Genomic DNA, 66,931 nt, shown 5'->3' on the forward strand with positions numbered 1-66,931 from the left:
AATGTCCCTGTGCTCTCCCCCCCCCCTTCCTCCCCAAGGCTAGCGCTCATGGCTCCACTTCCAGGTTTTGAGTAGTTTGTTGGGAATAAGTCTCACAGACTTTCATGCCTGGGCTATCTTTGAATTCTGATCCTCAGATCTCAGCCTCCTGGGTAGCTAAGATGACAGGCATGAGCCACCAGTACCTGGTATTTGGTAGTATTTTCTTATGGAACTTAGTTCTGAAAAGTAGAACACTAAATATTTACCCATTCTCTTGTTGATGGACATGTGGAATTCTTTTTTTTTTTTTTTTCTTTTTTCTTTTTTGGCGGTTGTGGGTCTTGAACTCTGGGCCTGGGCGCTGTCCCTCAGCTCTTCAGCTCAAGGCAAGCATTCTACCATTTGAACCACAGCACCACTTCCTGGACATGTGAATTCTTATACTTGGGGCTAAGGGACTTTGTCTTTTGGTGCATATGTGTATTATTTCTTTTGAGATATGACTGAAATTTCTTTCTTTTTTTCTTTTTTTTTTCTGTGGTGGGGCTTGAACTCTGGGCCTGGGCACTGTCCCTGATCTCTTCAGCTCAAGACAAGTGCTTTACCACTTGAGCTACAGCACTACTTCCAGTTTTTTGGAGATAAGAGTCTCTCAGCCCGGTGCCAGTGGCTCACGCCTATAATCCTAGCTACTCAGGAGGCAGAGATCTGAGGATCACAATTCAAAACCAGCCCAGGCAGGAAAGTCCATGAGACTCTTATTTCCAAAAGACCACCAGAAAACCAGAAGTGGTGCTGTGGCTCAAGTGGTAGAGCATTAGCCTTGAACTGAAGAGCTAAGGGACAGCGCCCAGGCCCAGGGTTCAAGCCCCATGGCCAAAAAAAAAAAAGTCTCTCAGATTTTCCTGTCCAGGCTTGGCTTTGAACTATGATCCTCAGATCTCAGCCTCCTGAGTAGCTAAGATGACAGGCAGGTACCACCAACCAGCACCTGACTCTTTCTGCCTTCTGAATGGTTCCTACCCCTCTCTCCACATCTGCCTGGGAACAGGAAAAGGTCTTCATTCCCACAGCTTTGGAAACAATACTGGGCACCGGAGCCCATGCCAGGCTTAAAAATGAATTAATAATTGACATTTACAAACTGGAAGAGTATACATGTATTGTTACACTGTGGAAGTGCACTGGGACTCAATCCCAAGGCTTCACACGCTAGACAAAGAACATCACACTCCTGGCTTCTAAATTTGGACTTCTCTGGAAACATTAAAGCTTGAAATAATAAGCATTCTGGAACAGCTGTCCTGGGTGGAGCTGAGGTTAAGATGCTGAGGATGGATGATGACTTCTTCTCTGCTAACACAGCTGTCTTCACGTGCTGTCTTCTACTTGTGTATACAGCCTCACCCAGGGCTCCAAAGGATCAGCAGGGGAACACTTTCAACCAAAATGGGAGCTGCCCAGTATGAGGCACAGTTGTGACTCAGGTGGTAGAGCACCAGCCTTGAGCAAGAAAGCTCAGGGAGCTGGGCACCGGTGGCTCATGCCTGTAATCCTAGCTACACTGAAGGCTAAGATCTGAGGATCACGGTTCAAACCTAGCCTGGGCAGGAAAGTCTGTGAGACCGTTATCTCCAATTAACCACCAGAAAAACAGAAGTGGGGCTGTGGCTCAAGTGGTAGAATGCTCAGCTTGAGCTAAAGAGCTCAAGGACAGCACCCAGGTCTAGAGGTCCAGAGTTCAAGCCCCGTACAACTGACAAGAGAGAGAGAGAAAGAGAGAGAGAGAGAGAGAGAGAGAGAAAGAAACAAAGAAAACAAGCAAGTTCAGGGAGCAGTGCCATGGCTCTGAATTCAAGCCCCAGTACCAGTACCGTATCTCTCTGTCTCTCTCTGTCTCTGTCTCTGTTTCTCTCCCTTTCTCTCTCTCTCTCTCTCTCTCTCTCTCTCTCTCTCACACACACACACACATACACACACACACACAGAAAAAAAAAATTGAGCTGGGTCCTGATGGCTCACACCTGCAATTCTAGCTTCTCAGGAGTCTGAGATCTGAGGATCTTGGTTCAAAGCTAGCCTGAGTAGGAAAGGCCATGAGACTCTTATCTCCAATTAAACATCAGAAAACCAGAAGTGGTACTGCAGCTCCAAGCGTACAGTGCTAGCCTTGAGCAAAAAAGCTCAAGGACAGTGTCTAGGCCCTGAGATCAAGCCACATGACCACCACCACCACCATCAAAAAAAAAAAAGGAAATCTCTGCTGTCAAATTGAGTGTTGTCTCTTAGAAGATACAGAGGAAAAGGACCTTGGAGGCTGCCAGTATCTGGTTGCTAATCTGAATGCTAGTTACATTGGGAGTTTCATTATGTAAATTTCTTTTAATTTTTTTAATTGTTGGTCATGGGGCTTGAACTCTGGTCCTGGGTGCTGTCCCTGAGCTCTTCAACTCAAGGCAAGTGCTACCACTTGAGCCACAGAGCTACTTCCAGTTTTCTGGTAGTTTATTGGAGATAAGAGTCTCACGGACTTTCCTGCCCGGGCTGCCTCTGAACCATGATCCTCAGATCTCAGCCTCCTTAGAAGCTAGGATTAGAGGTTTGAGCCACTGGCACCCTGCTCATTAGGTGCATTTCTTTAGCCCTGTGGAAATGCTTCATACCCCTCTATGTATTTATGCATCAATGCAAGATCATTTAACTAAAATTGTAGCTGGTTGACTGGGAATGTGGCTTAGTGGTGGAGTGCTTGCCTAACATGCGTGAAGCCTTGGGTTTGATTCCTCAGTAACACACAAACAGAAAAAAACACAAGTAGCGCTGTGGCTTAAGTGGTAGAATGCTAGCCTTGAGCACAGATAGGCTCAGGGAGAGAGCCCAGGCTCTGAGTTCAAGCCCCAGGACAGGCAAAAAACAATCAAAAAACAAAAAAAAAATGTAGTTGGTATGAGTGAAGGTGGTAGTGGTAGTGTAAGGAGAACAGATCTTAGGTCTCGACCCAGCTCTGTCATTTCTCTCTTGTGACTGTGGTAAGCAGCTTCATGGGTGATGCCTTTTTTTTCCTTCTCCATAAAAAAAGAATAGAACACAGTGTTAGGATTTTGGGCTAGGCTTGTACCCCAGTCCTGGAGGGCTAGCCTGAGCTGACTTCTCTCCTTCCCCCTCCCCTCCCTTCCTCCACTGGTGTAGATGATGTGCTGGTGTCCTGCAGGGCCCATTTTCTCCAGCACATAGTCTACCTGTTTCACATCTCCTGGAACTGGCCCCTTGGCGTCTCACTCCAGGGGTACACACTTAGGAGTAACACATGAGCAGAACTTCTAAAATAACTCTGTGGAACCAAGGTGACCACATGAAATCTCCTTTCTGTGGAACCTGGGTGACACTGAAACCCCTCTTCTGAGGAACCTGTGGGACAGCTGAAACCTCCCTTCCGAGGAACCTGGAAACACCCCAACCTCCCACCTTCCCCGGAACCTGAAAACAACCTGAACCCCCACACCTATGGAACCTGGAAACAATCCAAATCCCGACACCTGCGGATCCTGGAGATAACTGGAACCTCTCAGGCCTCCTGTGGAACCTGGAAATACCCTGACACCCCCACACTTCCTGGGGAGCCTGGAAACAACCTAAACCCCACACCTGTGGAAGCTGGAGGTAACCTGAACCCCCTCTATGGAACCCAGAGGATCCTTGAACCCCCGCTTTGTGCAAGCTGAGGAGGCCTTACGCCCCCTTCTGTGGAACCCGGCAACTCAAGGCGTCCTCACTTGGCACGAGCACCGCCTACTGGAAAAGAACGGGCCTCCTCGTGGAGACTGCTCAAGATGGTGTCTTGGCGCACGATGGCGCATGCGCGAGCCCTCCCGCTGCCCACGGCGATCACTGCGCACGCGCGAGCTTCTCCCGTATCGCCGAACCCACCACCACCACCACCCGGTCTCTCCCGCCCTTTATCCTAGCCTCCTGAAGTAGACTACGTTTCCCATGATCCTCTTGGGACGACGGACTTCCGGTGACGTCAACGGAAGCAGTGGTTTGGATAGGGCCCAGCCACCCAGAGGCCGGCTCAGTCACTATGGAGGAGATTGGCATCTTGGTGGAGAAGGCTCAGGTACGGTGGGCATTTGGCTGGGATCTCGATCAAGTTGCCGAGTGAAGTCAGACCCGGAGGCGGGGGTACGGGGGAGGGGGGGCTCCTGAGTGATTTGGAGGGTCCTAGCTTGGGTCTGGATGGCCTCAGGCCGCAGTGCTGCCCCGAGGCCTGTCCGTGTAGCCGAGGGTCGACCAGGCTTTGCCAGAGGAGCTGGGGGGCGGGAGGGAGACAGGGTTACGTCCGAGGGACTTCCGAGGTCAGGCCGCGATGGCTTAGGGACATCGTCACCCCGTCAGGGTTTGGGATAGGACCAGGTGGGTGGCCCAGGGATGTGGGGTAACCAGAGTTGGGAGACGACTGGGGCTTGTGGCGTAGCGGAGGTGGAGAGAGGGAGTTGTGATTCTATCCATGGCTTGGCTGGTGCGTCCCCTAATGTCAGTGGCGGTCTGTTGGGAGTCTGGGTAATGAATGCTAGGGTGCCTGGAAGAGGCACAGAACACGGGGAAATAAATTGTGCTCTGTCCAGAGGGGGGGCTAGGGAGATGAGTCGATGTAACATTTAGATGCTAGTTGGTGACATGGAGATCCTGTTAGGAATGACATACCACCAGCACCCCTGTTTGCAAGACACCTTTACATATAAAAGGGCTTGCTGGGGGCTGGGAAGGTGGCTCAGTGGTAGAGTGCTTGCCTTGCATGCCTGAGGCCCTGGGTTCGATTCCTCAGCACCACATAAGCAGACGGGGAAAAAAAAGCCAGAAGTGGTGCTATGGCTCAAATGGTAGAGTGCTAGCCTTGAGCTGAAGAGCTGAGGGACAGCACCCAGGCCCAGAGTTCAGGCCCCACTCCCGGACCCCCTTTTCCCCCCCAAAAAAAAGGGCTTGTTGAGGAGACTGGGTGAAAGCTTATCTTGAGTCTAGAGCAGTTTCCAGGTCTTTATTTAGAAGGATCAAAAGATCTTGGGCACCTGTTTGAGGTGAAGTGGGAAGGGGGCTCATGGGAGTAAATATCTTTATCCAACCTTGGTTTGCTTCGTGAGTTTAGGATGAGATCCCAGCACTGTCTGTGTCCCGGCCCCAGACTGGCTTGTCCTTCCTGGGACCCGAACCTGAGGACTTGGAGGACCTGTATAGCCGCTACAAGGTATTGTCAACCCCAGCCTGTACAGGACCCAGCTTCTCATGCTCTTCCTATTCTCCAGCTAGAGGCCCAAAGTCATCTTTCTCCTCCCCCTCTTCTCTGTGCTCACAGAAGCTACAGCAGGAGCTGGAGTTCCTGGAGGTGCAGGAGGAGTACATCAAGGATGAGCAAAAGAACCTGAAGAAGGAATTCCTCCATGCCCAGGAGGAGGTGAAGCGGATCCAGAGCATCCCACTGGTCATTGGGCAGTTTCTGGAAGCTGTGGATCAGAACACAGCCATCGTAGGCTCTACCACAGGTGAGTGACAGTGTGGGCCAAAGCACCATAGTCATTCATTACCTATTCAGTGCCTGGTTGCCTGGACCTGGGGACTGCCCGGTGCTAAAGAACAGCTAATAAGGCAGGAAGAGTGTTGGTGGCTCATACCTGACATCCTGGCTACCCCAAAGGCTTGAGATCTGAGGATCATGGTTCAAAGGCAACTCAGGAAAATCCATGAGACTCTGATCTCCAATGAACCACCATAAAGCTAGCAGTGGAGCCGTGGCTTAAGTGGTAGAGCACTAGCCTTGAGCAAAATAGCTCAGGGACAGCACCTGCGTCCCAGGACTGGCACCAAAAAGACTTTTTTTTTCCTTTATCTGTGTGTGTGTGTGTGTTTTGTTTTTACAGTCATGGGGCCTGAACTCTGGGCCTGGGTGCTATCCCTCAGCTCCTCAAGTGCTCTACCACTTGAGCCACAGTGCCACTTCTGGCTTTTTCCACTTATGTGGTGCTGCGGAATTGAACCCATGGCCTCATGCATGTGAGGCAAGCAGTCTACCACTGAGCCACCTTCCCAGCCCTTTATCTATGTTCTTTTTTTTGAGGGGGGTCCAGTCGTGGGCCTGAACTCTGGGCCTGAGCGCTGTCCCTCAGCTCTTCAGCTCAAGGCTGGCTCTACCACTTGAGCCACAGCGCCACTTCCGGCTTTTTCCTTTTTGCTTATGTGGTGCTGAGGAATCGAACCCAGGGCCTCGATCATGCAAGGCAAGCGCTCTACCACTGAGCCACCTTCCCAGCCCTTATCTATGTTCTTATGTGACGCTTTGGAATTGGACTGCTGACCTATTGGGGAGAGTGGTAAGGGAGATTGGCTCCCAGGTGGAGGCCCATGTCCTTAGGCTGTTTCGTTTTGTTTTTGGCAGTCATGGGGCTTGAACTCAGGGCCTAGGTATTGTCCCCTGAGCTCTTCACTCAAGGCTAGCGCTCTACTCTTTGAGCCACAGCTCCACTTCCGGTTAATTGGAGATAAGGATCTCATACTTTCCTGACCAGGCTGGTTTGGACTGCAGTCCTCAGATCTCAGCCTCCTGTGTAGCTAGGATGACAGGCGTGAGCCATCGATGCCTGGCAAGGCCCATGTCTTTGAGAAGGACAGTGAGGAAGCTCCCCACGATGGCTACAGCCTTGAGGGAGCAGATAGTGGGGGCAGTGGAAGAATTACTGGGAGATGTCTAAGAGACAGCTGCAAGTGAGGAGCTGACTGGTCAGGAGGGAGGTTGCTGGGGATCACTAACACAGTTGTAGGAGAGATGGAGGCCTCTCTGAGGTCACAGACCTGGATAACAGTGCCTAAACAGGGCGGGAGGCTAGGTGGGGATCTGTAGGGACTGTGGTGGTCTAGGGCGAGGCACAGGACCTGGGGACCAGTGGGTATCCTGGAGATGGCTCCAGGAAAGATCACCAAGGTAGCCCAGGGACACAGTGAGTGAGCGTGGACATCAGGAGGAGGTGAGCTGGGCATGTAAAGCCAGCATTTGAGACACACTCAGGGCTGTAAACACACAAGGAAGTCGTTATGGGTGGACTGTGGGGATTGGCCAGGGGGTTCCCCCAGGTCTGCATGACGGGACAACTTCCAGGTTGAGGGGAGAAAGGAGGGGGCAGTTTCTCATCCTCTCCTCCCTTCCTGTGCCCTCCCAAGGTTCCAACTACTACGTCCGCATCCTCAGCACCATTGACCGGGAGCTGCTCAAGCCCAACGCCTCGGTGGCCCTGCACAAGCACAGCAACGCGCTGGTGGACGTGCTGCCTCCCGAGGCCGACAGCAGCATCATGATGCTCACCTCGGGTAAGGGAAAGGGGAGGGCCTGAGGCCCCAAGGAGGGGAGTGGGAGGAGGGGGCAGGCTGGGATCCCAAGCTCCTCCCTCCCCCCCCCAGACCAGAAGCCAGACGTGATGTACGCCGACATCGGGGGTATGGACATCCAGAAGCAGGAGGTGCGTGAGGCTGTGGAGCTCCCGCTCACGCACTTTGAGCTGTACAAGCAGGTGAGGAGGCCCAGGGGGCGAGGCCCAAGGGGCGGGGCCCCTTGCATCTGGGGTGAGTGACAGGGCTCCATGACTCCTCCTCCCCTCTGATTTTAGATTGGCATCGATCCTCCCCGGGGTGTCCTCATGTATGGTCCTCCGGGTTGTGGGAAAACCATGCTAGCAAAAGCGGTGGCACATCACACCACAGGTGAGCCTTCATCCCTGCCCGGTCCTCCAGCTGTCTGACCTCACCCTGTCACCTCATTTCTTGCTCATTCATCCTCCCAGGGTCACAGTAGCACAAAACATAGGTTCGGTATCAGGTGCTCCAAGGCTCCCGTGGCTTCAGTCTTGAATCCTAGCTCCTCAGGAGGCCGAGATCCAGGATCGCAATTCAAAGCCAGCCTGGGGAGAAAAGTCCATGAGGCTCTTATCTCCAAGTCATCACCAAAAAGCCAGAAGTAGAGCTGTGGTTCAACTGGTAGAGCACCAGCCTTGAGCAAAAGAGTTCAGGGACAGCGCCTAGGCCCTGAGTTCAAGCCCCAGAACCAGCACCAAAATAAATAAAATCAAGTCAAATTTTAAAACAAATCCAAGCCAGGCACTGATGGCTCATGTCTGTAATCCTAGCTACTCAGGAGGCTGAGATCTGAGGATCGTGGTTCAAAGCCAGCATGGGCAGGAAAGTCCGTGACACTCTTATGTCCAATAAACCACTAGAAAACCGGAAGTGGCGCTGTGGCTCAAGCGGTAGACTTGGATTCCGTGACCATCTCCAAGATGGTAAAAAAAGTGAGATTCTCAGATCCCACCCTTCTAAGGAACTTGGATTCCAGGTGTGAGCCACAGGCATCGGCTAATATCTTGATTTTTAAATATCAGACCAAAATAATAACAATAATAATTTGTAGGCAGGGCTTTATGATTTAGCCTATCCTATCTCTGGGGGGCCCAAGCAAATGGCTGAGAAGGACCTGATTATCAGGAAATCGATGTCTTCATGCTGCCCCAGAGGACACTCATCTCCATCTAACTTTTGTCCTCCCCCCAGCTGCATTTATCCGGGTCGTGGGCTCAGAGTTCGTGCAGAAGTACCTGGGCGAGGGGCCCCGCATGGTGCGGGATGTGTTCCGCCTGGCCAAGGAGAATGCACCCGCCATCATCTTCATAGATGAGATCGATGCCATCGCCACCAAGAGATTCGATGCTCAGACAGGGGGTGAGTGACTGCGGGGCCTGGTTGTGGGGCAGGCTTGCCATGCCGGATGGGGGTGTCCTCGACTGACCACTGTGCTGACATCCCAGCTGACAGGGAGGTACAGAGAATCCTGCTCGAGCTGCTAAACCAAATGGATGGATTTGACCAGAACGTCAACGTGAAGGTTTGGGGTTCACATGGATTCAGGGAGCTGTGGTGTGGGGGGTCAGGGAGGTGGAACCTGGTGGTTGGGCAGGGGCGGGGCCAGGGGCGGGATCAGGTTCATGACCAGAAAGGCAGTGCAGGGAAGCAGGCAAGTCAAGCGTCTTCCTATGCCAGGTGATCATGGCTACAAACAGAGCAGACACCCTGGATCCAGCCCTGCTGCGCCCTGGTCGTCTGGACCGGAAAATTGAATTTCCACTCCCTGACCGCCGCCAAAAGAGGTTGATTTTCTCCACCATCACCAGCAAGATGAACCTTTCTGAGGAGGTCGACCTGGAAGATTGTATCCTGTTCTGGAAATGAGGGGAAATGAGCATCACTTCATCCCATTGTTTAGGGTTTTTGGTGTGTGCGTGTGCTAGATCTAGGCTTGAACTCAGGGCCTGGGCACTGTCCCTGAGCCTCTTTGCCCCCAAGGCCAGCACTCTACCACTTGAGCCACAGCTCCACTTCCGGCTTTTTCTGAGTAGTTTATTGGAGATAAGATTTTTACGGACTTTCCTGCCCCACTGGTTTCAAACTGCAATCCTTAAACCTCAACCTCCTGTGTAGTTAGGATGGCAGGCATGAACCACGGACACCTGGCTCTGGCCTTCTTTTTGCTCAAGGCTAATGCTCTGCCACTTTGAGCCACAGCTCCACTTCCAGTTTTCTGGTGGTTCATTGGAGTTAAGAGTTTCAGACTTTCCTGTCTCAGTTGACTTTGAACCGTGCCCCTTAGATCTGTCTCCTGAGTAGCTAGGATGACAGGTGTGAACTACCAGCACCTGGCCCCATTTGTTAACCACCAGACTGTGCCAGGAGTCGGGGGATGGGGGGGGTACTGAGACTGAGGGAGAATGGGAGGGGTGTGCGAGCAAGATGGCAACGGAGAGTTTCAGCTCTGAGCATTCTCCCTGCCCTTAGGGATTGGCTTCCTTAACTTACCTATTGCAGATGTGGCCCGGCCAGACAAGATTTCAGGAGCTGATATCAACTCCATCTGCCAGGAGGTGAGCCATGCTTCCTCTCTGACCACAAAGGAGATGTTTAAAGATCCTTCCCCTTCCCAGAGACTACTCTCTGCAGCCCCATCATCACCTCATTGTCTCTGTGGAGTCTCAGCCACCCCCGCCCCTTTATCACTGGGGAGGGGGGGGCGGTGCCAGGTAAAGGAGTGCTTGGAGTAGGGTTTGGGTGTGTGCACATGTGTGCACACATGCATGTGCTCCCCAGTACAGGGCTTGAACTCACGGCCTGAGTGCTGTCCTTGAGCTTTTTGGCTCAAGGTTGGCATTCTTACCACTTTGAGCCACAGGGCCACTTCTGGTTGTCTGGTGGTTCATTGCAGATAAGAGTCTCACAGAGCCAGGAATCGGTGGCTCACACCTGTAATCCTACTATTCAGGAGGCTGAGATCTGAGGATCACGATGGGGGAAGAAAAGTCTGTGAGACTTTTATCTCCAATAAACTACTGGAAGTGGTGCTGTGGCTCAAGTGGTAGAGTATTCACCTTGAGCTGAAGAGCTCAGGGATAGTGGCCAGGCCCAGAACTCAAGCCCCACCACCCACACACACACACACACACACACACACACACACACACACACACACACACACACACACACACACACACACACACACACACACACACACGGTAGAGTATTCACCTTGAGCTGAAGAGCTCAGGGATAGTGGTGAAGAGCTCAGGGATAGTGGCCAGGCCCAGAACTCAAGCCACACACACACACACACACACACACACACGGTAGAGTATTCTTGAGCTGAAGAGCTCAGGGATAGTGGCCAGGCCCAGAACTCAAGCCCCACCACACACACACACACACACACACACACACACACACACACACACACACACACACACACACACACACACACACACACACACACACACACACACACACACACGGTAGAGTATTCACCTTGAGCTGAAGAGCTCAGGGATAGTGGTGAAGAGCTCAGGGATAGTGGCCAGGCCCAGAACTCAAGCCACACACACACACACACACACACACACACGGTAGAGTATTCTTGAGCTGAAGAGCTCAGGGATAGTGGCCAGGCCCAGAACTCAAGCCCCACCACACACACACACACACACACACACACACACACGGTAGAGTATTCACCTTGAGCTGAAGAGCTCAGGGATAGTGGCCAGGCCCAGAACTCAAGCCCCACCACACACACACACACACACACACACACACACACACACACAAGTGGTAGAGTATTCACCTTGAGCTGAAGAGCTCAGGGATAGTGGCCAGGCCTAGAACTCAAGCCCCACCACACACACACACACACACACACACACTCAAGCCCCACCACACACACACACACACACACACACACACACACACACACACACACACACAGACTTTGCTTCCCTGTGCTGGCTTTGAACCAAAATCCTCAGATCTCCTAAGTAGCTGGGATTACAGGTGTGAGCCACCGGTACCTGAGCTCAGAAGAGGTTTTAATTCCTGTCTTTCAACAGAGTGGAATGCTCGCTGTCCGTGAGAATCGCTACATTGTCCTGGCCAAAGACTTTGAAAAAGCATATAAGACAGTGATCAAGAAGGACGAGCAGGAACACGAGTTTTACAAGTGATTCCCCACACCCCAGGCAGGGCCTCTCACCCACTCTGGCCCCAAACCTCCTCTGCTTTTCTCTTCATCCACCACTTGTTTATTCAATAAATGGACAAGGTTGAATCTGTTTAATTTCTTTGAAGTTAAACTCAAATTGGAGAACCTGGATCTTGATCGGATGGCAAGGAACGACTTGGGGAATTTAGAAGGTGGGAGGTTGCCATTATGATCACATTAAATATAAATGGCCACAACACTAATGAAAGGACATCTTGTCGGACCCAACTCTGTGCTCAACCCACAGGAAATGCCCTCGGGTTAAAGGCATAGGGGAAAAATATACTATCTTAACACTAGTTAAGAGGGTAGACTTGCAGGGCGCTGGTGGCTCACGCCTGTAATGCTAGCTCCTGAGAAGGCTGAAATCTGAGGATTGCAGTTCAAAGTCAGCCTAGGTTGGAAAGTCCATGAGATTCTTATCTCCAATAAAAACCACCAGAAAACTGGAAGTGGTGCTGTGGCTCAAGTGGTAGAGCACTAGCCTTCAGCTGAAGAGCTGAGGGACAGCGCTCAGGCTCAGAGTTCAATACCCACGACTGAAAAAAGTAGGTAGACCTTATTTTTAGAAACAATTTGATATTGGAGCAAGCAGTGACAAGAGTTTAAAAAAAAAAAAAAAGTCAAGCCATGGGGCTGGGAAGGTGGCTCAATGGTAGAGTACTTGCCTCGCATGCATGAGGCCCTGGGTTAAATTCCTCAGCACCACATAAACAGAAAAGGTTGGAAATGGTGCTGTGGCTTAAGTGGTAGATAAATAGCCTTGAGCTGAAGAGCTAAGGAAAGTCAAGCTGGGAGCTGGTGGCTCACGCCTGTAATCCTAGCTACTCAGCAGGCTGAGATCTGAGGATCAGTCACGATTTGACACCAGCCTGAGCAAGAAAGCCCATGATAATTCTTATCTCCAGTGAACCACCAAAAATTCACAAGTGGAGCCTGGCTATCATTTCAGTATTATGAAGTGAGGCTTTGGGTTGGTTCCATGATCAGATAAAAAAAAAGTATCACTCCTTGGATGCTGGTGGCTCACACTGTATTCCTAGCTACTCAGGAGGCTGAGATCTGAGGATCACGGTTCAAAGCCAGCCAAGGCAGGAAAGCCTGTGAGACTTTTATCTCCAATTAACCACCAGAAAACTAGAAGTGGCACTGTGGTGCAAGGGGTAGTGCACTAACATTGAGCTGAAGAACTCAGGGACAGAGCTCAGGCCCAGAGTTCAAGCCCCACGACTGACACACACACAAAAGTATCATTCAACTGGGAGAGAGCTAAGCTAGTAAAGGGGAGACATTATCCAAAAAGAAGTGTACTCATGGCTGGGAATGTGGCTTAGTGGTAGAGTCCCAACTGCAGCCCCATAACCAATGAGAGAGAGAGAGAGAGATCTTATTCTCTCAGGGTTTAGAGGTGAGGAATAAGAATACCTGTCTGGATAGATTCCCTGTGATGAAATGGGTAGCTTTATGAAACAATAGACAAGAAGACAAACACAGCTGCACAGCCCACCTCTTGATGTGCCAACTTAAGATGCTGCCAGCAAAACCAACACTGGATATGCCCTCTGCCTGACCTTGGACATCCAGAACCTGTGAGCCAAATTAAACTACTTATCTTTAACAAATTATCCAGCCTCCAGTATTTCCTCATAGTAACAGAAAACAGACACATTCTCTAGTTAAAAAAAAAACAGAGGCCTGGGAATGTGGCTTAGTGGTAGAGTGCTTGCCTAGCATGTATAAAGCCCTAGGTTCCATTCCTCAGTTCCACATAAACAGAAAAAGCAAGAAGTGGTGCTATGGCTCAAGTGGTAGAGTGCTAGTCTTGAGCAAAAGAAGATCAGGGACAGTGCTCGGCCCTGAGTGCAAGCACAATAGCAAATAAATGAATATAGGGAACAGCCCCAACTGCAGATACAAGGTGTCAAAAGAAGAGAACAAGGGGATGGGAAGGTGGCTCAGTGGTAGAGCGCTTGCCTTGCATGCATGAGGCCCTGGGTTCGATTCCTCAGCACCGCATAAGCAAAAAGAAAAAAGCCAGAAGTGGCGCTGTGGCTCAAGTGGTGGAGCACTAGCCTTGAGCTGAAGAGCTGAGGGACAGCGCCCAGGCCCAGAGTTCAGGCCCCATGACCGGACCCAAAAAAATAAAATTAAAAAGAAAAAAAAAGAGAACAAATGAGGCTGAGAATGTGGCTTAGTGGTAGAGCACTTGCCTTGCATGCATGAAGCCCTGAGTTCAATTCCTCAAGACCACATGAACAGAAAAAGCCAGAGATAGAGCTGTGTCTCAGTAGTAGAATGCTAGCCTTGAGTAAAAGCAGCTCAGGGACAGTGAGTGCCCAGGCCCTGAGTTCAAGCCCAAAGACTAGCAAACAAACAAACAAACAAAAACCCATGAGGCTGGGGGAGGGGGATAAATACCACTCAGCTGCCATTTATTTATTTATTTTTACCTGTTTGGGGGCTTGACCTCAGAGGCCTGGGCTTCATTTGCTCAAGGCTAGCACTTTACCACTTGAGCCACAGCTCCACTTTTGGCCTTTTCTGTTTATGTGGTACTGAGTAGTCATACCCAGGGCTTCGTGCATGCTAGACAAGTGCTCTACCACTAAGCCACATTCTCAGCCTCTTTTGTTCTCTTCTTTTGACACCTTGTATCTGCAGTTGGAACTGTTCCCTATTATTTATTTATTTGCTATGGTGCTTGCACTCAGGGCCTGGGCACTGTCCATGATCTTCTTTTGCTCAAGGCTAGTGTTCTACTACTTGAGCCACAAGGACACTTCTGGGTTTTTTTGTTTATATGGTACTGAGGACTCAAACCCAGGGCTTCATGCATGCTAGATGAGCACTCTACCACTAAGCCACATTCCCAGCCCTCCCTGAATATTTTAGCAGCAGTAACCAGACAGCATGGGTACTTTACACAGACAGGAAAGCATGTTTGAGCAAGATTTGCAGAAAGGCTCTGGGCACCTGTGGCTCACATTTGTAATCCTAGCTTCATGCATGCTAGATGAGCACTCTACCACTAAGCCACATTCCCAGCCCTCCCTGAATATTTTAGCAGCAGTAACCAGACAGCATGGGTACTTTACACAGACAGGAAAGCATGTTTGAGCAAGATTTGCAGAAAGGCTCTGGGCACCTGTGGCTCACATTTGTAATCCTAGCTACTCAGGAGAATGAGATATAAGGATCACAGTTTGAAGCTAGGCAAGCAGGAAAATCTGGGAGACTTATCTGTAATTAATCACAGAAAAACCTGGAAGTGATGCTGTGGCTCAAGTGGTACAGTGCTAGCCTTGAGTAAAAGAAGCACAGCGACAGTGGCCAAACCCAGAGTTCAAGCTCCAGGACCAGCCAAAAAGAAGAAAAAAGATTTCCAGGAAGAAACATGGCAAATACTGAAATTCTCACAGGCAATGTCCATTCGCAGAGATTTCTTCACAAGTGATTAAAACAATCCATCCAGAGTTGAACTCAAAAACTCTACATGTACATGGTGGCCACTAGGTGGAGGCAGTATCTCAAGGATAAGATATTAATGATAGACTCCTAATAAGAACTGCAGAACACTTTTTGTTTGTTTGTTTTGTTGTTGGTGGTGGGGCCTGAACTCTAGGCCTGAGCCCTGTCCCTGAGCTCTTCAGCTCAAGCCTAGTGCTCTACCACTTGAGCCACAGCACTACTTCCAGTTTTCTGGTGGTTAATTGGAGATAAAGAGTCTCATGGACTTTCCTGTGTGGGCTGCTTTAAACTGTAATCCTCAGATCTCAGCCTCCTGAATAGCTAGGATTACTGGTGTAAGCCAAATTCTCTCTCTCTCTGTCTCTGTCTCTGTCTCTCTCTCTCCTTCCTTTCTTGCTTTGTTTCTTTGCCAGTCCTGGGACTTGAACTCCAGGCCTGAGCGCTGCCCCTTAGCACTTTTTAAATTTCATTGTAAATGTCATATACAGAGGGGTTACAGTTACATAAGTAAGGGAATTGGTATGTTTTTTTTTTTTTTTGTCGGTTATGGGGCTTGAACTCTGGGCCTGGGTGCTGTCCCCAGCTCTTCAGCTCAAGGCTAGCGCTCTACCTCTTGAGCCACAGTGCCACTTTTGGTTTTCTGGTGGTTTGTTACAGATAAGAGTCTCACAGACTTTTTTTTTTTTTTTGGCCTGGTCGTGGGGCCTGAACTCTGGGCCTGGGCGCTGTCCCTCAGCTCTTCAGCTCAAGGCTAGCGCTCTACCACTTGAGCCACAGTGCCACTTCTGGCTTTTTTCTTATGTGGTGCTGAGGAATCGAACCCAGGGCCTCATGCATGCAAGGCAAGCACTCTACCACTGAGCCACCTTCCCAGCCCCTCTCACAGACTTTCCTACCCAGGCTGGCTTAGAACCACAATCCTCAGATCTCAACCTCCTGAGTAGCTGGGATTACAAGTGTGAGCCACCAGTACCCAGATCATTTTTAAAAAAAAAATTTGCCAGTCCTGGGTCTTAAACTCAGGGCCTGGGTACTGGCCATGAGCTTCTTTTGCTCAAGGCTAGCACTCTACCACTTTGCCACAGCGCCACTTCTGGGTTTTTCTGTTTATGTGGTACTGAGACCTCAAATCCAGGGCTTTATGCATGCTAGGCAAGCACTCTACCACTAAGCCACCTTCCCAGCCCCTTCCCGTCATTTTTTAAGGCAGTGGCAGTGTTCTGGAATCTTAGAGGATTTATTGATACATTTGTTTGTTCACTTGCTTGCTTGGCATTGCTGGTGAGTACAGAGTCGCCTATATTTGGCAGGTACTTTACCCCTGAGCCATGCCCCTGACAACTGAATCTTGGGACGGAAACATTCACCATGCATCTGGAGCAGGCTCAGTCCCTGCAAGGCCAGGCTGGGGCTGCAGCCATCTTCCCAGCCATCTCCACGCTCGGAGGACACGCAGGGCAGAAGTCATATAGGAGACTCCAATCTTCCCTGTAACAACTTCCTCAGCGCGTGTTTCTTGCAGCTGTGATGTCCTCTCCAGCTGCTCCTGGCTGCAGAGCCTGCGGGCAGGAGGGCCAACGGCGCTGTCCATGGTGCTGACCACCACGAACTGGAGAACGGCTGGTGAGCCTGGCGCTCCAAGTCTTCTCCCCCATCCCTCTCCCCCATCTCGGTCCTAGGGCTTGAACTCAAGCACTGTAACACTTGAAGGGAGGGAAGGAGGGAAAGAGGAAGGAGGAAGAGCAAGCAGTGGCACGCAGTGCCCAGAGGCCGCCCTGCACGCGCTCTGTGTCTCCCGCAGGTGGCGCTGTCACACGCCTGCACCACGTCTACTTCCAGGCAGTCTTTTCAGACCCTGGGAATGGAAGCACACGGGGAGGGAACGTGGTCATTCCAGTTGTTGAAGCGGGAGGGGGGGCGAGAGGAGTCGCTCCACGGGACAGCATTTGCACAGTGTGCAACAGGCTCCGAGTTGGGGCAAAAAATAAACAGGAGAACCTGACAGGTGCGAAGACTCTTTCCTTCACCTGTGTGGATGATGCAACTCAAAATCACAATGACAGCTCTGGGGGCGTGGCTCAAGTGGTAGAGCACCTGCCTAGCAAGGCAGGAGAGGCCTGAGTTCAAATCCCAGTCCCACCTGGAAACAAAAGGTAAAATGGCCAATGCTTTGATGCTAATACATTCAAAATATTGCCATCCCAATATATAACCATTGTTTTTTTAATTTCTTATACCATATTGGCACATCTCCAGACATGTTTTAAGTGCTCCAGAGCCAACCTTTGGCTGGTGGCCACCGGGGTGCTGACCTTCCAAAGGCTTGATTTCCCAACCACACCTGAATTCCTGTGCCCTGCAACCAATCTCCTGCCACCTCATCTACAACCAACCCCACCCACGTCACTTGTAACCAAGCCCCCACCCACTTAAAACTCCGCCCATCTCACCTGCACCCAAGCCCCACCCACCTCAAAACGCCACCAAACCCGGGCCCACTTCAGCTGCAACCAGACCCTGCCCACCAAATCTGCAACTAAACCCCACCCATCACAACTCTAAGCAAATCCCATCCACCACATCTGCAAACCAAGCCCCACCCATGCCACTGGGCCCACAGCCTAGATGGTCATCTTCAGAGATTCCGAATGTGATCTGACCTGCACCTCAGATAGTCATCTCAAAGTCAGGGAGGCGAGTGGCCAGGCCGAAGACCCCTAAGTGTGCTTCCTCCCTCTTCTCCTGAGACTCCTCCTCTTCTTCCTCTTCATAGACCTCCTCCTCCTCTTCTAGGATGGCAACCAGCTCCTCCCGAAGAGCTCCCATCTCCAGCCCCAGGCTGCACAGCTGGCCCAGCAACTGGATATCCATTCTGCGTAGGCTGCCCTGCCAAGAAGAAGAGCACCATAGATAGGCAGGCCACCAGGGGTCCCAGGCAGGAATTTGTCCCTCATTCATCAGTGACACTTTCTTCTTCAAATTGCTCATGATCTCTATTTCTCTGATCTGTCTGCCCCTGCTCTTGCTCTAATTTCCACCCCATCTCTGGGTCCATTCCTATCTCTCATTCTATGTCTCCACTTTTCCCTCTATCTCAGCCTCATTCTCTACTTTGGTCTTCAATCTCTGACCTTTTCTTCTTCCTCCTCATTTTGTTTTTTGTTTTTTTTTTTTTTGTGCCAGTCCTGGGGCTTGAACTCAGGGCCTGGGCTCTGTCCCTAAGCTTCTTTTGCTCAAGGCTAACATTCTACTACTTGTGCCACAGCACCCCTTCTGGCTTTCTCTGCTTATGTGGTACTGAGGAATTGAACCCAGGGCTTCATGCATACTATGCAGGCACTCTACCACTAAGCCTCATTCCCAGCCCATCTGTGCACTTGTGTTTGTAGTTCATGATAGGCTTTCATCATGTAGCCCTGGCTGGCCTCAAGATCCTCCTCCCTCAGCCTCCCAAAAGCTGGGATGACAGGTGCGCGGAAGCCCCTGATTAATCTCTGGCCCTTTCTATTTCTACTTATTCATTCATTTCCCTGCCCCCCTCTCTCCTGTCCTTCCAAGCCTGGTCACTCACCAGCTCCTCCCAGATCCACTGCAGGCTCTCCTGGGCTTCTTCACGGTCTGGCCCTGGTGACAGCAGTGTCTGGCTCAAGCTCTCCTCTGGTGGGGGTTCCCTCAGGGCAGGGGGAGGTGGGCCGAGCCCTGAGGGCTCTAGGCCAGCTTGCTTCAGCTGTATCCATAGCTCCATCGGGTCTGAGAGGGGACTGCCAGAGCAGGAAGTAGCAAGGTCCAGGGTGACCCAGTCCCTGGAGAGTTGTGGATTGGGAGGGAGGAAAGGGCAGCTGGGGGAAGAACTGGCAGAAACATCCCAAAGTCCATTCTTGAGGGAGAATCTGCTGACCACGCGTTCCTCAGCACTGGCTGTTCGGTGTCTTGTTAGATTACCTGTTTCTGCTGGCTCCTCCCACCTCTGCAGCCTCCACACTTCAGCCTCCCTCACTGAACTTTCTCCCCTGAAGCTCTTGACTTGCTCACAGCTCTGACCTTGCTTGTTTTATTTATTTATTTTTTGGTCATGGGGCTTGAACTCTGGGCCTGGGCACTGTCCCTGAACTCTTCAATCAAGGTGAGTGCTCTACCATTTGAGCCACAGAACCACTTCTGGTTTTCTGGTGTTACAGATTCCTAAACTGGCTAGCTTTGAACTGTGCTCCTCAGATCTCAGCCACCTGGGATTACAGGCATGAACCACCAGTGCCAACCCTTGCTTTTTTTTTTTTTGGGGGGGGGGGCTCAGGCCATGCCATGGATGCTTCTTTACCAGAATGTTCCATGTCCAGGCTTCTGGCTGTAGGAGAACTAACAATTCCACTGCCTCTGAACTTGACTGAGGTTATTGGCCCTGTCAAGATGGTCCTACTGTGGAAAAAACTGGAAAGTACTGCAGTCATTGACGGGTATAGACCCTTCTTTCAAGCCCAAGGTGTTAAAAAAAATCCTTCAATAAACCAGGCACAGTGGTGCATTCCTATATCCCTGTGTTTGGGAGGGGGAATCAGGGGGATCAGGAGTTTGAGGTCAGCCTGGATTGAACAGCAAGAAGTTATCTCAGGGCCAGAGGCTGGTGGCTCACGTCTGTAATCCTAGCTACTCAGGAGGCTGAGATCTGAGGATCACAGTTCACAGCTAGCCTGAGCAGAAAAGTCCGTGAGACTCATCTCCAATGAACCACCAGAAAACTGGAAGTGGCGCTGTGGCTCAAGTGGTAGAGCAAGCACTCGCCTTGAGTGAAGAGCTGAAGGACAGTGCCCAGGCCCTATGACTGACAAAGAAGAGGAAGAGGAAGAAGAAGAAGAAGAAGAAGAGGAGGAGGTGGCGGCTGCAACAGCAGCAGTAGTTGTTATCTCTGCACAAAACAAATAAAATAAAACCCACCATGGACATGTAATAGATTCCAAACCCCTGACTTAATGCTGACAGCCTTCTAGAGCTCAAGACCCTAACTAAGCATGCTAAGGTCTCAAAATGATCTCAGGGATTTCAAAGACAATATGGCCAGAATAGAACTCTCCATGAAGGCCTGGTCTCAACTGGAACTTACCCCACTGGACCCACTTCTGCTGACACTGTAACAAATCATAATCTTACCAGCTTTAAACAAAACACTGGATTATTCTCTTGCCAGGGGCTGGTGGCTCACATCTGTAATCCTAGCTACTCAGGAGGCTGAAATCTGAGGATCAAGGTTTAAAGCCAGCCTGAGCAGGAAAAGTCCATGATCTCTTTTTTTTGGGGGGGGGGGGGGGGGAGGGGGAGGGCTGGTCCTGGGGCTTGAACTTAGGGCTTGGGCACTGTCCCTGAGATCTTTTGCAAAGGGCTAACACTATCACTTAGGCCACCATGGCACTTCCAGCTTTTTCTGAGTAGCTTATTGGAAATAAGAGTTTTACAGGCTTTCCTGACCAGCCTGGCTTCAAACTACAATCCTCAAATCTCACCCTCCTCAGTAGTTAGGGTAACAGGCATGAGCCACTGGTGACTCCAGTGAACTACCAGGAAACCGGAAGTGGCGCAGTAGCTCAAAGTCATAGAGCGCTAGCCTTGAACAAAAGAGATCAGGACCAGTGCACAGCCTCTGAGCTCAAACCCATGACTGACAAAAAAAAAAAAAAAAAAAAGATTATTCTCTTAAAGTTCTGGAGGTCAGCCGGGCACTGGTGGCTCACGCCTGTAATCCTAGGTGCTCAGGAGCCTGAGATCTGAGGATCCTGACAATTCAAAGCCAGCCAGGGCAGGAAAGTCTGTGAGACTCTTATCTCCAATAAACCACTAGAAAAATACTAGAAGTGGCACTGTGGCTCAAGCAGTTAGAGCACTGGCCTTGAGCTGAAGAGCTAAGGGATAGCACCCAAGCCCAGTTCAAGCCCCATGACTGACAAAATAAATAAATAAAAATCTGAAGGTCAGGAATCTAACCCAGAAAGAGTGTTCATGCCTGTAATCCTAGCTACTTCTAACTTCCAGAACTTAAAGAGAATAATCTTTCTTTTTAATGTTGGTTGGCTTGAATGCAGAGTGCTGTCCCTGAGTTTTTTCCCTCAAGAGGAAAGTCTTTTTTTTTTTTTTTTTTGCCAGTTCTGGGGCTTGGACTCAGGGCCTGGGTACTGTTTCTGAGCTTCTTTTGCTCAAGGCTAGCACTCCACCACTTGAGCCACAGCACCACTTCTGCCCTTCTATGTTTATGAGGTACTGAGGAATTGAACCTAGGGCTTCATGCATGCTAGGCAAGCACTCTACCACTAAACCACATCCCCAGCCCAAAGAGAGGCTTTTCTCCAAGTAACCACCAAAAATCTGGAAGCAGAACTGTAGGTCAAGTGGTAGAGCACCAATTTTAAGGAAAAAGAGCACAAAGGCACTGCAGCCAGGCCCTGGACCTAGGACCCACACCAAAGAGAGAGAGAAAGACAGAGAGATAGAGAAAGAAAATAAAGGTGGAAAGGTGCTCAAAGTAATCATTTAACCCAAGAGCTACTCAGGATGCTGAGAGCTGAGGAAAGCAGTTCAAAGCCAGATTGGACAGGAAAGTCCCTGAGAGGCTTTTCTCCAATTAACCTCCAAAGAGCTGGAAGTGGAACTGTGGCTCAAGGGGTAGAGCACCAGCCTTAAATTAAAAAGATGAAGGAACAGCAGCCAGGCTTTGCATTCAAGCCCTAGGACCCGAACAAAGATAAAAAGAAAGAAGGAAGGAAGAAAAAAAAAAAGAGAGAGAGAAAGGATTTAAAAAAACGAAAGGCGCTCAAAGTAATCCCTCAACACAAGACGCATAAAGGGTGAGTGCTCCTTTAAGAGGAGGGCTGGAAAGCTGAGGGGCGGGGCCTAAGAGACCTACCGGACTGAACCACGTGGCCTTTGGAATCCCCGCCCCTTCCCGTTTATGGGTGCAAGATGGCGGCGCCCAGAGCGGTAGGTGACCTAGCGTTCCCCAAACCTAAGTTCTCCCCCTGCAGCCTTTCCTTCAGGGCCCTCGCCGCCAGAAAGCAGCAGCATCCGCCTGCGCCTCCCTGAATCTCCCTGCACCGGGCGTGGGCACCTGCGGTTCCTCGGGGCCGAGATATCCCGACGGTGCGGCTGGCAAGAGGAGCGACAGTAACAGTGGGCGGGAACTTGGCAGGGAGTAGCCAATGACTGTGAGGGTGTGGTGCCGAAGAGACACGCGCAGCCAATCGGAGGGACGGATTCGGCTCTACAGGGAACCAATAAGCAGGCGAGGGTTGGACCGGAAGGGAATGATTCTGGGAAATGATTGGATGAGAGTCTGGGAGGCGGGGTAGGGGTGGGAGTCGGGAGGGGACGAACACCAGAATTGTGTTGAAAACCCAAAGACAGGAAGGGTTGAAGGCTTGAGCAGTAGGTAGGTGAATTTGGCATTACTCGCCTCGCATGGAAGATTCGGTCCCATCTCCAGCACCAAAAAACTAATGGAAATTTTTGTGTTTTTGACTGTACTGGGTGTTTAAAACTCAGGGCCAGGTACTTGTCTAAGAAACACACGAGCCATGCTCCGAGCAAAAGCTTTTTACATAGGGTCCTGAATTTTCCCCCATACTACCCTGGACTGCGACCCACCAACCTAAGGCAGTACAACACAGCTGAGACCACGGGTGTATACCACCACACCCAAGCTTATTTTGCTGAGATGAGAGTCTCTATAACGTTACGCCTGGGATGACCTCAAACCTCCAATTTCTACCTCCCCAGTGGCAGCGTTTACAGATGTAGGGCCCTTACCTGACCTGTGTTTTGAGGAGGCAGGAAATGAGTCATTCAGGAAGATCTCAGGGAGAATTCGGTAATGTTTAGGGTTGAATTTGTGAGAATTTTTTTTAAAAAATCATAAAAATGATTTGGAAAGAAAAAGGCGGCGGCTTTGGAAGAAAATTAAACCAAAGAACCTGGGAAATGCAAGAATGTTTGTCTAAATTCAAGAGAAAATTTAGGGTTAATTAAAGGAAGAACTTAGGCTGGCAGAGTGGTTCAATTGATAAAGTACCTGCCTCGGAAAGGTGAATCCCTGAGGTTTTGTTTTTAAAGGCCAGGCACAGGTGGCCACACCTGTAATCCTAGAGCTACACCTGAGGCTCAGACTCAAGGATCATGGTTCAAAGTCAGCTCAGGCAGGAAAGTCTTATTTCCAATTAACCCTCACAAAACCCTCAAAAAAAAAAAAAAAGTGGGACTGTGTCTCAAAGTGGTAGAGTGCTAGCTTTGAACAAAAGAGCTCAGAGACAGGGCCCAGGCCCTGAGTTCAAGCCCTATGACAGGAGGAGGAGGAGAAGGGGGAAGAGGGGAGGGAAGGAGGGAGAAAGAGGGAAGAGGAAGAAAAAATAATTTGAGGAAAATATAATGCTAGCTACTCAGGAGGCTGAGATGTGCAGATCACAGTTCAAAGTCAACCCAGTCAGGACAGTATGTGAGAATCTTTATCTCCAGTGAACCACCAGAAAAGCTGGAAGTAGAACTAGGGCTCAAGTGGTAGAGCATTAGCCTTGAGCAAAAGCAGCTCAGGCACAGCGTCCAGGCCCTGAGTTCAAGCCCTATTACACACACACACACACACACACACACACACACACACACACACACAAGCAGGGGATTAAGGTTAGGTTTATGGAGCAAAAAAAACGTAACCTTGCTTCAGGTTCAACTCCTCCTTTCCTGTCCTCCTTAGTTCCAACGCCTGGTGGCCTCAGAACTGTGTAAGAATTCCAGAGGCCTCCAAGGTCTGAGTCAGGTGGTCGCCCCAGAGAGCAATCAGAAGAAGAAAAGGACTCTCCTACAATTCCTGTCTGACTACTTCTACGACATGGAGGCCCTGAGGGAGTACTTGCTGCGGAGGCAGATTTTGAAGGTGCAGAGGAAAAATCGGTGAGAACCTGAGGCCTGGAAGGCCTGGTGGAGACCCTGGGGCTAGGACCACCCAGCTGGAGTCCAGCTCCTGCCCGTGCCACTGGCAGGTCTTTCCTCCCTTCCCCCCCCACTTCCTCTGCCAACTTCAGCTCCAGCCCACAGCTTTGTAAAAGGTTCCTCCTCCTTCAAGCTCCTCTCTTACCAGCTGCAGTCGGGGGTGTAGCTGGAATCTCAGCCCTAGGATGACTAAAACCAATGTTCATTTCTCCCTTAAAAAAGTGTGTTCAGGTTGGGAATGTGGCTTAGTGGCAAAGTGCTTGCTTAGCATGCTTGAAGCCCTGGGTTTGATTCCTCAGCACCACATAAACAGAAAACGACAGAAGTGAGCACTGTGGCTCAAGTGGTAGAATGCTAACTTTGAGCAAGAGAAGCTCAGGGACAGCGCCCAGGCCCTGAGTTCAAGCTCCAGGACTGGCAAAACAAATAAAAAGAAAATGTGCTCATTCCAGGAATGGGTACCACCTTCCACCAAATTTGTTTAGCCCAAATATAAGAGTCTTCCCCCCTCCTCCCCACCTCTTACCCCCTCCCCCTTTCTTGGCTTCTCTGCCCTTCACAACTAGTCTGGCAGTAATAGAATATTCCAAATGTGACCAGTTCACATTTCACATTTGGGCACCCCTGGGGCACCCCATGTCATCCTAGCTACTCAGGAGGCTGAGATATGAGGATCATAGTTCACAGTTAGCCCAGGTAGTAAAGTCTGTAAGACTCTTATCTCCAATGAGCCATCAAAAAAAAAAAACCTCTGGACTGGAGGCATGGCTCAAGTGTCAATGGAAAAAGCCCAATGAGAGTTGAAGGCCCTGAGTTCAAGTCCCAGTACTTGCACACACACACACACACACACACACACACACAAAATCTCCAAGGACTAAGGCTTAGCCCTTATACTAGAATACTAGCATTTTAGTAAACTCTCAGTAAAGACTTGCAACCAGGCTACTGTGTTTGCTGGGCGTCCCAGACACCTGGCATGCCGGAAGGAACCCTGGGGTTTTCCAGTCCTAATCTTTGCTCTGGTTCTCTCTGCAGATCCTTCCTCGCCCTGAAGGAGCACTATGGCCCCTATGTCACAGGTGCCTACTTCGTCCTGAAGCTGGGAGGTGCAGTCAAGTAAGACAAAGGTTTCAGATTGCAGGGAGGGGGCAGGGATCCCTAAGGCCTGGGCAGTCACTGGGAGGCAGTGAGCTCCCCACTGCCACCTAGTGGCCATGTGGCAGAGGGTTTGTTCCTGGGCTTCTGTTTTGTCTATAATAAAATGGGATGGGTAGGTACTAAGGGGGCTGAAATCTGAGAATTGTAGTTCAAAGCCAGCCCAAGGAAGGAAAGTCTGTAAGACTCTTATCTCTAATTAACCACCAGAAAACCAGTACTGGAGATGTGGCTCAAAGTGGTAGAGCTCTAGCTTTGAGCAAAAGAACTCAGGGACATGGGGCTGGGAATGTGGCTTAGTGGTAGAGTGCTTGCTTAGCATGCATGAAGCCCTGGGTTCAATTCCTCAGTACCATATAAACAGAAAAAGCCGTAAGTGGTGCTATGGCTCAAGTGGTAAGTTCAAGCCCCAAGACTGGCAAAAAAAACCCCAACAAAACAAAACAAAACAACTCAGGGACAGCACCTAGGCCTTGAGTTCAAGCCCCAAGACTGAGAAAGGAAAGAAGAAAAAAGAAAGAAAAGAAAAGAAAAAGGGCAACAAAAGAAAAGAAAAAGGGCCAGTGTTTGTAGATGTGTCATAAAAATTGGGATTTTTGCCGGGTATTGGTGGCTCACGCCTGTAATCCTAGCTACTCAGAAGGCTGAGATCTGAGGATCACAGTTCAAAGTCAGCTTGGACAAGAAAGTCCGTGAGACTCTTATCTCCAATAAACCACTCAAAAACCGGAAGTGGTGTTGTGGCTCAAGCGGTAGAGTGCTCACCTTGAGCTGAAGAGTGCAGGGACAGCACCCAAGTCCAGAGTTCAAGCCCCATGACCAACAAAAAAAAAGGGGGGGGGGATTTTTTGCCCTCTAAACCTTTGTAAGGAGGTATAACAAAGCAAATGTGTTCAATAAAGTTAGCCAGCTGGGAAGGGTGGCACAAACCTGTAGTCCCAGATACTCAGGAAGGAGAGGTTAGGGGTGGGAAGGATTTCTTGAGCTCAAGAGTTCAGTAACCCACCTGGGACACATAGCATGACTCCATCTCAAAAGAATTTTTCTGGGCTGGGAAGGTGGCTCAGTGGTAGAGTGCTTGCCTAGTATGCATGAAGCCCTGAGTTCAATTCCTCAGCACTACATACACAGAAAAAGCCAGAAGTGACGCTTTGGCTCAAGTGGCAGAGTACTCGCCTTGAGCAAAGGAAGCTTAGGGACAAGCCCCAGAACTGGGGGGGGGGAGAAGAGGGGAAGAGAGAGAAAGAGAGTCTTTTTTTGTTGTTGTTGGTTGTGGGGCTTAAACTCTGGGCTTGGGCTGTCCCTCAGCTCTTCAGCTCAAGATGAGCGCTCTATGGCTTGAGCCACAGCGCCACTTCTTGCCACTTCTTGTTTTCGAGTGGTTTATTGGAGATAAGAGTCTCACAGATTTTCCTGCCCTGGCTGGCTTTTAACCTCGATCCTCAGATCTCAGCCTCCTGAGTTGCTAGGATTACAGGCGTGAGCCACCAGCACCCGGCTCTTTTTTTTTTTTTTGTCTGTCATGGGGCTTGAACGCTGTCCCTGAGCTGCTTTTGCTCAAGGCTAGCACTCTACCACTTGAGCCACAGCACCACTTCCAGCTTTTTTGAGTAGTTTCTTAGAAATAAAAGTCTTACCACGTTTCCTTCTGCAGTGGCTTCAAACTGCGAACCTCAGATCTCAGCCTCCTGAGTAGCTAGGATGACAGGCGTGAGTCACTGCCTGGCAAGACAGTTTTTTTTTTTTTGCCAGTTGTGGGGCCTGAACTCTGGGCCTGGGCACTGTCCCTCAGCTCTTCAGCTCAAGGCTAGCGCTCTACCACTTGAGCCACAGCGCCACTTCTGGCATTTTCTGCTTATGTGGTGCTGAGGAATCGAACCCAGGGCCTCATGCATGCAAGGCAAGCACTCTACCACTGAGCCAGCTTCCCAGCCCCCCCAAGATAGTCTTTCTTGCTGAGTAAAGTGGCTCCTGTCTGTAGTCTCAGCTACTGAGGCAGGTAGAGATTGGCAGGATCACAGTCCTAGACTGGGCCTCAACAAAAAAGACTTTGGCTCCCATTGGTTCCTGGAGGCCTGTTAAGCAACATCTTGGGTTTGGGACAGAGGGAAGGGACCGGAGGGGTCATTTGGCCATCTGGGAGGATGTGTTCTTATCCAGCATCTCTTGGGCCCTGGGTGCTGGTGTGTGATGCATCCCATGGTCACAGGACCACACAGGACACCAGCCCCTTCAATGGGGCACTGTGGGCACCTCTGACCTTCCCTCCCTATCCTTCCAGGTTCCAGGGCCAAGAGTGGATCCGGCCCAGCAAGCATGGCTGGATCTCTCCCTTGTTAGGCGATCTGCACTCGGTACCCGTAGAGGCCGTGGATGTCAGCGGTTGCATCATCAACTACGAAGGCCTGGACCACATCCGTGAGCGGGCAGCCCAGGAGGGAGTGGGCGGTAGGGAAGGGACGCGGGGCTTCCCCAAAGGACCCCTGATGACCCCAGCCTTCTGCCTCCTTGCAGTGCTCCTGAAGGAGCTCCGCTCCCTGTCCCTGCAGCGCTGTCCCCACGTGGATGACTGGTGCCTCACTCGTCTCTACCCGCTGGCCGGCTCGCTGCAGGAGCTGTCGCTGGCCGGGTGTCCCCGAGTCTCCGAACGGGGCCTCGCCTGCCTCCACCACCTCCAGTGAGACCTCAGGCCAGGCTGGCACCATGCCAAGCCCACTCCTGCCTAGCACTGATTCAGTGGAGAGTGAGGAGGAGAGCTACTGGGCGGTCCCCATGTCCCCTCCCTCCGCCACAGCCCAGGGGTGTGAGCACAAGGGAGCAGTCACTTGGGCCTGAGCTTCTTTGTTCAAGGCTAACACTCAACCACTTGAACCACAGCCTCACTTCTGGCTTTTTCTGAATAGTTTATTGGAGATAAGAGCCAGCCTGGGCTGGCTTTGAACCTCGATCCTCAGGTCCCAGCCTCCTAAGTAGCTAGGATTACAGGCCATGCCACGCTGTTTGCACGGCAGCAGAACAGTTGGACCCAACAGCCGTATTTGTGATTAACAGTGGATTTCATGTCCTTAACCAGCTGTAGACTTAGTTTGAATATGGCCAGGCACCGATAACTCATGCCTGTCATCCTAGCTGCTCAGGAGGCTGAGATCTGTGGCTCACGGTTTGAAGCCAGCCCTAGCTACTCAGGTGGCTGAGATCTGAGGATTGTGGTTCAAAGCCAGCCTCGGCAGGAAAGTTCCTGAGACTCTTATCTCCAATGAACCACCAAAAAAAAGCCAGAAATGGAGTTGTGGTTCAAGTGGTAGAACACCAGCCTTGGGCACAGAAGCTCAAGGACATCACCTAGGCCCAGAGTTCAAGCCCCAAGACCAGCACCAGAAAAGAAAAAGGTTTTATGAAGCTGGGAATCTGGGGGTTGAGATGAGGCTCAGGACCCCCACCCATGTGTACGCGTGCACACCAGGGCTGGCCTCACTGCCCTCCTTGCCTTCTTCCAGGAACCTCCGCCGATTAGACATCTCGGACCTCCCTGCTGTGTCCCACCCCGGCCTCACTCACATCCTGGTGGAGGAGATGCTGCCGCACTGCGAGGTGGTAGGGGCCGGCTGGGCCCAGGACCTGCAGCCAGGGGACACACCCAGTCCCGTCCAGTCTAGCCTTCAGTCCACAGCCCACTCCAGCTAGGCCTCAGAGGGCTGTGTGATGTCCAGTGTGTCACTGTGGCTTCGTGAGGTTTATGCAGCACCAGGTACTGGCAGATCAGAGGGAGAGAGAGAGAGAGAGAGGGAGAGAGAGGATGGGATTATTGGTCCTGGCTCTCATCTGTCAGGCTGTCTTCACAGCAAAGCTGCAGGGGGCTCTGTGGTTCCCCACCCTCATCTAGTGGCTCCCCCAAATGGTTCCCCTGAGCCATCACTTGCAGGAACCTTGAACAACACCAGGTGCACAGCCATGGCCCCACAAAGGGCCTGTCCTTGTTTGTCTGCTCTGTGAAGATGGAGCTGGGCCTTTGGAGTATTTCTTTGCCGGATATACAGTGAGCTTGGTTGGGAGAAAGTGCTGTATTTCTTTGCCAGATATACAGTGAGCTTGGTTGGGAGAAAGTGCTGGGGAACCATTCAGGGAAGAAGCATGGAATCCCCAATACCCACAGCTCACAGCTTCTCAGGGTCTCAGATGGTCCTCAGCATCCTCTGACACCTCTACCTCAGCTCCCTCATGGGGTGTGGGAGGATGAGGGGGACACCAGAGCTCTCCAGAATCCCAGATAGATTTCCAGTCAGTTCCGAGGCACTTTACCAGTGAATCCATCATGGTTCCAATTTGCTGTTGAAGTCAATAATCCTATATATTAAACTTTCCCCATTTAAATTACTGAATCTTTTTTTTTCCTCCTTTTTTTTTTGGGGGGGGGGGGAGGGGTCTGGTCGTGGGGCCTGAACTCTGGGCCTGGGCACTGTCCCTCAGCTCTTCAGCTCAAGGCTAGCGCTCTACCACTGAGCCACCTTCCCAGCCCTTTTTTTCCTCCTCTTGACTGGACCTGGAGTCCTAGGATTGGTCTGATTGAGCCTTTGGATTTGAGCACAGCACTGTGTTCCTGGCTAATGGGACAGAAAATGCTAGAAATCCCTGCATGCAGCAGCCTCAGGATCCCCAAAGTCCTCTGGTACCTAATGGAAACCTACACACACACACTTGCTGGGTCCCCAAAGTTCTCTGGTACCTAATGGAAACTTACACACATACACACACACATTTTGCTGTCCTCCTCTCCTGTGCCTGAAAACCTGCCACACCTCATCTGCAATGCCCCCACCTCCACACTCACCAGCGCCCCCTGCTGACAAGAGGCCTGTTATACACACACGTCAAATCTCACCTTGTTCTAGGACAGGTGTTCACCCAAGACAGTAGCTCACACACTGAAAAGACAATACTCCTTCTTGGGATGGAGAAGGTGGGCATGTTATATGAGTTCAAGGCTAGCCCAGGTCACGTTGGACTCAAAATACAAGACCAGGCTGCAGTGGCTCATGTCTGTAATCCTGGCTACTCATCACAATTTGAAGCCAGCTGGGGGAGGAGTCTGTGAGACTCTGATCTCTAATTAACCATAAAAAAAAAAACAAAAAAAAACAGAATTAGAGCTGTGGCTCAAGTGGTAGAGTACGAGCCTTGCACACAAAGGCTTAGGGAGAGCACCCAAGCCCTGAGTTCAAAACCAAGGACTGACAAAAACAAGGTCCCAGCACTTGAGAGGCTGAACCAAGAAGACAGGATGTTCAAAGCCAGCCTGAGCCTTTTGCTAACACAGCCAAGACCCTGTGTCAAAGAGAAACAAAAATAGGCTGGGAGCTGGTGGCTCACACCTGTAATCCTTTCTACTCAGGAGGCTGAGATCTGAGAATCACAGTTCAAAGCCAGCCCAGGCAGCAAAGTCCGTGGGACTCTTATCTCCAATGACCCATCTAAAAACTGGAAGTGGCACTATGGCTCAAAGTGGTAGTGCACTAGCCTAGAGCAAAAAGTTCAAGGACAGTGCACATGCCTGAGTTCAAGCCCATGACCACAGAGGGAAAAAAAGGGGACAGGTGGGGAGCCGGTGCTGGTGGCTGGTGGCTCCGGCATATAATCCTGTCTACTCAGGAGGCTGAGATTTGATGATTGAGGTTTGAAGCCAGCCTGGGCAGAAAAGTCTGTGAGAGTCCAATAAACTACTCAGAAAAAGCAGCAGTGGCACTGTGGCTCAAGTGGTAGAGTGCTAGACTTGAGCACAAAGAGGCTCAGGGACAGTACCCAGGCCCTGAGTTCAAGTCCCAGGATGGGCCAAAAAAAAAAAAAAGGTGGGGGGGGGGGCAGAATGATGGAAGGAACAACACTGCTTAAGATGCATTGTATTCATCAATAGCCATGCTGAATTGAAACCCCTTCAACTATTTAAAGATACGTGTGTAGGTATGTTGGTACTGGGGCTTGAACTCAGGTGCTATCTGGTAGCTTTTTTCCCCCACTCAGGGCTGGCACTCTACCTCTTCAGCCACAGCCTGACTTCTGCTCCTCCACCCCCCAGTCCTGGGGACTGAACTCAGGACCTGGGCCCTGTCCAGAGCTTCTTTTGCTCAAGGCTAGCACTCTACCACTTGAGCCACAGCACCACTTCCAGGCTTTTTTCTATGTATGTGGGTACTGAGGAATCGAACCCAGGGCTTCAGGCATGCTAGGCAAATACTCTACTGTGAAGCTCGAACAAAATATAATATAGCCGGGCGCCGGTGGCTCACGCCTGTAATCCTAGCTATTCAGGAGGCTGAGATCTGAGAATCACGGTTCAAAGCCAGCCCGGGCATGAGAGACCGTGAGACTCCTATCTCCAATAAACCACCAGAAAACCAGCAGTGGCACTGTAGCTCAAGTGGTAGAGCGCTCGCCTTGAGCTGAAGAGCTGAGGGACAGCGCCCAGGCCCAGAGTTCAAGCCCCATGACCTACAAAAAAAAAAATTATATATATATATATATAATATAGCTAGTTTAGGTTTAGATTCCATCCTGTTCAGACACTATAACTGAAACTCCAGGGACTGTATCAGCAACTCCCTTTGAGCCCAAATTCCAGGAACAATCCCCTTTCTGGTAAATTCCACTAACTACAGCTAAGTTCCAAATGTTCCTGCAAGTTAAAGACCACTTGGTCTCAGCTGAGATCATCTGCTTTTTTTTTTTTTTTTTTTTTGGGTCCGGTTGTGGGGCCTGAACTCTGGGCCTGGGCTCTGTCCCTCAGCTCTTCAGCTCAAGGCTAACGCTCTACCACTTGAGCCACAGCGCCACTTCTGGCTTTTTTCTTTTTGCTTATAGGGTGCTGGGGAATCGAACCCAGGGCCTCAGGCATGCAAGGCAAGTGCTCTACCACTGAGCCACCTTCCCGGCCCGAGATCATTTGCTTTATCCAGTCATTTTGAAGAGCATCAGCCCCATGAACCAGCCAACCCACCAGTCCCTGGTCAGTTCCTACCACTGGTGATGCTAATCATCTTTTAGAATTATTTTATTAATTTCCCGTGGTGTGATATGATTTGCTAAGTGATGCTATGGTGTATAGAATGTCCCTGAAACCCTATAAAAACCCTGCTGAAGGAAGGGTCATGGCTCTCAACTCTGACCCGCTGTGTGGGTGATGGTTGTGTGTCTTGAGCTTGTAATAAACGAGGCTGGTGTGCTTGCATGGGATTCGGCTCCTTGGTGGTCTTTGGGGATCCTTATCTAGGCATAAGACTACCACTAGGCCACTAGGCCACATTCCCAGCACAGACTTCTGGCTTTTCTTATTGGTTAGATAAGAGTCAGATTTGCCTGCCTAGGCCTCTTTAATGGCTAGGATTACAGGTGTGAGCCAAGGTGCTCAACTGGAGGTGGTTCTAAGAGCTACTTGTTTGTTTCACTGGAACTTGGACCCACCAGAAACCTACAGTTAGCAAAGGCTTAATTAGCCTAGGAATAATCACACCACCTGCACATCCTCATAACTAGGGTGCACCAGGAGAAACTCCACAGCCACCCACTCCTCATTGCCCAATTGCATGTTACGGCTGTAACCACTCAGAACTGAACCCTGTTCCGGCTGCGGGCCTGGCTTCTCCTTCCTGACTGGACCCAGGCTGGAACACACAATCAGAAGCTGGGGGAGGGCGGAGGTTTCTCAAAGGAGGCAGTCAGATGAGCCAGGAGAACTCAGGGATCCCTTGAACCCTTCTCTATTTAAGCCCTGGGGTGAAGTGGGCTTGGCCCAGCCCAGTCCCTGGCAGAGTTCCCCATCTAGCTCTTATTCCATTAGCCACCCCCATTTCCTCCTCACTCCCTTCCTCCAGCTGTTGCGGGGTGGAGGGTCTGGCAGGGGGGCTCCATTATTCACAGCTGGGGCGGGGAGGAAATCAGGGCCGACAGACGTTGGGGGGGTTTGTGGGGTGATCTCAGGACAGATCTCCTTCTCTGGGATGGTGGGGGGTGTGTGCCCAGGCTCGGTGAGGCCCCTGACTTCCACCACCACGAGGTCCTGGAAAGATCTGGAAAGGCAGAGGCCCCAGCCCCCAACTCCCAGGCTCCCCAGACAGCAGGCAGCCCCAACAGTCAGGGCCCCGGGAGGGCCGCAAGATAAACACGGGCAGACACCCCACGGTCCCCGGGGGTGGGCGGGCCCGGCGGCGCGCGGCCGCGCGGGGCGAGGGCGGGGCGGCCCCGGGGCGGGGCGGGGCGGGCACCGAGGGATTGTTCAGTGGGAGGGTGGCGGCGGGGTCGGCCGCACCCCGGGGCTCCCCACCCCGGCATCCTCTAGCGCCCTTCCTTTCCGGATCCTTCCCGGCCTCTCCCCAACCCCAGCTGCTCTCCCGGCCTCAGTTTCCCCCTTCCCACGCCTCTCACCTCAGCTCATCGCCCCCCCCCCCTCCGCCCAACCGAGGTCTCCCGGGCTGACTCTTGACCCCACCCCACCCCTCCCCCGGCCCCGATCCCCTCCCCCCCCAGCCCCCTCAGCACGTCGGGGCGCCCCCAGGCCGGGCCCCGCCCAGACCTCGCCCCCCTCTTTTCCCCTCTGGGACTCGCTCGGTGCTCCAGGGCCCCGGGCGGCCCCGCCCTCCCCGCCCCCCCCTCCGGCCTGGCGGGGTGACCCCGCGCGCCGGCGGTCACCCCAGCACGCTCCCCGCAGTTAGCCAGCCCCAACACGCCCGCCCGCGTCCCCCGGGCCGGCCTCCCGTTCCCCGGCCGGCCCTCGGCCCCGCCCCGGCCCCGCCCGGCCCCTGGGGCCCCGCTCCCTCCCTCCCCCCCTCTCCTCCCCTCCCTCCCCGCCGCACTCGCAGCCGGACACCGGCCGGGGCAGCGCGGAGGCAGCCCCGGGGCAGGGCCCGACCCGAGCCGCGCCGGACCCAGAGGTGGGTACAGGGGAGCCGGGACCCCCACCCCCAGCTCCCGGGGTGAGGCTGGGTTCCTCCCCCCACTGCACCCCCGATTTGTTTGTTGGGCCAGTTCCAGGGCTTGAACTCCGCGGCTCCCTCTCGGTCAGCTTTTTCTTGCTCTCTCGCCTGGCACTTCACTACTTGACCCACGCCCACGGCCCGGCATTTTGCTGCTTCATGGGTGATTTTTCTTTTCGTTTTCCTGCCCGGGTTGGCTTCAAATCTCTGTCCTCCCGATCTCAGCTTCCTGAGTAGTTAGAATTACAGTTTAACACCAGCTCCTGCTGAGGAGCTCACTTGTGGGGCGCTGGCCATCAAGGCGCGACTGCACCGGGGAGGGGCTGGGGACAGGTCCATCTCCTGGCTTCTAGGAAGGAAAAGCAAGAGAAGGGGGGGGGAGAGCCCTGATCTAGAGTCCTAGGGGACAGCTGCCTAGGGTCAGCGAGTGGCTGGGTCTTCTGGAGACTGAGGCTGCTGGCCAGGCCTGGCTGGCCCCCTCTGGAGGCCCCAGCCCTCACCCCTGGGTGGCCCCCTTGCAGCTTCCTAGGTGGCAGATTGCCCGGGCCCGGGTCATGCGCTGCCCCAAGTGCCTACTCTGCCTGTCAGCGCTGCTCACGCTCCTGGGCCTCAAAGTGTACATCGAGTGGACGTCAGAGCCCCGGCTCGGCAAGGCCTACCCAGGATCCCGGGACACCCTGCCCAGCCCCACAGCCAGCACTGAGCCCACCCTGCCTGCCAACCTCTCTGTCCGCCTGGGCCAGACCTACCCACTGCCCGCCACTTACTGGAACCAGCAGCAATGGCAGTTGGGGGTGCTGCCCAGTGAGGATTGCCAGGCTTGGGGGGCTGCGGCAGCAGCCGAGATCCTCGACTTTGCCAGCTACCCCAAGGATTTGCACCGCTTCTTGCTGTCAGCAGCCTGCAGGAGCTTCCCACGGTGGCTGCCCGCTGGGGAAGCCAGCCCCGTGGCAGGCTGCTCTGCCACCGATGCCCCCTACCTGCTGTTGGCGGTGAAGTCGGAACCAGGGCGTTTTGCAGAACGACAGGCAGTGAGGGAGACCTGGGGCGGTGCAGTTCCTGGGGTCCGGCTTCTCTTCCTGCTGGGGTCCCCACTGGGCAGCGGGGGACCTGACCTGAGCTCACTGGTGGCCTGGGAGAGCCGGCGCTACCGGGACCTGCTGCTCTGGGACTTCCTGGATGTCCCATACAACCGGACGCTCAAAGACCTGCAGCTGTTCGCCTGGCTGGGCCACCACTGCCCGGATGTCAGTTTTGTCCTGCAAGTTCAGGATGATGCTTTTGTACACATCCCTGCCCTGCTGGAACACCTGCAGTCCCTGCCACCTACCTGGGCCCGAAGTCTCTACCTGGGTGAGGTCTTCACCAAAGCCAACCCCCTCCGGAATGCAGGAAAACCCTTCTATGTGCCAGAGTCCTTCTATGAAGGCAGCTACCCAGCCTACACGAGCGGGGGTGGCTACGTGATCGCGGGGCGCCTGGCTCCCTGGCTGTTGCAGGCGGCAGGCCGTGTGGCACCCTTCCCCTTCGATGATGTTTACACTGGCCTTTGCTTCCGTGCCCTGGGCCTGGTGCCCCGGGCCCACCCAGGCTTCCGCACAGCCTGGCCAGCAGGCCATGGTGTGAGCCCCTGCACACTCCAAGGCCTGCTGCTTGTGCAGCCCCTCAGCCCCCAAACCAGCATCCGGCTGTGGAGGCAGCTGCAGGACCCCCGGCTCCAGTGCTGAGGCCCCAGGCGTGAGGCCAAGCTCCGGGACTGAGAGAATGCAGACGGTATGGCAGCCCTCCCCCACCTTCCCTGGATCCCTTCTGGACAGGAACTTGGCAGTTTTGTTTGTTTGGTCTGTCCTGGGACTTGAACTCGGCTTGGGTGCTGTCCCTGAACTCTTCAGCTCAAGGCAAGCGCTCACCCCTTGAGCCACAGCACCACTTCCAGTTTTCTGGTGGTTCATTGGAGATAAGTCTCATGGACTTTCCTGCCTGGGCTGGCTTTGAACTGTGATCCTCAGAGCTCAGCCTCCTGAGTAGCCAGGATTACAGGTGTCAGCCATTGGCGTCCATCTCAGGTAGTTTGTCTACTTTCTTGTCTTTGAAAAATGCACTCCCCACTCTAAGGCCTGGAGTTGTTTTTGTGTGTGTGTGTGATTCCCCCCAACCCCATCCCCACCGAATGGAATGAGGCTCAGCTGAGTTCTGACCCTCACGACCAGACTCCCCTTCCTTGCTGGGCATGTCTGATGGGCGTCCTGGACACGGCCAGGCTTGTGTCAGTCCATGGGAGGAGAGCAGGTGGCAGTCTCCACCCCCCTTCATCGGCCAGGCCGACCCTCCAGCTTGGCTTGTGCAAGCTTCCAGGGGAAGCAGATGTGGCAAGCCTTTGGTTTAATCTCTAAAAGCAGAAGCCCAGGGTGTGCCACGCCAACCATGCTGGATTCACCCCTGTGCCCCAACTCCTGGAAAGCAGGGACCAGAGCAGGCAGAGAACCAACTGTTGTCAGTTTATTCAATCTGCTGACCAGCTCTCACCAGGCAAGCTCCAGAGCTGTGCCCGAGGCCAGCCCTGATAAACAGGGGCTTCCGGGCCAAGGCCCTGGCCCGGCCCCTGGGGAAGGCACTGTAACAGGCTAGCCTAGGAACCGCTGCAAACACTGCCCCCAAGTGGCCCAGCCTGGAAGAGCAGGGATGAGAGTGAGGCCGTAGAGGCGGTGTCTGGCTGGCTGGGGGCCTCCCCACTGAGTCCGTTGTGGGGGGCTGGCCAGCCCTCCCCACTGTGCACAAGAGGCCTCACTTGTCAAAGTGGTCCAATGGGTAGTGCTCCCCATAGGCCTGCAGGTGCCGGGCCAGGGCCTCCTGCTGCTTGCGGAGCCTGGCGGGCATCTCCTGGTACACGTCGGAGAAGAGCAGGTTGGGGTTGGGCTTCAGCTTCCGCTCTGCCTGCTCGAAGGCCTCCATCACCTGGGGGGGACATGAGAGGGTGGGAGGCTGCGGCCCCCCCACAGCCTGGCCTCCCTAAGGGACCTTAGCCAGGGGACAACCAACACACCCCATCCCCAGCAGGCACCAGGCAGATCCTTGCAGGCCAGCTTGCCAGGAGCCTGGCACTGTACTAGTGCAGGGATCTGTAGTCTCTCAGTGGTGGGCTCAGGGGCACAGGATGGAAGGGACGTATCTAGGATGATGTCCTCGGGGTGTGGCCAGGACGCATGGCCCTTGCCTGACCCCAGGCCTGCCCTCACCATGGAGTGCCACCCCGGCTACAATCTCAGCTGAGGCGGGTGGGTGCTGGCCTCTGAGTGGGGGAGTCTCACCACACGTGGACCCAATTCTCCCACTTCTCAAGTGGGTGCCCCAGGGCCCTCCTCAAAGATGAAGGGACTGTGAGGACATGGCTGGTTGCACTGTCCACACTCAGGATGGACAGCATCATGCCCGGGTGCCCGGAGGCTGGCGCTCACCTTCTTGCGCGACTGCTTCCGCCAGGCCCGCTCCTGCTCCTCATCCCACCAGCCGCGGCTGAGCAGATGGTGCCTCAGCCTGGAGATGGGGTGGTCCTGCTTGTCCCAGTAGTTCACCTCGTCCACGGAGCGGTACGCCGAACTGTCGTCACTTGTACTGTGGTGGCCGATCCTGCCACAGAGGAACCGAGTCAGGAGGGGTCTCCCAGAGTGGGGAGGCAGGCCACAGATGTCACAGGATGATGGCCATGTTTTGGGGACAGCGACGGGGGGGGGGGGGGGTAGAGGGAGGAAGGCAGGCACCTGTAGGTCATGGCCTCGATGAGGAAGGGCTGGTTCTCGGCCACAGCTCGTCGCCGGGCCTCTTTGGTGGCATTGTACACGGCGAACACATCGTTGCCGTCCACGCGGATGGACATGATGCCGTAGCCGGGGCCTCGTGCCGCTGCGGGGATGGGAGGAAGGTCCGTCGGGCCCAGGGCTCAGATGAGGAAAATGGGGGGGACGGGAGGGCCCCCAAGCAAAGAGGGGGGCAGGAAGGCAGAGGGAGGGAGGAAGGGAGGGAAGAGAGCCAGACAGGCTCCCTCACCAACTCCTGTGCCTTCCCTGGTACCAGATATCACAGGAAAAGAGCAAGGTAGGAGTGGGGTGCTGGGGGGGGGCCCTTACCGATGCCATCCCCCCGGTACTGCTCGGAGGTGGGTGTGGAGATGGCGTAGCCGTTGTTCCGGCAGAAGAAGATGATGGGGCACTCGAGGGTGGCGGCGAAGTTGAAGCCGGCGTGGGCATCGCCCTCGCTGGCCGCCCCCTCTCCAAAGTAACAGATGACCACCTGGTTGGCGTTGGCCCGCTTGGCCGCATAGGCCGCTCCCACAGCTGCCCGGGAAGAAGAGGGCTGTGAGCTGAGAGACCCCAACCACAGCCCACTGCTGCCACAACCCGCAACCCGCCCTCAGGGCTTCGCTCAGGTGGTCACTCTGGGAGGGCCCACCCAACACCAGAAGGGGGCAGTGAGGGGGTCCAATCCCTGTGCAGGTCTGGTACCCTGAGTGGTCCCCTTTCTACAGACGGTGGTGAGGGGACCTAGGCTGAGCTCTGGGGACTCTACAGGTGACAAGGCCCACTGTCCCCACCTGCCCCTCCCCTCTGACTTCCTCTCTGCTCTTCCTAGTGGGGACAAGGGCTCATAATGGCTTTTACCTTATGATCAAGGACAGTGAGGGGAAGGGGACCAGAGTCTGGGAAATCCAGAGTGGGGTCACGCTAGCCCCAGGGGGACACAGCCTCCCAGGGCCTGGGCCAGGCTCTGAAGGCTGGGCCCATGGTGAGGGGTGTGCGGCAGGTCAGGACCTTGAGGGATCTGCGTGGCCAGTGGAGAGGATATAGTGACAAAGTGGCGCTCCTTGCAGCCATAGTGCACGGGCATCTGGCGCCCCTTGCCGGGGTCGCTCATGTTGCCGTAGCACTGAGCCATGAAGAGTTCCAGGGGGTACTCGCGATACATCAGCACACCTAGGACGAGGAGGCAGCTGTGAGGGGGTGGAAGTAAACACCCAATCTGTGGGTTACCCAGGGCCAGCCTCTTGCTCCCCAAAGTGCCTGATTCCCAGTGTGGACACAGAAAGGGGTATGGTGGCGGATGCCTATGATCCCAGCACTCAGGAGGCTGAAGTAGGAGGATCGCAAGATCCAGGCCAGCCCTGGTCTCAAATACACAATGATAGCAACAACTGTAAAAGGTAGACAAAGTGAAAGGTTCCCGGAAATCAGCAAGTGCCACAGACAGGACTCAGTGAGCAGGCCTTCTAGAAAGCCTGGGCCTGTTCTAAGGATCAGACTAGACAGTCCAGTTTGTGAAGAGGTGGCAGAAATCCTCCTCTTTTGTTCTGTTGATGGTACAAGATATGAAATGCAGGGCCCCAGGCATGCTAGATAAGGGCCTCACCACCGAGCCACACCCTAGTCCAAGACTCGCCCTCCCTCCTTCCCTCCTTCCCTCTCTCCCGCCCAGCCACAGGAAACTTTTTAAAGAGTTCCAAGTAATATGGTTCTTGCCAGTACAGCCACTAATTCACACCTGTCCACCACAGTCCAGCAGTAAAGGCCTTTCTGCAAACAAAAGCCCTGGTAGACGCCCAGCTGCCATAAAAGGCACAGCTCCTGACTAAGCAGCCCTGAGCTGCGCCTGCGGTGCTGGCTCGGTGTCCTGCCTCCAATTGTGGGCGTTTAGCTTCACCCCAGCCTCCACTCAGGACACTGCACTGGGTGGACCGCACACGCCACACGCCCAGATGAGACACAGTCCCTTCCCTCCCTGGCCTTCAGGGGAGGGGAGGGGTGGCCCACGCCTCCTCTGGCTTCGTGGATGTCCATGGGAGAGCACTTGTGGGGAGGATGTGTAGGCCCCAGAGGGAACCCCAGGGCTGAGCCATGGGCAGACGTACCTGCCTCCCGGTACTGGCCAAACACCAGGTCTGTGCTGTCCAGGGCAGCGGCACTCCCCACGTGGGTCCCCTCTTCGCCGTAGTTGGTCATATAGAAGGAGATCCGGCCCTGGGGGTGGCAAGACCCGGACGTGGAGGTTACACCGGGCAGTAACAGAACTGTGTGACCCTGTCCACTGACAGCACGCCCTAATCCAGCCGCCTCCCTGCTGCTGATGGCCCTCAGAGGGGCAGTGAGTTCACCCTTGTATTTCACAAGTCTCTCAACAGGTGGTGGCAGTGAGCCAGGAGAGGAGGCGGTGGCCTGGCAGCCAGGGAGGGGCAGAGGGGTGAGTCTTCAAAAGCTGTTAGTGGTGATGGAGGGGACCACCCAGGTGCCCGGCCAGCTCCCAAGGCCTGCCGAACACACTCGTGTTCTTGGTCTTCGTGGCAGCCCGAAGTGGGTCAGTATTAGCCAGAAGCTGCAGAGGAAGTCTGCCTTTGCCTTCTGGACAACGGAAGAAGCCTCTGCTGGCACCATCTCTGCCTCCACCTCCTTCTACCTTGCGCAGAGCCATGATGTTCAACCCGTGGCAACCATTCTGTGAGCATGAGGCAACATGCCCAGGTACTAACACACCAAAAGGGTAAAGCAGAGACAGAGGCTGGGTGCCTGGCAGGGCTGCTAAACCACTGAATACTTCTAAGGCAGCACCTGGAAGTGGAGACTGAAGGGAGAAAAGGGAGGCCAGGGGAAGGTGGGAAAGATAAAATGCGGGGTCCCAGGTTGCAGAGGGGGCCTCTAAGACCTAGACCACAGGAGGACACGGGGAAGGCAAGTCTGCAAGCCTGAGCCTGCTGTGAAGCACTGAAGAGAGATGCCAACTAGGTCCAGGGCTCCGAGAAGTCTGGCTCAGAGCTGCAGAACTCCTGGCATGTGCTCTCCTCCACATGCTACATATGTGGGCCTGGTTTTGCAGCTGCTGAACAAGTGCTTTCTTGCTTTTTTTTTGTTGATTATGGGGCTTGAACTCGGGGCCTGGACACTGTCCCTGAGCTCTTTTGTTCAAGGCTAGTGCTCTACCACTTTGAGCCACAGCACCACTTCAGGTTTTTGAGTGATTCATTGGTGATAAGAGTCTCAGGAGACTTTTTTTTTGTCCAGGCTGGCTTTGAATCTCTATCCTCAGCCTCCTGTGTAGCTGGGATGACAGGCGTGAGCCACCTGCGCTTTCTTCTAAGCCGGGTGCCACTGGCTTATACCTGTCATCCTAACTATTCAGGAGGCTGAGATGTGAGGATCAAGGTTGAAAGCCAGCCTAGGCAGAAATTAATTCCCCCCCCCAAAAAAGGCCAGAAATGGAGGTGTGGCTCAAGTAGTAGAGCATCAGCCTTGAATAAGAAAGCTAAGGGACAGTGCCTACGTCCTGAGTTCAAGTTTTAGTATCAGTATGAAAACATTTTCTAAATAAACAAAACCAAGGTGGCCAACACATGCAGAAAGAAAAGGACCAAGAACTAGCGGCTCTCACCTATAATCCTACTCAGGTGGCTGAAATCCAGAAGACTGCGGCCGGCCTGGGCCTTGTCCCTCTGCCCTCTCCTAACAGAGTGCCGAGCTAGGCACACAGTATGTGTTTTTAGTGACGAAGTCCATCCTTCTGTCCTTGGGCTGGACAACCCCCCACCCTATTCTTCTGGAGCCTCAAAATCCCCATGGCCAGAGGATCTCCATCCTCCTACTCCCGGAAGGGGCCCTCTGGTCGCACATGTGCATGCACACGACCCCAAGCATGTGCGTGCTAGAGTGCGTGCGCAGACACGTGTGCGCACACGCGTGTGCACACACACATACACACACACACACCTGCCGCTGGGACTCATAAAGGATTCGGTCCATGGTGTTGAGCAGCGTCATGCTCCTGTAGAACTTGAGTACCTCCTCCTGGGGCAGCTGTGAAGATACACAGGCAGACAGGGGAAGTCAGGACTAGAGGGGATGTGGGCAAGGGGCTTGGGAGTGGGGGGGCGGAGCAGGGAGCAGCCTCACATGGGGGTCCTCGCTGGGGTTGATGATTTGGCCCTGGCGGTCCATGACGCGGTAGATGGGGATTCCGGAGATGACATTGGGCTGGATGAAGTCCAGTTTGTCTACGAACTCGGCGGAGGCCCCCGGAAACTGAGGCTTGTCATCCAGGGATGAGAACTGCTGCTGCTGCCTGCAGGGATGCTGGGGGAAAGGGGCCAGTGTTAGGGGCAGTAGCAAGCTCCACAACACTCAGCCCTGGTGGCCTGGACTCTGGGGGGGGGGGGGGGGAGGGGTGTGTGTGCGCAAGCACACATGCTGGGGTTTGAACTCAGGGCCTTGCTCTTACCAGAGCACTTGAACCAAACCCCCAGTCCTTTTTGCTTTCCTGATTTTCTTCAAGTGGGCCTGGACTATGATCCTATTATATTTCCTATATAGCTGAGATGATAGGTGTGAACCCCTACACCCAACTTTTTATTAGTGGAGCTTGTTGCCTGGGCAAACGTTAAACTGCAATACTGCTGCCTCCACTTCTCGAGCTGCTGGGATTTGCCAACACATGGGGCCTTTAACACACTCATATGGTGACACCTTTGGCAAGTTATTACAGTGTGTGTCTCAGTTTCCTCATCTGTAAGATCAGAACACAAACAGTAACATCTAGAAATAGCAGAGCACTCACTCTGCAAGCCTGGGCCCTGGCTGTACGCCCCAGCATCAGGACGAACAAACAAAAATACACACCCCACATAGAGTTCTTAAAGAGCGTCCACAGGCTTATACTCTTCATTGTGACGTCCACGATCTCCCCTGGCTGGCCATAAACACTTCTCCATCTCCCACTTCTAAGGCTGGCACTCATTCCCACCCAGTTTCCCTACTGACCCCAATACCACATACTAAGGAGACCACCCAGAAGAGAACTTAGCTCTTTTTTTTTTTGGATCCGGTCGTGGGCCTGAACTCTGGGCCTGGGAGCTGTCCCTCAGCTCTTCAGCTCAAGGCTAGCGTTATACCACTTGAGCCACAGCGCCACTTCCTGTTTTTTTCTTTTTATGTGGTGCTGAGGAATCGAACCCAGGGCCTCATGCATGCAAGGCAAGCGCTCTACCACTGAGCCACCTTGCCAGCCCCAAACTTAGGTCTTTTTTTGTTTCTTTTATTTTTTTCTGTTTTTGATACAAGTTGGCCTAGCCTAGTCTTTTTTTTTTTTTTTGGTCAGTCATGGGGCTTGAACTTATGTCCTAGATACTATCCCTGATCTCTGTTGCTCAAGGCTAGTACTCTACTACTTTGGGCCACAGCTCCACTTCCAGTTTTCTGATTCACTGGAGATAAGAGTCTCATGGAAGCTGGGCATTGGTGGCTCACTCCTGTAATCCTAGCTACTCAGGAGGCTGAGGTCTGAGGCTCACCTTTTAAAGCCAGCCTGGGCAGGAAAGACTCTGAGACTCTTATCTCCAATAAACCACTAGAAAACCAGAAGGAGCACTGTGGCTCAAGCAGTAGAGCACTCACCTTGAGCTGAAGAGCTGAGGGACAGTACCCAGGCCGAGTTCAAGCCCCACGACCGACAACAACAATGACAACAACAACGATGACGACGATGATGACAATGATGATGATGATGATGACGACAACAACAACAACAACAACAACAACAACAAAAGAGTCTTGTGGACTTTCCCACTTGGGCTGGCTTCAAACTGTAATCCTCCACCGTTGGCTAGAATTATAGGTGTGAGCCACCAGTGCCCCAGTACAGGCTAGTCTTGAATTTAGGATTTTCCTCCCTCATTGTCCCAAGGACTGGGATTACAAGAGTGTACTACTATGCTCAAATAAGGCTTCCAGCTTTTAAGAGCCAGACTGCCTCGGTTTAAATCTTTTTTTCATGTGTTCCCTGCCTTTCACTTGGTGAAAATATTATGAGGTTTAAAGACTGTGTATGTAAAATATTCAGCAGAATGTCCACAAGACATAGGGTCAGTGTCTGGAAGACATAGATTCAATGCAGAAAAGATGCTGGCTGGGAATTCTACCATACCTCCACTCTCTTCTCCCTGCCTCTTTCTCTCCTCTCCCTTTCCTCCCCTCCCTTCCCCTGTTCTCCAGAGACCTCCTTTCCCACAGCCTGGCAAACCCTTCCATAAGCTTCTGACCCCTCTCCACCAGCTCTGGCTCCTGCAGTAAGATCCACCAGCCTACTCAACAAATATTTGAGCCCCTGCTCTGTTCCTAACCCTGTACAAGGTTTCAGGGAGGAGAGCAGGGGCTGGGCGTGCAAAGAGGTGGTGATTCCAGCCCTCCCACAGGAGAGGCCGAGAAGGCTCTTCTGAGGAGGTGATTTGGGCCACACAGGACACAAGCAGCCCAGGAGGAACATTCTGGGCAAGGGGGAACATTATATGCAAAGGCCAAGGAGTGAAGAACGTGGGGACCAGAAGGTGTGCAGTGGGGAGGAGTCCTGTGGTGCACCACACCTCACCAGGTCACAAAAGGGTACCGTGCTCTCTCCCCCACCCCATGGAGCCCTGATGCCCAGGGGTTTCTCGGTCTCTGCTGATTTTTTTTTTGGCCAATCGTGGGGCTTGAACTCAGGGCCTGAGCATTGTCCCTGAGCTTTTGTACTCAAAGATAGCACTCTATTACTTGAGCCACAGCTCCACTTCTTTTTGGTGGTTCACTGGAGCTAAGAGCCTCACAGACTTTCCTGCAAGGCTGGTTTCAAACCATGATCCTCAGAGTTCAGCTTCCTGAGTAGCGAGGATGACCTGGCATGAGTCACCAATGCTCAGCTTCTGCTGATCTCTTTTACAGATTTACTGCACAATTAAGCCAACTAGGAATGCACAAACCTCCCTGCACACAGCCCAGGTCCCAAGAGACAAGAGAACTGGGGGCTTGCCAGAAACGATGTTTACAACAAAAACCAGACACAAGTCACTTGAATCACCACAGACACGCTGATTGTTCCGCCCACTGCACTGCAACTCCTGCTGGTTCACCTACATGAGATAAGATGGCCACAGCCCACATTCCAAAAGAGGCTATTTTTCAAAACACTGGACCACGGAGGCACCCACCTATCTGGGACCCACATACCTCCCCTGATATGAACCCTGGAAAGCTGGAGGAAATGACTCTCCCCTAGGGCAGAAGGGAGAAGCACCGAAGGAAGAGACAGCCTGATAGCCAGCAATGCTGTTTTAGTGCTAATGAAGCTCTTTCTCCATCACTCAGCCTCCTGACTGCCTGGTCACCGAGCAGCATGGAGAACTTTGGCTGTTACAATCAGAGAAAGGATACCGCTTCAGCAGGACCAATGAGATGGGTGCCAGGCTGTGCTTTGCATATCCCGCCCGCGTTTTCAGGGCATTAGGATGACTTGCCATTGTGGAGTGGAAAATGAGAGCCAGGGAAATACAAAATGGCTGACACCAGGCCTCAACCTTTGTGGGTGAGGGGTTGGGGGGCGGGGGGTGGAATCTACATCACACCTTCCAACCCGGCAGGGCTGATTCAGGCCCCCACACCCAAGCTTTGGCTGGGCACAGGGGCACTTGTCTGTCATCTGAGCTACTTGAGAGTCAGAGATGGCAGGAGTAAAGTTCAAAGCCAATGGTACAACAACAACAAAGTTAATGAGACATCATTTCAGAAAACAAGCTGCATGTAGCATATACATCTGTAATCTCAGCGATGCTTGAGGTTCAGGTAGGAGGACCACAGTCCAAGGCAGATCCTGGGCAAAAAACAAGAAAATGTTATCCAAAAAAAGTAAATAAAAAAATAGGGCTGGGCGCCAGTGGCTCATGCCTGTCATCGTAGCTACTCACGAGGCTGAGATCTGAGGATCATGGTTCAAAGCCAGCCCTGGAAGTAAAAGTCCATGAGACTCTTATTTCCAATTAACCACCAGAAAACAGGCAGTGGCACTGTGGCTCAAGTGGTAGAGCAAAGTGGCCTTGAGCAAAATGAAGCTCAGGGACAGTGCCATGGTCCTGAGTTCAAGCCCCAGGACTCGCAAAAACAACAACAACAAAAAAACACTAAATAGGGCTGGGAAGGTGGCTCAGTGGTAGAGCGCTTGCCTTGCATGCCAGAGGCCCTGAGTTCGATTCCTCAGCACCACATAAGCAAAAAGAAAAAAGCCGGAAGTGGCGCTGTGGCTCAAGTGGTAGAGCGCTAGCCTTGAGCTGAAGAGCTGAGGGACAGCGCCCAGGCCCAGACTTCAGGCCCCACGACCAGACCCCCCCCAAAAAACAAACAAACAAACAAACACTAAATAAAGATTTTTGAGTTCAAGCCCCAATACTAGCACAAAAATAAACAAAAATAAAAATAAAGAGCAGCCAGATGGGCTGGGAAGGTGGCTCAGTGGTAGAGCGCTTGCCTAGCATGCATGAAGCCCTGGAGTCAATTCCTCAGTACCCCATCAACAGAAAAAGCCAGAAGTGGCACTGTGGCTCAAGCGGTATAGTGCTAGCCTTGAGCAAAAGAAGCTCAGGGACAGCGCCCAGGCCTTGAGTTCAAGCCCCAGGACTGGCATACGTATACACACACACACACACACACACACACACACACACACACACACACACACACACACACACACACACACACACACACACACACACACACACACACACACACACACACACACACACACACACACACACAAAGCAGCCAGATGCCTGTGGCTTACAATTATAATCTTAGCTATTCAGGAGGCTGAGATCCAAGGATCACAGTTCAGAGCCAGCCTGGGCAGGAAAGTCTGTGAGACTCTTATTCCTAATTAACTACCAAAAAAAGGTGAAAGTAGAGCTGTGGCTCAAGTGGTGTAGTGCCAGCCTTGAGTGAAAAAGCTAAGGCACAGCATTTAGGCCTTGAGTTCAAGCCCTAGCACCAGCACAATGATGATGATGATGATGATGATGATGATGATGACGACAGCAAAAAGTGCTCGGAGAGAAGGAGTGATTCAGTGGCGGGACAAAAGCCTGAGGCTCTGACTTCAAGCCCCAGCACAGCAGTGTGGCTTCCTCAAGCTAAAGCAGGCTGGGGTCTGCATGGCTGCATCTCTAGAGTCCCCTCCCTCCCCTTCACTGCTGCAGCCAGCTGCCAGGTTCCAGCGAGGGGGCACAGACATATGGGTGGGCACATGGGCAGGATTAAGTGCATTTGTGGTGGGGAGGAAATTACACTCCCCAAGGCAGGGCAGGTTCAGGCCTGGTGCCACCGGGGCAGATGGGCCCTCCCAGAGCGAGGAGGAGGCAGCCGGCCGATCACAGCAACTCGCTCTCCACTGCAAGTGCCTGCCACAGCCGGACTGGTACATCAGCCTACAAGGTTCTTTGTGTTGGGTCCGTCTCCCACATGTTACCTCCTGGCATCCAGGATGACACACACAAGTGCCTGATAGTCAATTAATCAAGGAAGGAATGAGAGGGTTACCCTGACTCTGGAGTCAGCCTGACCTGGACTCCAATGTGTGAGCTCACTGCAGGGTTCCACAAATACTTCCTTTCTGATTGTCTTCATACTTTTGTTACAAATGAAAAAAACAGGGTGGGGCACTGGTGGCCCGAGCCTAGCTAAGATCGGAGGATCGTGGCTATTATCCTTGGATAACACACACAAGGGGTTCAGAGCACATGCTTAATGATCTGTAGAAGCTGGCCACGGTTGTGGTGCACACCTATATAATCCCGGCACTCAGGAAGCTGAGGGAGAAGGATTGTGAATTCTAGGCCAGCTTGGATTATATATCAAGAACTTTTGTTTCAAAATTTAATTGAAATTAAATTTTATTTAAAATGTAAAGCAATGAAAGCCAAATGTGGCAGTGCTCACCTATCATCCCAGTACTCAGAAAGCCTAAGGCCGAAGGATCTTGAGTCTGAGACTAGTCTGGGCTACTGGAGTGAGATCCTCTCTGGCCTTAAACCACAATCCTCCCATTCTCAACCTCCCACTAGCTAGGAAAGTTAACTTGGAATGGATCATTCTGTTCATTGATTCTTACATCTACATTCGTCAGCCTTTCCTCTCTTTATAAAACTGATTTCCTCACTGGAATACTTGTGTTATAGAATCACAAAGTCAATTTGCAGATTATTTTTAAATTTTGCTGGTACTGGGGCAAAACTAATGTAATAATGAATGTGAGTTGGCATTGTATATCAAAGAGTGCTTCATGATGTGCAAGACCAAGGCAGACTTCTTAAGGCCTTAAGCCTTGAGGGAACTGGTCTCCAAAAGTCAGAATTTTTTTCTTTTTTTGCCAGTCCTGGAGATTGAACTCAGGGCCTGGGCACTCCCTGAGCTGCTTTTGCAGCTCTACCACTTGAGCCACAGTGCCACTTCTGACTTTTTCTGCTTATATGGTACTGGGGAATCAAACCCAGGGCTTCACGCATGCTAGGCAAACACTCTACCACTAAGCCACAGTTCTAGCCCAAGTCAGAATTATCAGTAATGAGCACCTCCACTCACCCCCACAGTGCTGGCTCCTACACCTGAAGATACTACACAGGACGCTGGATCCCCCAGAGAGGTCTCCAAAAAAACAGCTAGGCTGCAGAAAGAACCTAGCTAATGATGAGCCCTGACTGCCCCCTGATTTCCAGCAGGTTAAGGGCTCCACTCACAGAAGCTGGAGTCACAGAGGTGAATGTTTGGCTAGGTATGACCTGGCCCTGGAGCAATAGCTACAAATTGACTCATGGGTTTCCTTTCTCCTCTTTGCCCTGAGTTCTCAAAACATCTGGGAAGCCAGGTGCTGGTGGCTCATGCCTATACTCCTAGCTACACAGGAAGCTGATTATCTGAGGATCACAATTTAAAGCCAGGCCTAGCAGAAAAGTCCATGAGATTCTTATCTCCAATTAACCACCAAAAAGCTGGAAGTGGAGTTGTGGCTCAAGTGGTACCATACTCTTAAGGCTTCAGCAAGAAAGGTCAAGGACAGCACCCAGGCCCTGAGTACAAGCCCCAGGATTGACACACACATAAACAAACAACAAGGAACTTGAAGTACAAATGGTAGAGTGCCAAGCCCTAGTGAGAACAAGAGGCCCTGAGTTCAAATCTTTATACCAGCACACATAAAAACAAATACAACTTTATTTCTTCAGTTGTTAGTCACATTTAAAATGTTTAGTAGGCTGGGTGCTAGTGGCTCATGCCTGTAATCCTAGCTACTCAGGAGGCTGAGATCTGAGGATCAGGGTTTGAAGCCAGCCTGGGCAGAAAAGTGACTGAGAGACTCTTATCTCTAAGAAACTACTCAAAAAAGCCAAAAGTGGCGCTGTGGCTCAAGTGGTAGAATATTAGCCTGGAGCACAAAGTGGCTCAGGGACAGCACTCAGGCCCTGAGTTCAAGACCCAGATCTGCACACACACACAAAAAGAAATGTTTAGTAGCTATGTGTGGCTGGTGCCTACTCAACTGGACAGCATTTGACTACTACTTCTGTCCCTTTCTTCTACTCAAAAAAGTAGGGAGGGGGCTAGGAATGTGGCTTAGTAGTGCTTATCTAGCATTCATAAGGCCCTGGGTTCGATTCTTCAGTACCCGTACACAGAGAAACCCAGAAGTAGCACTGTGGCTCAAGCAGTAGCGTGCTATCCTTGAGCAAAAGAAGTTTAGGGACAGTGCCCAGAGTCTGAGCTCTGAGTTCAAGCCCCATGACCAACAACAACAACAAAAATGTAGAGACAGCCAGGCTCAGGGGCTCACTCCTGTAATTCTAGCTGTAGAAATACCTAGAGGTAGCAAGATTCAGTCCAAGCAAAAAGCATAGACAAAACAAGACCAGAGACATGGCTCAGGGAGGTAAGGCTCTGAGTTCAAAACTCAAACTTCCTTAAAAAATACAATTTTATAAAATATTTTAGCCGGGCGCTGGTGGCTCACGCCTATAATCCTAGCTACTCAGGGGGCTGAGATCTGAGGATCGCGGTTCAAAGCCAGCCCGGGCAGGAGAGACCATGAGATTACTATCTCTAATAAACCACCAGAAAACCGGAAGTGGCGCTGTAGCTCAAGTGGTAGAGCACTCGCCTTGAGCTGAAGAGCTGAGGGACAGCGCCCAGGCCCAGAGTTCAAGCCCCACGGCTGACAAAAAAAAAAAAAAAAAAAATATATATATATATATATATATTTTAGGGGTTGAGAAGTTGGCTTAGTGGTAGAGTGCTTGCCTTGCATGCATGAGGCTCTGGGCTGTGGCTCAAGTGGTAGAGCACTAGCCTTGAGTTGAAGAGCTGAGGGACAGCGCCCAGGCCCAGACTTTAGGCCCCATGACAGACAAAGAAAAAACGTATTTTGGGGTGAGGGGCCTGGGAATGTGGCTCAGTTGTAGAGTGCTTGCCTATCATGTATGAAGCCCTGGGTTCAATTCCTCAGTACCACATAAACAGAAAAGGGCTGGGCAATGGTGGCTCATGCCTGTAATCCTAGCTACTCAGGAGGCTGAGATCTGAGGATCAAAGTTCAAAGCCAGCCCGGGCAGGAAAGTCTGTGAGACTTTTTTTTTTGGGGGGGGGTCCGGTTGTGGGGCCTGAACTCTGGGCCACTTCTGGCTTTTTTCTTTTTGCTTATGTGGTGCTGAGGAATCAAACCCAGGGCCTCAGGCATGCAAGGCAAGCGCTCTACCACTGAGCCACCTTCCCAGTCCCTCTGTGAGACTCTTATCTCCAATAAACCACCAGAAAATCGGAAGTGGTACTGTGGCTCAAATGGTAGAGTGCTAGCCTTGAGCAGAAGAGCTCAGAGACAGCGCCCAGGCCCATAGTTCAAGCCCCACAACCAACCAAAAAAAAAAAATGGGGGCTGGGAAGGTGGCTCAGTGGTAGAGTGCTTGCCTTGCATGCCTGAGGCCCTGGGTTGAAATCCTCAGTTCCACATAAGCAAAAAAAGCAGGAAGTGGTGCTGTAGCTCAGTGGTAGAGTGCTAGCCTTGAGCTGAAGAGCTGAGGGACAGAGCCCAGGCTCAGAGTTCAGGCCCCATGACTGACAAAAAATAAAAAATAAATAAATAAAATTATACGTGTGTGCATACATATATATATATATATATATGTATATATATATGTGTGTGTATATATATATATATATATATATATATATATATATATATATATATATATATATGAATGCCAGGGTCCCAATATACATACACACACACACACACACACACACATATGAATGCCAGGGTCCCAGTGGCCTGTAATCCTAGCTACTCAGGAGGTTGAGATCTGAGGGTCATAGTTCAAAGCCAGCTCGCCAGCTCAGGCAGGAAAGTCCTAGAGATTCTTATCTCCAATTAACCACCAGAAAGCAAGTAGGAAGTGGTGCAGTGGCTCAAGTGTTTGCCTTGAGCTGAAGAGGTCAGGACAGCACCCTGTCCCAGAGTTCAAGTACCAGAACCACCACCCCCAACAACAAAAAATTTAGAACAACTGAGAGAAAACGAAGAAGAGAGAAAGGGAATGGTGAGCTGGTGGCTCATGCCTGTAATCCTAGCTACTCAGGAGGCTGAGATCTGAGGATCGAGGTTCAAAGCCAGCCTGGGCAGAGAAGTCCCTGTGAGAATCTTTATCTCCAATAAACTACTCAGAAAAAAGCCAGAAGTGGTACTGTCACTGAAGTGATAGAGCATTAGCCTTAAGCCAATCACCTAACCCCTCAAAAAATGAATAGAGGAGACGAGGGAAATCAACAGGGAGCATAACCCAGGAGGAAAACAGATTTAATCAGCTACAAATGAGCTTTCTTCAGCCTGTCACATACTACTGCTCACTTCTAGGTCTGCCTGTATAGGTCTGCCAATGACTGCCAGACACTAAGATCAGCTGTATAGCATCTGACTAGCGCGGGGGGAGGAGCCATAGAATAGCCTACAAGCAGGCGACTGCCCTGCCCCCACCCTGCTCCCACAATTCTCTGCATGTACCTGTTTCCCACAACTCCCTTCCTAGGTACCCACACCTCATGCCTGGCCCATCCTCTTCACTTCCTCCCATGTTCCTCCTGCTAACCACAGGCTCTTCCTACAGGTTCCATCTTCCTTGCCTTATGAAGTGGGGAGAGGGTCAGACATAACTTCAAGAGATCTTGAGATCCTTCACCAGTGAAATGCCAATCTAGCCCACACTCTACTCCCAAGTTCACCTTCTTTGCTCTCCAAAGGTAAGTATCAGCCTTCTTCCCCACTCTCACTAACAGTTGCCACTAGTCAAATTTCCTATTGCCTTTATGATGTGCCAGGCCCACTTTGTTACTGATATAATAAACAATATATACCTAACAGTATGTGTTCTATATTAGGTATATAGCTAATATACACCATATTTTAGTATCTATAACACATTACAGTTTCTATAACACATTATACATATATATATGTATATTGCCCCAACATATATAGCTATAATAACCCTATGAGCATTTTACAGAGAGGAAATGAAACCCAGACATATGTTTGGGATTACAGAACTGGAAACAGGTAGAGCAAGGTTAATAACTCACTTGGTCTAGCTCCAGAACCTAACTATTTCACCACTCCTACCTTACCTGAAATGTTAGTTCAAAGCCATTCCACAGCTCACTGCCTCTCTTCCTTCAGCCAGGGGCTTCCAACTAGATTTCTTTCTCAAGTCAGTACTGGGGCTTGAACTCAGGGCCTTGTGCTCTTGTTTGGCTTTTTCACTCAAGGTTGGCAGTCTTCTACTTGAGTCACAGCTCCACTTCTGGCTTTTTGGTGGTTCACTGGAGATAAGAGTCTTATGGGCTTTCCTGCCCAGGCTGGCTTCCAATCTCAATCCTCCAATCTCAGCCTCCCCGATAACTAGGCTTACAGGTGTGAGCCACAGGCATCTGGATTCTCAAGTGTTTTGAAGCTTGTTGGCACCCTGGCCAACAAGCCCTATCTGAAACTCTCTCCCACTTTTTTTCTACCTTCATAAATTCGGAAAATATATATTGATCATCTCCTCTGCATAATTTTTGCAACACAAAAGGTTCCTAAAATTTTTTCCACCGGGAATTAAATAGGTTTTAAGAAACCCAATTCATCTTAACATTCGAATGTGGGTCAAGGGGCAAAGGCATACAAAGCCCTGCAAAAGTAAACGATGGTGACCTCATCTCTCCTTTCTCTCTTCCAGGAGGGGGTCTTTACTCACCATGCCTTAGTCAGGCATGGTGGCAGCACATCTGTCAATCCGAAATCATGGAAGACTGAAGCGAGAAAGATCACAAGTTCCAGGGCAGCCTGGGCTACATAGTCATTGTAAAGCTATCTTAAAAATAAAATAAAGTTTTCCCTTTAGCAGGGCGCTGGTGTCTATGCCTATAAGTCCTAGCTTCTCAGGAGGCTGAGAGCTGAGGATCTCAGTTCGAAGCTAGCTAGGGAAGAAAAGTTCCTGAGACTCTCGCACCAGCCTGAATAAGACAAGCAAAAAAAAAAAAAAAACCTCAGGGATAGCGTCCAGGCCCTGACTTCAAGCCTCAGAAATGGCACCAAAAAAAAGTTCTTCCTGGGGCTGGGAAGGTGGCTCAGTGGTAGAGCGCTTGCCCTGCATGCATGAGGCCCTGGGTTCGATTCCCCAGCACGGCATAAGCAGAAAAAGCCGGAAGTGGCGCTGTGGCTCAAATGGTAGAGCGCTAGCCTTGAGCTGAAGAGCTGAGGGACAGTGCCCAGGCCCAGAGTTCAGGCCCCACGACCGAAGGAAAAAGGAAAAAGTTCTTCCCGTGACGACCCTGCCAGGACCCCACACTCAGAAACAACCCAAAAGACAGCCTATCCCTTCTTAGGGAACCTGCGCCCAGAGGACCCCAGTACTCACAGAAGTAGTCACCCCCCGAGTCCCAGGCCGTCTCAGCAACAGGAGGGCAGCCGGGTCCAGGCCTCGGCTTCGCCTCCACATCCGAGCCGCCGAGAACGCTACCGCCATCTTGGCTGACAACTTCCCCCGCGCTCCGCCCCTCGCCTAGGTTAGACGGGGAGCTGACCCTTCCGAAGCCTGACTCCAATAGTGGCACTACTCTGTCGAGTAAACGCGCGTCTCCTCTCACAAGGAAGCCAGAATGTATAGCTATGTGGTGAAAATAATATATCCATCCCTCCCGATTGCGCTGATCGTTTCATTGTCGTTTCTCATCAAATAGGCAATGTAAAGGACAACCTGAGCAGAGCCGTAGGGGATTAGGACCTGGGGTCCTTGGGTAGGAGGAGCCTTTCTCCAGACACGCCCATCCCCCTGTATTGACCAATAGTCTTGCCAGGATTAGGGGGCGTGGGTGGGCGGAGCCACATTGTTGGTAAACGCTGAGCCACGTGCGGTACCAGTTCAATTCGGGCCCCACCTTCCTCCCCCGAGACGGGCGCGTGCGCACTAGGGAGGCAGGCTTCGTGCGCAGGCTTCGTGCGCACGCGCGCGCGCGCGCGGCGGGGAAGGAAGCGGCGAGCTCCGCCGCCCGCACGTGGGCTGTGTTTAGCCATGGAAGGGCCCCCGCATTCCGACCGTGGAACGGAATCGGGTCCCAAGGTCCCCAGCTGCAGCCTGAGGCACTTTGCTTGCGAACAGAACTTGCTCTCCCGGCCTGATGGCTCAGCTTCTTTTCTCCAAGGTAAGGACGCACGTACATTCTCTCCAGACCTATTTTAACCTGTAGTGGGGAAGAAGTGGGGGGGTACTTGGAGCTACTTCATTGTACACAGCCCTCCCCTCCCACCCGCAAAGACTAGAATCTTCACCCCAGTAAATACCTCTCAGGATGAAAGAGGGGCAGACCATCTCCAAAAGCACGAATATTCCAGCTGGGTGCTGATAGCTCACGCCTGTAATCCTAGTTTCTAGGAGGCTGAGATCCAGGCCAGTCTAGGCCAGAAAAGTCCAGGAGACTTCATCTCCAGATTCATCATCAGAAAAGCCAGGCTGGAGGCGTGGCTCAGGTCGCCCAGCACGCAGCCACAAGCAAGCCAGCATGGCTGAGTTTAAACCTTTTTTCCTGCTTTTTGCTTGGCAAACAAACTTCCGTGAGGGAGGGATGTGCTTTGGCTTTTTAGCAAGGTTGGAGAAGGAGACAAAGAGGTTTTTGCCCTTTGTCAATAATCTTGTTCTGATTTCTGATTTCACATGTTTTGTTCCCATGTTTTGTTCCCTATTTCCCAGGGAAAAGGGGGTTCAGGGGAGAGAGAGTAAATTTCCAACAGCAGGAGGGACTGCAGTGCCAGACAACAGGAGGAACTTTTTTGCCAGTGAATAGCAACTCACTTAATATGGTTTGAATGACTACTCCTATATAGGAGAACTTCCACCAGTTGAGACATTTTCCTTGACTGGCTTTTCTTCTGCTTCCCAACCTTGCATCCATAGGTCTCCAATTGAGGCAAACCTAATCATTTGCATAAATACCCTTGTACACAGTAACCACCACCAGCCCAATTATAATTATTGCCTGCCTAGACTGTGGCAGATCTTTTACCCAATTAAACTCTTGAAATTGAAGTTGATGTCTACACTTGGGGTGACAGATAGCTCCCTTCCCCCCATCCCAACATTTGAGTAATTACTCATTTGCTTTATTCTTATTTTTATTTTTTTATTTTTTGTCGGTTGTGGGGCTTGAACTCTGGGCCTGGGCGTTGTCCCTCAGCTCTTCAGCTCAAGGCGAGCGCTCTACCACTTGAGCTACAGCGCCACTTCCGGTTTTCTGGTGGTTTATTGGAGATAGGAGTCTCACGGTCTCTCCTGCCCGGGCTGGCTTTGAACCGCGATCCTCAGATCTCAGCCTCCTGAGTAGCTAGGATTACAGGCATGAGCCACCAGCGCCCGGCTCTTATTTTTATTTTTTTGTCAGTCATGGGGCTTGAACTGTGGGCTTGAGCACTGTCCCTCAGCTCTTCGGCTCAAGGCTAGTGCTCTACCACTTGAGCCACAGCACCACTTCTGGTTTTCTGGTGGTTTATTAGAGATAAGAGTTTCACAGCTTGACTGGGAATGTGGCTTAGTGGTAGAGTGCTTGCCTAGCATGCATGAAGCCCTAGGTTCGTTTCCTCAGTACCACATACACAGAAAAAGCCTGAGTACCTAGGATTACAGGCATGAGCCAAGGGTGCTGTCCCTACACTCTTCAGCTCAAGAGTCACAGCATCACTTCTGGTTTTCTGAGTAGTTAACTGTAGCTAAGAGTCTCATGGACTTTTCTGCCCAGGCTGGCTTTGAATCACGATCCTTAGATCTCAGCCTCCTGATTAGCTAGGATTACAGGCCTGAGCCACCGGTGCCCGGCTGGGACTCCATCTCTTAAGCCCATTCTGTTACTTGCTGACCATTAGGCTCCAGAAGCCAGGGTGGTATGACTAAGTCCTGCTCCACTGTCCCCCCAGGAGATACCTCAGTTCTGGCAGGTGTGTACGGGCCAGCAGAGGTGAAGGTGAACAAGGAGATCTTTAACAAGGCCACCCTTGAAGTGATCCTGAGGCCAAAGATCGGGCTGCCTGGTAACTGGGCCAAGCTGAACCCCTTAAAGGTTCAGTGTGTTGGGACCTTGCTTAGTGCCTCACTGCTTGCTAGGCCCACTCTTCATTGCTACCCTTTTTCTAGCTCTCTGCCTGTTCCTCAGTTTCTCTCCTTCCTTCCTGCATTCTCTCCTCCTTTCGATTCACTTATTTTTCCACCTCTTTCAGCTCCATCATCTCCCTCACTCCCCTATGAGATGGGCCCAGGGGTGGGGGGTAGACGTGGGCATTAGCACCAGACGTGGGTCTCCCTCAGGGGTCTGTACCTGCTCAGCACAAGCTGGCTATAGCAGGGGTAGGGTAGACGCTTTGTCAAGCTCAGTCTGCCCGCCCAAGCAGTTTTTAAGCCCTTGTCAGAAGACCTTAATCCAGAGGATGGCGTGACAGGAAGAAGGGGAGCCAGGTAGAAAAGAAGAGCCCACCAACCTCTCCTTGATTTCTCCAGGTGTGGCTGAGAAGAGCCGGGAGCGGATGATCAGGAACACATGCGAGGCGGCAGTCCTGGGGGCCCTGCACCCCCGTACTTCCATCACTGTCGTCTTGCAGGTTGTCAGTGATGCTGGCTCTGTATCCTTTCCCCAGCCACCTTCCTCCAGGAAGTGTTCCAGAACCTCCCTGATGGCTTCCCTTCTGGTAACTCTGGAAACAGTGCTAGTCAGGAACCTCCAGTGACTTAACATGCCAGGCAGCAACTCCTGAAGAATAGCAAACTCAGCTTGAGTGGATTCCTGGTTGCCAGGCCCTGTTCTGAGGACTTCTCACATTTACTCATATAATCCTCAAAAGCTGGGATCCCTAAGGAACATGGTAGCAAAGGAGTCTGGGAAATGTAGTTTGTTGGCTTCTAGCCTGTGGCAGACAGTACTAAGGGATGTGGAGAGGCGCCAGACACCTGGCCCATACTCTGCCTCCCCCTAGGGAGCAGGAAGTATTGTGGTTACAATGAGGGGAATCATTCTATAAAAAAAAAGGTAGAGAAACCTACGCACTGGTGGCTCACATCTGTAATCCTAGCTATTCAGAAAGCTGAGATCTGAGGATCACAGTTCAAAGCAAGCCTAGGCAGGAAAGTCCAGGAGACTCTTCTATCTCCAGTTAACTACCAGAAAACTGGAAGGGGCGCTTAACTCAAGTACAGTTCTCCTTGAGCTGAAGAGCTCAGGGATAGCACCCAGGCCCAGAGTTCAAGCCCCATGGACGGACACACACACACACACACACACACACACACACACACACACACACACACACACACACACACACACACACACACACACACACACACACACACACACACACACACACACACACACACACACACACACACACACGTGTAGAGGGCTATGCTTAAGTAAGGGGTATTCTATAACCAAACAGCTACAGTGGGTAAATGAGTATATGGCTGTCGGACTTGCTCTCCACTCCCCTAGCTATCTGATTCTAGGCTTAAAGGATTCCTGTTTACAGGTGAGGAAACTGAGGCCCCAAGAGAAGTGCTTGTCCAAGGGCATACAGCCAGAAAGCAGTAAAGACAGGACTTGAACCCAGAGCCTGTGCCAATGATTCTAGATTTATACTTCAGCAGGTTTTTGTGCTCTAAGCACTGGAGACAACTTGAACAGCTGGGTCAAGAGCTCAGCCTGGAAAGATCTGTGTGTTTCCAGTATGTCTGGTTGGGCCAGAACCAGCCATGAGCCTTTCTAGAGGGTGTCTCTGTTACTTGGCTGTGTATTGGGATGGGTGGACCTGTTGTAATTCCATTTATAGGGACAGGAACTTAAGCCCAGAGGAAGTGACCAGGGTCAAGAGCAGAGCTGGAACTCATTGTCCACTCTGCTAGGCTGGAAGAATGAAGCTGGGAACAAAGGCAGAGTCAGGTGACAGATTCTAGGCCTCTGAGCCCCCTGAAAGGTCTTGGCTTCTCCCACTGGCTTTGCCAGTAACCTTAAGAGGTCCCTTCCCCTTTCTGCCCCTGTTTGACTGTAGCTGTTTGGTCCTTGCAGTCACCATCATGTGTAGCAGACAAGATCCAGATTCAGAGATAGTCAATTCTTACAGGTGGGTGCACCTGTAAGAAGACAGGGCTGGGTACAGAACTGTGGCTAGTCGATTGTGGAATCCCTTATCCATCCTGCCAAACTGCCTTTCTGCCATCGATTAGAGGTGTCTGCCACAGGCATCGGCATGGGAAGGTAGGAATGGCTGTATTCTGCTGATCAGCCCTACAATAGATGCTCTTAACCACTCCCCGCGGTGCTCAGCTCCTGGCCTGTTGCCTGAATGCTGCCTGCATGGCACTGGTGGATGCAGGTGTGCCCATGAAAGCTCTTTTCTGCGGCATCACCTGTGCCTTGGACTCTGATGGGACCATCACGCTGGACCCCACAGACAAGCAAGAAAAGGTAGGTCTGAAGGCCTTGCTTCTCAGTCCCTTGGCTCGCACACCTCATCCCCAGTTGGCAGGCTCTGCTCTGTTCATCAGATTTCCTTTCAGCCTCAGGTGCTGAATACTCACTTGCAAAAGCAGACAAGGGAAGTAGTGGCTTTTATTACCAAACAGAAAGAACAGAGGTTGGGCTCCCTTTGCTTCATTTTCTCTCTAGCCAGCATCTTTCCTGCTCCTGTCATCTCCATGATTCTATCATTTTTTTTTTTTTCTTTTTGTCAGTCCTGGGCCTGGGTGCTGTCCCTCAGCTCTTCAGCTCAAGGCGAGCGCTCTACCGCTTGAGCCACAGCACTGCTTCCAGTTTTTTCTGTTCATGTGGTGCTGAGGAATCGAACCCAGGGCTTCAAGCATGCCAGGCAAGCAGTCTACCACTAAGCCACAGTCCCAGCCCCTCCATGCTTCTCTCTTAAGAGACGTAAAAGGCCAAAGGGAAGAGAAGAAGAAGGCACTCCTCAAATTCACAGTGTCCTAAGGACTCTTGGGAGTTTTCTGCCCCGTACTTTCATGGTCAGGGAAATAAACACCACTAAAGGTACTTTCAATGGAAGGGATGTAACGCAAAGATTGAAAGCCTCTCCTAGGCCCAGTAGCTCCTGCTCTGTGCTGTTGGAGGTAATTGGTGCAGTTGGGTTTAGGATGCGTGGAAGATGACATGCCCCATCTTGTGTCACAGTCCAGAACCTTCCTTGTATTCTATCATGATGTAGTATCTGCCACTGTCAAAGTAAGGAGCAAGATACGTCTGTTGTTCCTGGGGGCCCAAGAGATTGCTAGTAGCTCTGAATGGCAAAGGAGTCTGGGAAATGTAGTTTTCTGGCTTGTAGCCCCTGTGTACTCAGCCTGGAAGAGAGTGGGCAAGAGATAGAAAGGCAGCAAAGCAGTTGACCAAGCACTGTGGCTTCCCTCTGTAGGACATGAAGTCTGAGGTCAGACTAAGGGAAAGTGGAGAGCTGTTGCCTGGAGAAAGGCAGCATGGAGACAAACACATGAGCACTTGACCATGGGGAAGAGAGGCCTTGGGCCATGAGGCCAAGCATCTAGAGTTGCTGGCTGGACACCGGCTGAGATTTTAACTCAGAGTCCCAGGTCCTCTACTCCCCTCTTCTCATTCCTAGGAAGCCCGGGCCGTCCTGACCTTTGCCCTCGACAGTGTAGAGCAGAAGCTGTTGATGTCCACCACCAAGGGGTTCTACTCCAATTCTGAGGTACCAGCATGGGGTTGGGAGGATAACCTGGAATCTTCTGGAACCTTCTTCCACCCTGACACAATGCCTTCTCCCAACTCTGCTTGCAGGCTGGGACATTTGAGAAATGAGTTGGTATTTGCTTGGCTTTGTTTTTCAGGTTTTGTTTTTTGGTCCTAAGGCTTGAACTCAGGGCCTGGGCTTTGTCCCTGAGCTCCTTTGTGCTTAAGGCTGGCACTTACCACTCGAGCCACAGTGCCACTTCTGGGCTTTTCTGAGTGGTTTATTAGAGATAAGAGTCTGACTGGGCTGGCTCTGAACTGCAATCCTTAGATCTCAGGCTCCTGAGTAGCTAGGATTATAGGTGTGGGCCACTGGTGCCTGGCTAGTACTTGCTTTCTTGTATCCCTGTCGATAGGGGTGTGTGTGTGTGTGTGTGTGTGTGTGTGTGTGTGTGTGTGTGTGTGTGTGTGTGTGTGTGTGTGTGTGTGTGTGTGTGTGTGTGTGTGTGTGTGTGTGTGTGTGTGTGTGTGTGTGTGTGGTTTTTTGTTGTTATTGTTTTTGCCAGTCCTGGGGCTTGAACTCAGGGCTGGGACACTATCCTTGAGGAGCCACAGCATTACTTCTGGCTTTTTCTGTTTGTGTGGTACTGAGGAGTCGAACCCAGGATTTCATGCAAGCTAGGCAAGCACTCTACTGCTAAGCCACATTTCCAGCCCTATGTCTTTTTTTTTTTTTTAAGGGAATTTCTAAACTTTGTAATCATAGAAACCTGTGGAAACTATGGGGTAAGGCCTAGGTTGTAAGATAGGAAAAGGAGGAGCAGCACAGTTGGAGGCAGGGGCAGGTGATCTCCAAGAGCACCATGTCCAGGCTGACCTACCTGTGAGTCCAAGAATTCGTGGTGATAAAGACTTAGAGTCTTAAAATTCCATGGGGTACAAGGACTCATGCTGCTAAATCCCAGGGGCTATCCAATTCTGTGAACCCAAAGATTCTGTGGATCAAATGGATCATGGGCATGTCTGAGGTATTGGAATGCTGATTCTGTTACTGAGAGAATCTGCTGCAGGAATATATATATATATATATATATGTATATATATATGAATATATATGTATATATATACATATATACACACATATACAAATATATATAGACACATATACATATATATATACATATATATATGTGTATATATATATCCCATGAAAGACCTTAGTACAGGGGGACAAGAAGGTGGGTATGGTGGTGCGTGCCTGTAATCCCAGCTACTCAGGTAGAGGCAGGAGGATCGAGAGTTCCAGGCCAGTCCAGGCAAAGGTAGCAAGACTATGTCTTAACATTAGAATTAAGCCTGGTGCTAGTGGCTTATAGCTGTAATCCCAGCGATTGGGGAGGATGAGATCTGAGAATCGTGGTTCAGAACCAGCCTGGCTCATGAGACGCTTACCTCAAATTAGCCACTAAAGGAGTGGAAGTGGAGCTGAGGCTCAAAGTGGTAGAGCACCAGCCTTGAGTGAAAAAGCTCAGAGACAACACCCAGACCCTGGGTTCAAACTCCAGTACGGTAGTGTGCTTGCCCAATTCAGTATCTACTAACCCTTCCCCCCCCCACCCCCATCAAAAACAAAGTAGGAATAAAGGTGAATGCATTTGAGAAACTCCCCTCACTGCTTCCCTTGCTTTAGGTGAGGAGGAGAGGGGAAGGGTCCTGTGGACTTGGGGCTCATGGCCAGGCCCTGGCACTGACTGGCTTCTCCTTTCTAGCTCCAGCAGTGCCTGGCCGCTGCGCAGGCGGCCTCCCAGCATGTTTTCCGCTTCTACCGGGAGTCACTGCAGAGGCGCTACTCCAAGAGCTGAGCTGGGGCATGGCGTCCCCGCCACCTGCCACCCGCGCCTCCTGCCGGAAGCCCACCAGCGCCCAGCCTTGGCTCCCCATCTGGATGTCCATGTGGCATCTATCCTGTAGCCTGCAGGGGCTCCTGTGTCCAGCCTTGGCACCTGACAGTCCTGGGCCTCTGGCCCAGATCCTCCCCCTCTCTTACACACACAAACAAGGGTAACATTAAAGGGAGCTTGTCCAGTTTGGATGAATGAGTCAGTATCCACTCATTCCCACACATGTCTGCTCAACACCTACTCTTTAGGCCTCCCTGCTGAGTGCTGAAATCATGGCAGCCAAGTGACCCCCAGGTCTTGTGTTCCCGGAGCAGTGAGTAAGGTGACAGACAAAAAGAAAAAAGAAAAAGAGGGCTGGGAAGGTGGCTCAGTGGTAGAGCGCTTGCCTTGCATGCATAAGGCCCTGGGTTCGATTCCTCAGCACCACATAAGCAGAAAAGGCTGGAAGTGGTGCTGTGGCTCAAGTGGGAGAGTACTGGCCTTGAGCTGAAGAGCTGAGGGACAGCGCCCAGGCCCAGAGAGTTCCAGCCCCACAACCGCAAAAAAAAAAAAAGAAAGAAAAAAAAAAAATGGCTGTGTGCTGGTAGCTCATACCTATAATCCTATGCAGGAGGTTGAGATCTGAGGATCATGGTTCAAAGCCAGCTCCAGCAGGGAAGTCTGTGATACTTGTCTCCAATGAACTACCACAAAACAAAGTAGAGGTGTGGCTCTGGTGGTAGAGTACTAACCTTGTACACAAAAAGCTTAGGGACAGTGCCCAGGCCCTGAGTTCAAGCCTTAGGACCAGCACAAAGTAAAAAAGAAAAATAGCAGGGAACAACACTTTGTGAGTCAGCTCAGCGAGAGCAAACAGAATTGGTGAGGAGCTCTGGGGTCAGGTACCAACCAGGCAGTCAGAGACTGGAATGAAATAAGCCAGGGTCAGAGAGGGAGGAAATGGGCCACAAGGTGAAGCATCGAGGGAGGGGACGGGGAGAGGGTAGGAGAGGTTCCTTGGGGATCACAGGAGGAAAGGCAGGCGCTGACTGTGTGCCTGGGGTTACCAGCTAGGCTATGGAGCGCAGGGCGACCCCAGCACACTCGACCTCATCTATAAAGTAGCTGAGGCTCAGTGATCTTAGGGGGTGGAAATAGCCATATTGAGTGCAGCTTGACCGATTCTTCCCCCCACCCCACCCCCGCAGAGTTAGGGCACAGGAGCCAAGCCCAAGAGCAGCCCTGTCCTAGGGGGGATGGGGGGGGCGTGAGGGATTCATGTCAGGCCCCTCTTCCTCTCCTTGCATATCATCTGTTTGGTGGAGGCCCCACAATCACACCCCACCCCCGAAGAGCATCTGCAAACCCTGCATACCTTTAGTTTGATGTTCTGTTCTGTCAGATGCTGCACTTTTCCAGCATCTTCACTGCCCACTCTTCTGCCAAGGGTTGCCCCCATGTCCTCTGCCTGCCTCGGGCCAGCATTTTTATTTATTTTTGCCAGTCCTGGGGCTTGAACTCAGGGCTGGGCACTGTTCCTGAGCTTCTTTTGCTCATGGTTGGCATTCTACCACTTGAACCCACAGTGCCACTTCCGGCTTTTTTGTGTATGCGGTGCTGAGGGATTGAACCCAAGGCTTCATGCATGCTAGACAAGCACTCTACTACTGAACTGCATTCCCACCCCTCCCACAACTTTTGTGTGTGCCAGTACTGAAACTTGGACTCAGGATCTAAACATAATCCCTTAGCTTGCTTGTTCACTCAAGGCTGGTGGTGTTCCATCACCTGAGCCACAGCTCCATTTCTGGCTTTTGCTGGTTCATTGGCGACAAGTCTCCCAGACTTTCCTGCCCAGGCTGGATTCTGTGATCCTCAGATCTCAGCCTCTTCCTGAGTAGCTAGGATGACAGGCATGAGCTACCAGTGCCCAGCTACCACAGCTTCTTGTTCCTTAAGCAACAAACTGCTGCCAGAGAGCCTCAGGGAGACAGCAGTTGTTCATGACTCATGGGGTGCAACTGGTGTGGAGAACATTGGCCCATTTTGCAGATGAGACAAAATGATCCTCAGGGAAGTCACTGAGGCTTGGGGTCCTGGCTGTGTGGTATGGAGGCCTTGGCCTCACCCACTTCCCCCTCCAGTCCTCAGGACCCCTCCCACCCCAGCACACACACACAGAGACTGATGTGGCTTTAAGGATGTCTCCTTTAATCTCCGGTTGCTGCCACCTGCTCCACTTGTGGATGGGGGGCGCCCATCACTGCATCACTGCCGCCTCATGCACCAGGATTCTCCACTCTGTCCCCGGGTGTGCTGGGTCGCCGGCCTCTGGATTCACAGTGGGCGCTGGAGGGGCAGCTAGGGCGGGTCTCGAGAGGCAAGGTAGGCGGCCAGGGTCACCAGGGCGGCCGCGTATGTACACAGCCCCAGCCCGATGGCCAGGACCCCCAGCAGAAAGGCACGGCGGGAGGCAGCCCCTGCCCCCTGGATGTCCCCCTGGGCCCAAGCCTTGTTGGTCTGTAGAGGCAGTGGGCAGTAGTGACCAGGGCATCCCCCCTCCCCATCCCAACCCTGCTTCCTGCAGCCTCTGCTCCGCCCAGCACACCATTCATTTCCATCAGCCCAAACAGGGCTATCACCTGTTAGCCAACATGGCTGGGCATTAGAGAGGCTGGTTGATGACTATGGTATGTGCCACTTTATGTGTGTGTGTGTGTGTGCGCGCGCGCGCACACACGTGTGCATGCACACCAGTCTGGGGCTTGAACTGTCCCTGAGCTTTTTTTGCTCAAAGCTTGTGCTCTACCACTTGAATCACAGCTCCATTTTCAGCCTTTTAAGTGGTTGGAGATAAGAATCTCACAGACTTTTCTTCTCTGGGCTGACGCTGAACAGGGATCCTCAGATCTCAGCTTCCTGAGTAGGTAGGATTACGGGCATGAGCCACCAGTGCCTCGCTGCCATTATTTTTTATTTTTATTAGTTTTTTTTTTTTTTTTTTTGTCGGTTGTGGGACTTGAACTCTAGGCCTGGGCGCTGTTCCTGAGCTCTTCGGCTCAAGGATAGCACTCTACTACTTGAGCCACAGTGCCACTTCTGGCTTTTTCTGTTGATGTGGTGCTGAGGAATCAAACCCAGGGGCTCATGCATGCAAGGCAAGCACTCTACCACTGAGCCACCTTCCCAGCCATGCCACTATTTTTTAATATGCCACCAGCCCAACTCACTTGGCTCTCAGTGACCTGAGGCGGGGGCTGTTCCCATTTTACACACAGGAAAAAGTCTCAAGGGTAGAAGACTTGGGTTTGGATTCAAGTGAGGATCTGGGTGGTACTGGTGTTTAAACTCTACTTCACACTAAGCAATCACTCTACTACTTGAGCTATGCCCAGCCCTTCATTTACTTTGATCTTTTTTTTTTTTTTTTTTTGCTTGTCCTGGGGCTTGAACTGAGGGCCTGGACACTGTCCCTGAGCCTCTTTGTGCTCAAGGCTAGTGGTCTATCACTTAAGCCACAGCACCATTTCCTGCTTTTTCTGTTTATATGGAGCTGAGGAATTGAACCCAGGGCCTCATGCATGCGAGGCAAGCGCTCTACCACTAAGCCACCTTCCCAGCCCCTAGTCTTTTTTTCTTTTAATTTTTGGCCTTGAGCTTACTTTTTAGCTGGTACTCTACCATTGGAGCTATGCCCCCAACTCAATCTAGGCTGGCTTTGAACTGAAAACCTCTGGATCTCAGTCTCCTGAATAGTTAGGATTATAGGTATGAGCCACTGGTGCCTGATTGCTTTAGTTATTTTTCATCTAAGGTCTCCCATCTTTTGTGCCTGGGTCTAGCCTTGGACTGTGATCCTCCTATCTATGTCTCCTGCATCACTAGAATTACAGATGTATACTAACATCTGTTTATTGGGATGGATCCCGGCGGGGAGGTGATCCTCTCTTAACTTTTTGCCCGTAGTGGCCTTAAACTGTAATTCTCCCAAGTAGCTAGGATTACAAGTGTGGCTTCTAAGTTCAGGCTTCTGATCCCCACTCAGGGTTCCATGAAATCGACCTCATTTTACCCCAGACGTATGTGGTGCAGTGTACCCATTGCCCTCCTAGTCCCACACATACTGACCTTCTGGGCAAGACAGAAGGCAGCGATGCCCACCGGCCAAAAACAGCACAGCACGGAGAAGACGGCCAGGCCAAGGTGGTCATGGGGCAGAAGCGGGGAGAGACGGCCGCCCTCATCGCAGTCGGAGTCACTGTCACTGGAGGACAAGTCCTATGGACAGAGGAGGGCCTGGGTAGACATCTCTGGCCAACCACCTCTGCCCACTGCTCTCATCCCCATCATCCCCAACACCCAATGCTTCCTGGAAACCTCAAGAATGGTCAGAGAAGGCTTCCGACCCTGACATTCCAGACACCGGGACTTTTAAATTCATTCTTTTTTTGTGTATAAGCTCATACTGGGGCTTGAACTCATAGTCTTGTATTTATTTTTTTTTTTTTGTCAGTCGTGGGGCCTGAACTCTGGGCCTGGGTGCTGTCCCTCAGCTCTTCAGCTCAAGGCTAGCACTCTACCACTTGAGCCACAGCACCACTTCGACTTTTTCTGCTTATGTAGTGCTAAGGAATTGAACCCAGGGCCTCATGCATGCAAGACAAGCAGTCTACCACTGAGCCACCTTCCCAGCCCCTGGTCTTGTGTTCTTACTGGGATTTTTGCTCATAGCTGGCACTATACCATTTGAGCCATAACTCCACTTCTTGCTATTTTGCTGGTTCATTGGAGATAAACGACTCATGGACATCCCTACCTGGGCTCGCTTCGAAC

The 66,931-nt window shown here is 51.8% G+C and overlaps 7 protein-coding genes across 13 annotated transcripts in view; 4 read left to right on the forward strand and 3 right to left on the reverse strand.

The window, feature by feature from the left end:
• The first annotated feature begins 3,988 nt into the window (after positions 1–3,988).
• Positions 3,989–11,662, forward strand: Psmc4 (proteasome 26S subunit, ATPase 4). Its single transcript, XM_042667856.1, has 11 exons — positions 3,989–4,099; positions 5,126–5,224; positions 5,333–5,519; positions 7,189–7,335; positions 7,426–7,535; positions 7,632–7,725; positions 8,569–8,736; positions 8,823–8,899; positions 9,055–9,223; positions 9,877–9,932; positions 11,442–11,662. Exons 1-11 carry the CDS (start codon positions 4,064–4,066, stop codon positions 11,553–11,555), a joined length of 1,257 nt encoding a protein of 418 aa, XP_042523790.1. The 5' UTR covers positions 3,989–4,063; the 3' UTR covers positions 11,556–11,662.
• A 4,640-nt stretch (positions 11,663–16,302) lies between these two features.
• Positions 16,303–19,021, reverse strand: Erich4 (glutamate rich 4). 4 transcript variants are annotated; one of them, XM_042668211.1, is made up of 3 exons: positions 18,633–18,889; positions 17,722–17,947; positions 16,303–16,620 (listed from the first exon to the last, which is right to left on the reverse strand). In XM_042668211.1, the coding sequence occupies exons 1-2, from the start codon at positions 18,804–18,806 to the stop codon at positions 17,729–17,731; spliced, it is 393 nt and encodes a 130-aa protein (XP_042524145.1). In that variant the 5' UTR covers positions 18,807–18,889; the 3' UTR covers positions 16,303–16,620; positions 17,722–17,728. The 4 variants fall into 4 exon arrangements, with proteins under 4 accessions (XP_042524145.1, XP_042524144.1, XP_042524143.1 ...); XM_042668210.1 differs by lacking the exon at positions 16,303–16,620 and adding an exon at positions 16,627–16,916; XM_042668209.1 differs by lacking the exon at positions 16,303–16,620 and adding an exon at positions 16,934–17,201.
• Positions 19,022–21,985: 2,964 nt separating this feature from the next.
• Positions 21,986–29,562, forward strand: Dmac2 (distal membrane arm assembly component 2). Its single transcript, XM_042668207.1, has 6 exons — positions 21,986–22,024; positions 23,790–23,986; positions 25,064–25,144; positions 27,465–27,601; positions 27,698–27,860; positions 28,681–29,562. The coding sequence occupies exons 1-6, from the start codon at positions 22,007–22,009 to the stop codon at positions 28,865–28,867; spliced, it is 783 nt and encodes a 260-aa protein (XP_042524141.1). The 5' UTR covers positions 21,986–22,006; the 3' UTR covers positions 28,868–29,562.
• A 4,470-nt stretch (positions 29,563–34,032) lies between these two features.
• B3gnt8 (UDP-GlcNAc:betaGal beta-1,3-N-acetylglucosaminyltransferase 8) lies at positions 34,033–36,001 on the forward strand. The gene is made up of 2 exons (XM_042668133.1): positions 34,033–34,101; positions 34,665–36,001. The coding sequence occupies exon 2, from the start codon at positions 34,698–34,700 to the stop codon at positions 35,868–35,870; it is 1,173 nt and encodes a 390-aa protein (XP_042524067.1). The 5' UTR covers positions 34,033–34,101; positions 34,665–34,697; the 3' UTR covers positions 35,871–36,001.
• Positions 36,002–36,622: 621 nt separating this feature from the next.
• Bckdha (branched chain keto acid dehydrogenase E1 subunit alpha) lies at positions 36,623–54,030 on the reverse strand. The gene is made up of 9 exons (XM_042668145.1): positions 53,909–54,030; positions 42,072–42,251; positions 41,889–41,975; positions 40,043–40,151; positions 38,949–39,110; positions 38,268–38,474; positions 37,902–38,043; positions 37,599–37,770; positions 36,623–37,098 (listed from the first exon to the last, which is right to left on the reverse strand). The coding sequence occupies exons 1-9, from the start codon at positions 54,014–54,016 to the stop codon at positions 36,928–36,930; spliced, it is 1,338 nt and encodes a 445-aa protein (XP_042524079.1). The 5' UTR covers positions 54,017–54,030; the 3' UTR covers positions 36,623–36,927.
• A 251-nt stretch (positions 54,031–54,281) lies between these two features.
• Exosc5 (exosome component 5) lies at positions 54,282–62,310 on the forward strand. Of its 2 annotated transcripts, XM_042667905.1 has the most exons (7): positions 54,282–54,287; positions 54,561–54,692; positions 56,455–56,568; positions 57,032–57,153; positions 58,848–58,988; positions 60,148–60,237; positions 61,988–62,310. In XM_042667905.1, the coding sequence occupies exons 2-7, from the start codon at positions 54,563–54,565 to the stop codon at positions 62,078–62,080; spliced, it is 690 nt and encodes a 229-aa protein (XP_042523839.1). In that variant the 5' UTR covers positions 54,282–54,287; positions 54,561–54,562; the 3' UTR covers positions 62,081–62,310. The 2 variants fall into 2 exon arrangements, with proteins under 2 accessions (XP_042523839.1, XP_042523838.1); XM_042667904.1 differs by lacking the exon at positions 54,282–54,287 and having other exon boundaries at positions 54,504–54,692.
• A 2,009-nt stretch (positions 62,311–64,319) lies between these two features.
• Positions 64,320–66,931, reverse strand: part of Tmem91 (transmembrane protein 91) — a 5,790-nt gene continuing 3,178 nt past the window's right edge. Inside the window, exons 3-4 of one of the 3 annotated variants that reach the window (XM_042667884.1) lie at positions 66,227–66,376; positions 64,320–64,470 (exon numbers count right to left, since the gene is read on the reverse strand). In XM_042667884.1, coding sequence (XP_042523818.1) covers positions 64,378–64,470; positions 66,227–66,376 — 243 coding nt within the window. In that variant the 3' untranslated portion in view covers positions 64,320–64,377. Of the gene's footprint in view, positions 64,619–66,226; positions 66,377–66,931 lie in introns of all 3 variants that reach the window. The other 2 variants (XM_042667885.1, XM_042667886.1) reach the window with 2 other exon arrangements.

This window comes from Dipodomys spectabilis, unplaced genomic scaffold (assembly GCF_019054845.1).
Source record: "Dipodomys spectabilis isolate Male_0828 unplaced genomic scaffold, ASM1905484v1 ptg000422l, whole genome shotgun sequence".
Taxonomy (NCBI): Eukaryota; Metazoa; Chordata; class Mammalia; order Rodentia; family Heteromyidae; genus Dipodomys; species Dipodomys spectabilis.

Coding starts and splice junctions, on each gene's coding strand:
- Psmc4 (XM_042667856.1), top strand. CDS start 4,064: ATGGAGGAGATTGGCATCTTGGTGGAGAAGGCTCAG. Junction 4,100..5,125: donor TCTTGGTGGAGAAGGCTCAG/GTACGGTGGGCA, acceptor TCGTGAGTTTAG/GATGAGATCCCAGCACTGTC. Junction 8,900..9,054: donor ACCAGAACGTCAACGTGAAG/GTTTGGGGTTCA, acceptor TTCCTATGCCAG/GTGATCATGGCTACAAACAG.
- Erich4 (XM_042668211.1), bottom strand. CDS start 18,806: ATGGAGCTATGGATACAGCTGAAGCAAGCTGGCCTAGAGCCCTCAGGG. Junction 17,948..18,632: donor AGTGGATCTGGGAGGAGCTG/GTGAGTGACCAG, acceptor TCTTCTTGGCAG/GGCAGCCTACGCAGAATGGA.
- Dmac2 (XM_042668207.1), top strand. Junction 27,602..27,697: donor CGAAGGCCTGGACCACATCC/GTGAGCGGGCAG, acceptor GCCTCCTTGCAG/TGCTCCTGAAGGAGCTCCGC. Junction 27,861..28,680: donor GCCTGCCTCCACCACCTCCA/GTGAGACCTCAG, acceptor GCCTTCTTCCAG/GAACCTCCGCCGATTAGACA.
- B3gnt8 (XM_042668133.1), top strand. CDS start 34,698: ATGCGCTGCCCCAAGTGCCTACTCTGCCTGTCAGCGCTGCTCACGCTC.
- Bckdha (XM_042668145.1), bottom strand. CDS start 54,016: ATGGCGGTAGCGTTCTCGGCGGCTCGGATGTGGAGGCGAAGCCGAGGC. Junction 40,152..41,888: donor TTTATGAGTCCCAGCGGCAG/GTGTGTGTGTGT, acceptor TGCCACCCCCAG/GGCCGGATCTCCTTCTATAT. Junction 37,099..37,598: donor GGAAGCAGTCGCGCAAGAAG/GTGAGCGCCAGC, acceptor TGTCCCCCCCAG/GTGATGGAGGCCTTCGAGCA.
- Exosc5 (XM_042667905.1), top strand. CDS start 54,563: ATGGAAGGGCCCCCGCATTCCGACCGTGGAACGGAATCGGGTCCCAAG. Junction 57,154..58,847: donor TTGTCAGTGATGCTGGCTCT/GTATCCTTTCCC, acceptor CGCGGTGCTCAG/CTCCTGGCCTGTTGCCTGAA. Junction 58,989..60,147: donor CCACAGACAAGCAAGAAAAG/GTAGGTCTGAAG, acceptor TCTCATTCCTAG/GAAGCCCGGGCCGTCCTGAC.